We start from the raw sequence: 72089 nt of genomic DNA, 5'->3' as shown, positions 1-72089 counted from the left end.
GATTATCAGTCAAGTGTTAAATGTAAAAGTTATTTTCAATGGACAACACGTACTAAGCGACAAAAAAAGCTGTAATGGAGACTGAAGACATAATCTCAATTTTAGAACATGAACACAGATACATAACGATCTCACGTTTGTTAAGTTATACTACCAGGTCATGGATGGACTAATAATTAGCCATACACCTACATAGACAGAAGTATTGTTTCTCATGAGCATAACTAACCCGTTTCATTAAAAAAGTGTTGTGAGTACAACTAGGAATGTTAGGTGCAAAATTTTTGAAAAAAAAAAAGGAACTTGGAAAAAATAAATAAAAATATAAAATTTTGATAAAAATAAGGTGCAAAGAGAGAGTGTATCATTTTTAGAAAACAAGCGTGCAAATTTCAAATGTGGATATTCACACAAACAATACCAAAATTAATTTGCATCATGTGTAAGGATTCAAAATTCACTCATATACAAGGGTGTAGCAACGGGGGGCTCATCGGGGCTGGATCCCCCGAAATGATTTCCTGAACCCCCCAAATGAACAGCTTTTGAAACATCATCGTAAGATCACCTCGCTTCACTCATTTAAAAATAACAAATTTTACATAAAATCAATAATTTACGGTAAATTATTTACCTATCCTTACTGATCGAAAAATAGTATGGTATCTTTTCTTTGTAAGGAATTACCAAATGCACAGCTTGGCTTAAATTGAAATAGTTATGCACAAAGGTATAACGTTTGGTCCGGGTCAGTACTTCTTAGTTAAGCATAATAAAAACTACCTAGTACATAATATTTATAAAGAAAAAGAAAACAACAATGTTTTAAATTTTCCGGACAGAGACTAATTTTTTTAGGCCTCAAAATCATTAGCTGTAACACAACTTTTTGGCTTTGTACATTGTAGCTTCCCCCCGTCAAAAATGACGGGCCCCTCCTAGATAAACCTGCTGGCTACATCCCTGCTCATATATTAAAAAGTCTGCCGAAAACAAGTCACAAGTCAAGAAAAAAAAACTGTTAAAAACAGATAATATTTAACATTTCAGTAAGTCTACATCTTTAGTGTGTAAATACTTGTATGTAGAAAATCACTCAATAAATATATATATATTTACTTCCTTTTTGATTTGTTTCTCCTAAAGGGACTGCACTGAAGCGAAAGTAATGTGATACCACACACTCTGATGTTCCTTGTAGAGGCTCCACGTAGTGTAGTCGCTAACGCTATCGCCTTTGGTGCGAACGATCCCAGATTCGATTCCTGGTAGGGACCCTCTTTCGGAAAACTGTAACAGCTTTTTCAGGCCATCCTTCCTAATTGAAATTTCTCCTGGGCTTTCCTCATTCACACCAGGCAAATACCGGGATGGTACCTAACATACCAAATCGCTTTTTGTTTCCACCTTCCCAGGATAGTGTACTCACAGAGAGACGGGCAAATAATGCCATGAATGCCAACAATGCCAGAAATACGTATAAATAAATAAATAAGGTGTAAAAAAAATGTACAAAAGATGCAACCAAAATACAGTTAGAAGCATTCATTTAATGTTTTATTTGCGAGACAAGCTTATTTGGTAATTTTAATAGAAAAAAATAAGGTGCAGAATTATTACCAAATTTAGATGATCCCCGTAATTTTATTCCGTAAGACAGTTTGCAATCTTGGAATCATTATTAACAAAAATCTTAGCTGGTCAGATTATATAAGAAAAATGTGCAGAAAGGCTTATTCAGCTTTGTATTCAATACAAGACAAAATTCTCCCTCAAGACATAAAAATTAAACGAGTTTACTTACTATATAGTCTTATAATCATCTTTACTATTATGGTACTGTGTATCAAGATTTAAATGAAGAACTTGGAATTCGATTACAGAGAATACAAAACATCTGCATTCCATTTATTTTTAAGCTGAAACCATGTAATTATGCGACTCATTGCGGGAAACAGTTAGAAAGGCTTAATTTGGCCACATTTCGTTCTCCTCAGAGTTAATTTGCGTTGTACAAAGTTCTGAACATAAGTCAACCTAAGTACTTGTATAATCGATTTCAATTCTTAGGAACCTTTTTACTCAGTACAGACACGCTCTAGTGAGTCTTTTGACTTCAAAAATATCCCACAGCATGTAACAAATTTCTATTGAAATCAATTCCAGACACAATTAAAAACACGCCAACTATTTCTGTATTTAAAAGAAAATTATTTCTACAAAAACTGAATAATTAACAACTTTTTCTTAAGACGAATCTCTTTACCTCAACCATAGGTTGGTGGGCAACATGGAAATTTTAAAAGTTTTTTTCTGTCTTGGGAGAGCTATTTTATACTTTGATAAGGTCTCTTCTTCGTAACTGTATCTAGATATTCTATCCTTGATCTCCCTTTTCCTAGTCTTCCTTCTGCCTTTCTCTCTATCAACACGATCCAATTGGAGTGCCGAATAAGATAGTCAAGCATGCTGTTTCTTCTTTTTCCTATTATCTTCATGATCTGTCGTCCTTCATTAGTTTCCTTTAGTAGATCTTCATTCTTTTCCTTTTGGTTCATGATATTCGGAGCATTCTACGCCAACACCACATTTCAAATGCTCCAGCTTGGATACTTCAGCTTTTCTCAATATCCATGTCTCTGATCGGTGAAATGTCACGCTCTATACCAGACTTAAAGGAGCAGTTCGAGTTAAAAACAAGTTTGGTGCAATAGAAAGAGAAACAAAAAAATAAGAGACCCGTATTTTTTATATCTTGATAGGCCATCTCGCTTAGCTTCTACAGGTATTTGTTTTTGATGAATCGTAAATGGTGACGTCATGGGTGGGATACGCGAGAAACTCAATGTAAGTCAGCAACCATTCCCTTGTACGCAGCTGATAAACCTTTAATAGTGCATTGGATTTAATAGATTGTGTTTTGGATTTGTTAGCAGTCTTGCTCTGTGTTGAATTCTTGAGGGAAGTTTTTGTTAGTTGTTTTTTCCTATAGCATTAGTATAAAAAAGAGTAGAGAGAGAGAGCAATATTTACGTTTGTTGTGCCAAACAGTGTTTCTTCCAGACATGTTTTTAGGGTGGCACTGTCTCCCGGAGCTCTGAGAGATTCCCCCGGATGAGACCAAAATAATACGTCTATAATGTAATAAATATAATAGTACTGTGTAAAAATAATGTGCCTCTCCGAATACTAAGTGTCCCTCCCGGATTTTTTTTTCTGAAAGAAACACTAGTGTGAAGTATAAAACACGTGTTAATACAGCGCGTGCTAGGTCTGTGAAGTGAAGTAGAAATGCCTAACACCTGCTGTGTTTTCGGTTGTAATTCTTGTGCAATTGAAGCTGAGGGCGTAAAGTATCTTTTCTTACGTTTCTAAGTCGTGAGAAATCACCAAATCGACATAAATTATGGGCCAAGAAAATCAATGGGAAAAAATGTACCAAATAAAATCACTCGTGTTCCAAATATCTTGAAGAGCCTGCCGTCGAGAAGTCAAGTTTACTGAAAGAAAAGTTAATGTCGGTGGCGGATCTAGGCTGGGGCTGGGGGCCTAGGTCCCCCAGTTTTTGAGTGAGAAAATTGATTTAAGCTATTATTTAGATATTTTTGAAAGTTTTTAGTAAACATAATATACATATCATAGTCTGGGTTCTGACCCCCCCCCCTGAGTTTTTACCGTCTAGATCCACTTCTGGCTAATGCCAGGAGAATTATTTACACGCAAACTGAGAAAGAATGCTGTTCCAAGTATATTATTGAAAGGTTTAAAATCCGAGCCATTGAACAAGCACCGATCTATGTCCAGTTACCAACGTACAAATATCGTACAAGACGCAATTGATGGTTGTAGTCAAGACGAGGCATTAGAGGGTAATAGAGACGATGTCACTCATGGTTCTGAAGATACTGCTTTAGAAATAAGCTATACAATGTGAATTAGGAAGTGAAATATAACGGCTTGTAGATGGAATCAGTGACGATGACTGTTCCTCAAGACATTGATCCATCGTTTAATTTCTCTGTATCATGTGACAATGATGATGAAACGGGTGATGAGAGTTGTTCCGCGGACAGCTATGAGAATAAGAGAAATTTAACCGGTGAAGTGTTTTTCGTATTCTGGCAAACTTTACAGATGTTATTTCATTTTTGCCTCATATGTTACGCTTCTGTACATACCTTGAAGCACAAAATTATAGGGTCAGCGTTAAAAATTGCAACAAAACGTGAAAATGAACATACTTATGTTTGGGAATTGGAAAAATGATTAAAGAAGAGGTACTTAGGTGTTGCAGCAATCTCGTCCGCCATCTTTACATATTGGTTTCGATTTTTTTATTTTTTGAAACGCTGAACTCATGCTTTATAGGATACGTTTTATAATATAAAAACGTTTGTACAGCCCACCATTAGATATCATTTTCTACATGCAGATGATATTTGTAAGTCTTTGCAATCAGTTCTGGAAAAGGAAACCGCACTTAGAACGTGCCACTGCACCTCTCACAAACGAAATTGCTTGGCACTGTGTAGTATGTAAGCCTGCTCTCGCTCCTTGCCCAACTATGACATCATCACAAAATCTTTCTTCCTCTGTTACTCGCTAACGACCGAACGTATCGCGATCAAACAAACACCATTCCTTTTAGAATTTTCAACTCTACAAATGGAAATAAATTGTAAAAAAATGCACTTCTAAGTCGAACTGCTCCTTTAATAAATCGTTTACGAACGTCCAACGACACATTTCGTAATGTTAGCACTCCTCTTTTCCTATTGAATGCTTGTTAGCCTTTGCTATTCTGGATCTTACGTCTTTTTCACTTCTTCCGTCCGAGAGCCATACGTTTGACCCCTTTTTCCTGCTCTTGTGATTTTATCACTTTGGTTTTCTTCTTATTTTATCTTCATTTTGCATGTTTCTTTCCTATTGGTCGTTCAAGTTTGAAAGTGCTTCCAGCAAGTTTTACATCATTTTCTTTTTAGCTATAATTTTCCTTCTATTTATTCTGTATACTTTGCCTTGTATTTACTATTCTCGCATGAATGAAGGGGTATTTTACATTGACAAAATCCTGTGTTCTGCAGCAAATAAGGGTTGATTTTTAAAAAAATCGTATCTTCCTAAGTTTTCACTCTAAATAGTTGAAACTTTCAGAAATGAAAGAAAAATTACCAATGTGCTAGGAGATGCCGGTTTCCGTACAAGATATATGTGAACTATCATTGCAAATAACACTTTTTTCTTGCAAAGTAATAATGCTTGAATGTTGTAAATGATAATGACACCTCCTTTTGGCATTCTTGGATCAAGTTTGCCAGTAGATAATTCACAAAACACTCAAACTTACTTTCTCAAATGAAAGAGCATACAAAATTCATTTTTGGTTGGTATTTTAAATTTTAAATGGTCGTGTCCTTCCCGAACGACACTTGGATTTAATGTAAGTTTACAATCTGTCGTTCGAAAACTATAGTAGGATTGAAAGTGTTAAATAATTAAGTGCATGAGAAGACGAAGTGCCTTAACTTTGTCATTTGAAATAAGAATTAATATATAAACAAATTATCAGATGTTGATGAAACCTAGTTCTGTTTAAATAACTTGAATTCTATTGAAGCACCTTTCTTTATTTAATAACATGTAAGATTAATGAAATATTTTTTTTGAAATATACAACCTCTTGATGTAGGAAACTTATTAACAACCAGTGCCGGATCTAGAAGGTGAAAACTTAGAGGTGGCAGCCAGAATCCAAACTGTGATAGGTATACCAAGAGTTTACAAGAAACTTTCAAACATATATAAATAAGACCTTAAATTATTTTTGTCACTCAAAAAAAAAAAAAAAAAAAATGGTAGCCTAGGGCCCGGTCCTGAACTAGATCCACCACTGTTGACAACAATACAAGTACATTGAATTTTTTTTTATCACTTTGCACAAAGTCGACCCTCAATTTCTCCGAAAAATCGAAACGTAGTTAAATCTCTTTCTCACCTGGAAAAGACAAATTCATTTCATTTTTTTTTTGTTTTTTAAACAATTTTATGAAAAAAAATTGTTGTTCTTTGAACCTAGTAATAATTATAGATACCCAATAAAAGTCTGAGATTCCAAAGCCAAAGAAAACATTGGTTAATCTATAGTTAAATCGATCTACTGTTTTTTTTTAAGTTAGTTAAACAAATACATGTGCGTAATACATACCGTACAGATACCACATTTCAGTTTTATATATATATGACTGATCGATAAAAGAATAAAAGTATACTATTCATTATTAGTTTTTGAGAATAAGATTGCCTACGAGTTTAGGCAGTCTCGTCTCGGAAATCGTATCTGTTCCTATAGGCAGTCTCGTCTCGGAAATCGTATCTGTTCCTATAGGCAGTCTCGTCTCGGAAATCGTATCTGTTCCAATAGGCAGTCTCGTCTCGGAAATCGTATCTGTTCCTATAGGAGGAACCCTGCTTCTTCACCAAAAATTCTATTTGTGCGCAACCTTATTTGGGACAGTAAATAACAATCTGATTACAACCCAAACTAAAAGTTGTATCTGAATTTTTATTATTAGATAGTTAGTTATATGGTGAGCAGTAAATCATTAAGCTCCGAAATGTCAAAGTGAAAAATATAATGAATAAAAGTACCAAACGGTTTTTAGAATATCGCCTAGTTTCCGTTTAAGTATTCGTATGTTAATAACAGTGTTGATCACAAAACGAGGCGAGACGAAAGAAAAGACTTTCTCGTCTCGTTCCTAAATTTTGCCTCATCTCGACTCGAATTTTTTATCCTCTCGTGTTGTAAATTTATGTACAAAATTTATGCCCTGATTTTCTTTTCTTAATTTTGATCCAGAATTTATCAGAAACCTACACTGAGAAAAATCCATTATCCGGACAGCGGTATATTGTACAAATACAAGGATTCGTTATGTTTACTAAGGAAATCTGTACGGAGCGTACTTTATCCATATACTACATAGGTACTGCCTTTTACCCGCTTAGATATTACATCATGTCTCTGCAGGATGTCTGATATCTAACAATCTTCTGTATTTTACATACGTATACGTATGTTAAATACTTCAGCTATACGTTATATACGTCCATCTGTGTGTAAGATCCAGACCGCCTATAGACACTCTTTCTTTCGCCATGGCTGACGTCATTGAACTACCGTCTTTTGCTTGCGAAACGAGGTTGTTTACAAACGGAACAGAAGAGAGGAAGGAAACCTGGGAAGCCTGGGTAAGTACAATAGTTAACTATTACTTTAGTTAAATATTCCCATTAATTATATATTCTTTTAGTGTAACTTGCTTTAATATAGTACTAAGTAAGTAATGTAGTTTATGACTACAATTCTTACTATTGTAACTCGTAAATGATTGAGGAGAATGGAATGGGTGAATCTGAATTTTGAAAAAACTTTGAATATTAATGTTTTGAAACATATTATGTTTCAAGGTAGCAAAATGAATGTTATGTGTTTATTCATTCCATTTTATATGTGACGATTTATTACTTGGTGCAGATTTACTACAGGACTGCTTAACATAATTGCTAATAAACCGTTTTCAGCGCGGAAATTTCCTTGTGTAGTGAAGATTTAGGATTTAGATTTCTGGGTTTTCGGCATCAATGGCCTTGTTACCCCATATGAGGGATGACTTTCCTCGGCGAGTACACTATCCGGGGAAAGGAAGGGAAGAAAGGATTGGGGAAGGAAGAAAACGGCCTGGGACCTATATGTTAGGTACCACTCCGGCATTTGCCTGCTGTGAATGAGGAAAACCCAAGGAAACCTCATTCAGGATGGTTGGACTTAAAATCTTTTGATACTTTTTCGACCGAGTTCTCCCCCGGGATCGAACCCGGAACCGTTCGCACCGAAGGCGAGAGCGCTAGCGACTACCCTACGCGGGGCCACTTGTGTAGTCTAGAAAACTCATTTTTACTAGGATATTTGCAAAATTTTTTTTTTTTTTTTTTGCTTTTAGTTTAACGCCCCATGATTGTACATCAATGTAAGAGAGAAGGTGACAATGAGATACATGATAATGGTGGAATCAAGAAAATGTAAGGAAACTGGAAAGTCTTAAGAATAACCACACCTACAGTGTTCACCAAAAGGCTATTTGTCGGGAGCAGGAATCGAACCAGGGACCTAACGCGTCAGAGGTAAGCGCTCTACTACAAAGCTTTCTTTTGTTTAAAGAACTTGTTTACATTGAAATATATATATTTTACGAAGATACTAACATATTTTACAGCCTCACTGAAATTAAAAAAAAAAAAAGTAGTCAGGGAGAGTTTACTTGTCAGATTTTTATTTTTTAATTTAATTTATTTTTATTTTTATTTATTTTTGCTTTGTTATGTTCCCTAGTTAATTAATGTTTGGGTTACTGAAAATTAAAACCTTTTTAGTATTATTGTTATGTCATCACTTTGGAACCAAAAAAGTTAGATTTTTTTTCTTGTGTTTTCATATAGGAAGTTGGTAAGTTTGTGCCTTAGCATTGGTTTGGTTTCTAGAACGTAATTGAAGGTCATGTTGAGTTGAGTCTTGGCGGGTTTAGAGTTCGTGAAGTGTCAGGCACTGCTTGTGCCCCTGTCTTCTGTCTGTGATGTTTCCTGGCTTTGGGCTGTGAGGTATTTATGTTGAGGAGTACCAACGCAGGCCGCGTGATATACAGGTAGCTTCAACAGCTACGAGTGCCAGATGTTCATCTTTCGTTACGGCGTGACTAATGCAGTATAGTACTAGGTTCAAATTCTATGGGTGGTAAAAATGGTCGTGGTGCGGTAAGAAATACAACGTAATTGTTATTAGTTTATTAGTGTTTCTTCATAGTATAGTTTCACTATTTCTAGAAGGAATTAAGTATTAACGAAGTAATAAATAAGCAAAAGCACACTTTGATTGGCGTTAACTATTTCTCATACTCCATTGAGAATGTTTTGATCCTCAGTTGCGCAAACATCCAGTGTGCGTTTTTTTGTTTGCTTACACTGCCTTATAGATGAGCTCCCTCGTGGCTAAGTGGTTAGTGAACACGCCTTTGGCGTGGGACACCCGGGTTCGATTCCCGGCCGGGGGCCGCGGTGGCTCAGTGGTAGAAGGTTCACCTCTGGTGCTTGGGGTCCCGGGTTCGATCCCAGCCCCGTCAAGTGAACCTTGTGGTGGACAAACACCGTGTGCGTGGGTTTTCTCGGGGTTCTCCCGTTTCCTCCCACTTTCTTCATTCCACTATTTAATTCATTACTCATCACCGTCTCCATTAGCCTAACCATCATAACCGTAGGACATAAAACTCAAAGATTTCATTTCATTTTTTCGATTCCCGGCCGGAGCTTATGTGGTTCGGATTCCACGTTAATCTGTAGGTCCACGTCTCATACAGCCTTGCTGCTGAAAGGAACGTTAAAATCAAATCAGCACTGTTTTACAGATGCAATTGTTCGATTCCGAGTTCGAATGAAGCTTTTTACGGGCAGGGGGCGACTTTTATATATACAATCCAAGGATTTTAGTTATTAGTCAGTGATGCAATATATAGACCTATATATATTACAAAATTGAAAGTGACTATGTTTGTGACTCTTAATCTCTTAAGAGCTGCGGTGGCTCAGTGGTAGAGCGTTCACCTCCGGTACTTGGGGTCCCGGGTTCGATCCCAGCCCCCGTCAAATGAACTTTGTGATGGACAAACACCTTGTGCGTGGGTTTCCTCGGGGTTCTCCCGTTTCCTTCCACTTTCTTCATTCCACCTTTCATTCATTGCTTATCATCAGCGTCTCCTTTAGCCTAACCGGCATAACTGTGGGACGTAAAACTCAAAGGTTTCATTTCATTTTTTCTTAATCTCTTTGGAATCTTGTACTTAGGTTCACAGCGGAAGCGACGAAATAACTCGACTCATCCATTGTAGCTCTCTTCGCAACCAGTTTCCAAAATGTTGGCAATAAGTTTGCGAAACGGGATATGACGACTCCAATTTTGGGTGAAAAGTCGCTATAAAAAATAATAGAGAAATTCATTGTCTATAAGCATTGTTTTAAAGTTGTAGATGTAAACTAAACAATATGTTCTACTCACTGGCGCAAATCCGTGGGGGGGGGGATGACGGATACATGTCCCCTCCAATCTTGGAACTGAGGGGGACTTCTCCCCAATAATCCGATTTGAAATGTGTTTTTTGGGAGAAATTTGATTATTTTTGTCCGATTGCTACAAAGGAACGTGAGATAAAATAGATGTCCCCCAGAATAAGCCTCAAATCTGCAGCCTCCCAACGCTGAAAACAACTCTGATCCTCCACAACATTGTTTTTCAACTTCATAAGTATTTTGGACATCGTCAAAAAAAAGTATGGTAACGGTCTTACCCCCCCCCCCTCCCAATGTTGAAGACAGATTTGCGCCGCTGGTTCTACTCACATCTTTGTAAATAGGGCGCAACCAATCCTTTAATTCAGGGATCATTTTTTTGTAAAAGAAAAAGTGCAGAATAATTAAAAGACCCCAAAGGACAAATATAACAAACATCTTCTTCGCCTTTATTCACGCAATCTATAGCTAATCTTGTTGCTATCGGTAATGATGTATTACGTGTGTTTCGCAACGGAAACTCTGCGAACTAAAGGACATCAAGTTTGTAGTTGTTCTTCGTTAGAGGGCAAGGGTAACATAACAATGCAGGATTGTGGGGCAGTGAGTATGCTGTATTTCCAAACTCTTCATCAGTTGCGCTGATTAAAACAAACAAACAGAAAAAAAGAACGTAAAAACTGTTTTGAACTAATAATGCTTCTCTACAGATGAACATTTTGTTTGGAGCAGAAAGTCGCTAAATGTGTAAGTAGGTAAATCGTCATTTAAAAATCACCCAAAAAAGTCTCCAATCGGAAAAAAATATTTTTTGTCGCTATCGTAGGGCGACCATACGTCCCGTTTTGACCGGGACAGTCCCGTTTTAGGGGCGTGTCCCGGCCGTCCCGTCAGTAGATGGAAAAAGTAGTATTCGTCCCGTTCTATGTAAATGAAAGAAGTAAATAACAAACCCAGTATCTTTACTCCTTTTAAAAGTATTAATAATTAATAATAACAAAGAGGCAAAAATTGAACTGAAATTCCCTATATTAAACATACTCTATAGTTCGCAGTACTGCTCGAAAGGCAGCAGAGGTTTTAGCAGTTGGTTGTGTGTTGAACAAATTTCAACGTGTCTTTCCTTTTTCATAAGTACCCGTTCTGTAACAAAGAGAGAGAGGAGGAAATCTGATATCAAGGCACTGATAAGAACAAAGGTAGATCTAAAAGTCTAGGGTTGCAAGAACCTGTCCCGTTTTTAACTGAAAATTTTATGGTCAACCTACGCTATCGTTGAGGTCGAATTCCCCTTATTTAGCGACTTTACCCAAAATTGGCAACATTGACCCCCACCGAACAACCAGGGTTGAATTCAGGGGGTAGCCCGGGGGGAATCTCCCCCCCCCCGAAGAAAATTCATTCCCCCCCGGAGAAACTCCCAAAATTTCAGTCACAAAATGTAGAAATTACTTCACCCAATTATTTGCTTTTCTGTCCGTGTACGTGCAGACGAAATCCGATCTCTCAATATACATATAAATGACGCAGACCCATTCTATATAAATGTTAACATGTAACATCTAAGATAGAATACCAAATAGTGAATAAAACTTGTATTTCTTAACGCTATGACTGAGTTTGGCAGAACATGAAATTGTTAACTGTTGAAGAAAGGTTTGTATTTTAGTAGGTACTATACTCTCGCCCTATATTATATATTAGTAGGTAGCACTAGCACAGGTTGAGATAGCGAAAGGAAAGATAGGGAAGATCTTTCGATCATTCCATATAATCTCTCATGTCAGCAGACTTCAGTTCTTGAAAATATACAGTTCCTACATTATTTGAAATAGGGCGCCTAAATCCCATTTCTCGCATCGGAAGTAACAGACGTAAATGTGTTTTACGATTGTTAAAGTAAACACATCTTTCTTTAATTAAAAATAATTCAGTTAAAGGGTGAGATTCAGTGGGCGTCATTTAGAGGGATCAGGGAGGAACAGTTATCCCTCCTTGATTAGAGACTTATATAGAATTTATCAATATGATAATAGTATATAAGTGAAAGATTGCTATTGAAGGTGGCCAAGATCCTGCTCAGTGCCGTTCCATGGGGGAGGGGCAAGCGGGGCGACGGCCCCGGGCGCCGAAGTAAGGGGTGAAAAATTCGGGAGGGAAAAAGAAAAAAGAAGGAAAGAAAAACAGAGGAATGAAATACATGTGGACATATATAAAATGAAAGGAAAAAAGTAATGAAAAGTGCTCAAAATCAAGGAAAAGTAGGGTTTACTTTTTAAAATTTTCCCACCTTTGGCGGCTGGTCTGTCGACCTCACTCATATATACGGGGATGCCGTCGTATACTCTCGCGCCAAGCGCTGATTTTCCACGACACGGCACTAATCCTACTGAAGATTTCGTCAACTAAACTATTGATGTATATGCAGTGAAGAAACCAAGGCTAATATGTTTGATTTAGAATCAGAAGTGTGAGAAAGAATGATAACGTTTTATTAAGATATTCCTAAGTATGTTTGTTTTAGGAGAAAAAATATTTCAGTTAATTTAAATCTTTTTAAAAATTTTTACATTAGTAACAAACAGTAATTACTGAATATAGGAAATAATAAAAATAGTTACTGTAAATAGCAGTTAAAGTTTAGTCTAAACTATTTTTGCCAGTCTTTATTTAATGTTTTAGATGAAATCAAACGATTGTTTTCTTAAAATTATAATCTCATTGAATATTTATCAGCAATTAGTCTCAATATTAGGTAAGATGTGTATGTGAATGGAATTGTTAAATATGCTGCTTTCTTGAAAAAAATACAGAAAAATAACCCTCCCCCGAGCAGTTGACATTCCCCCCCGGGTGTAAATGTCTGAATTCAACACTGCGAACAACACCCCGTTATCTTTAGCCTAGCCAGCATAATAGTGGGACGTAAAACTTAAAGATTTCATTTCGAACAACACTCCCAGAAACCTATTGTTATACCATTCCCAAAACACCCTTTTGTACAGTTCTCCCTATTCGAAAAAAAAATTGTAAATAGCAGTGTTCATATATAAATATGGAACTCAATTTCCCTGAATTTTCCAGGTTTTCCAGGTATTAATTTTTCAATTTCCAGGTCTAGTGGAAGAAACTAATAGTACGAGAACACATAAATTTTAAGAATACTATATTTATATATTTGAGAATGGCCACCCTTCTGCCCAATGAACGATTGCAATTAAATATTGAGTCACAAGAAAATAAATAATTAAAATAAATAAAATTTAAGTTGAAAAATATGAAGTTGAGAAACCTACTAAGGGAATTATATAATACTTTTGTTCCATACTTGAATACATTCAAAATATACAAAAATATTGGCTTGGGGAAGAAAAAAGGGCCCGCGAGATTTTAACTGATTCTTATAGTACTCGACAACAGAAATAAATTACTGAAAGAATTTTCAAAATCGGCGCAGGTAAACATGCAGAAAATCGCATTTTCATGTACCGGTTCAAAATGGGGAAGAAAAGACGACCGCGAGATTTTAATTGATTCTTGTAGTACTCGTCGAGAGAAATCGATTAGTGAAGGAATTTTCAAAATCGGCGCAGGCAAACATAGAGAAAATCTCATTTTCATTTTCCGGTTCAAAGTGGGAAAGAAAAAGGGCCGCAAGATTTTAACTGATTCTTGTAATACTCGACGAGAGAAATCGATTAGTGAAGGAATTTTCAAAATCGGCGCAGGCAAACATGGAGAAAATGGCATTTTCATGTACCCGTTCAAAATGGGGAAGGAAAAAGGTTCCGCGAGATTTTAACTGATTCTTGTAGTACTCGTCGAGAGAAATCGATTAGTGAAGGAATTTTCAAAATCGGCGCAGGCAAACATAGAGAAAATCTCATTTTCATTTTCCGGTTCAAAGTGGGGAAGAAAAAAGGGCCGCAAGATTTTAACTGATTCTTGTAATACTCGACGAGAGAAATCGACTAGTGAAGGAATTGTCAAAATCGGCGCAGGCAAGCATGAAGAAAATGGCATTTTCATGTATCAGTTCAAAATGGGGAAGAAAAAAGGGCCCGCGAGATTTTAACTGTTTCTTGTAGTACTCGACGAGAGAAATCGATTAGTGAAGGAATTTTCAAAATCGGCGCAGGCAAACATGGAGAAAATGGCATTTTCATGTACCGGTTCAAAATGGGGAAGGAAAAAGGTTCCGCGAGTTTGAACCGCTACGATGTATGTTCACGAATGTCCCCGTCTTCTCAAATTTAGTTAATTACTGTGACACTGAAACATGTGACACAGAGTCACATTGTGGATGACTGCAATCGGCAACCACTGCACATATACTCCTCCCGCCCCACAGTTTGATTATTTCGATCCATTCCTCACGTGCTAACGGCATGGTTCAACATCTGCAAGAAAGAGGTAAATGTAACGTTCAATTGGCAATAGCTTTTCACCAAATTAAGCTGCATGAAATCTGATTGCATATTTGACATACTGAGAAAATTCTAGTCCGTGGCCATATGTATCACATATCCCATCAATTCATAAAAATTTTGAACACAAAATTACGGTCGTCCGTGTGACGTACTCCCAAAAGGCCTAATGTGTATCACCCACCTCACATTCAATGAAACCACATCCGTGTAGAATTTAGAAAGGAACTTCTTATGATGTATACAGGATGTCTCAAACGTTCCCTGACATAGGATAACTCTGTTATTATCAGAGTTACAACAAAATGTAAGAGGAAAAACATCTCGAAATATGACGTTTTCAATCTAAAGTGAACACTTTTTAAAAAAAATCGGACGAGATGTTTGTGCTGTATACTCTTTATGCACCCAATTTTAAATGAAAATGCAACGTTGTCATTTACCTGGACCCACAACATAAGTGAATGAAGTTACTGTTTGAAACGGGGGCTGGCCATCGACATGTTAGCGTAAAAGACAGTAACTTCACTCACTTACGTTGTGGGTCCAGGTAAATGGCAATGTTGCATTTTCATTTCACATTGGACGCATAGCGAGTGTACAGCGCAAACGGGTCATCCGATTTTAAAATTCCTTCACTTTAGAATGAAAACATTATATTTGGAGACGCTTTCCAAAGTAGTATAATTTAGTTTGTTTAAATTTACAATTTAATACAAGTAGATTCGGATTTATATGCGTAGGATTTTGTATGCATCTAACTAATGAATTCTTTATTTTCATGCTTAACTTAGTGACTTGGCTTTGGACTGCAACTGATTATTGTAACCCATTATTGCTTGAGAAGAAACAAGATATCCGAATCTTCATTTGGAGAAATCAAACGTCTATTGGAAAGCTGGGATTACAATCATTAATTTCTACATTTCAAGGTGCGTAAATTATATATTCTGTGTTTGTTGTTAAATTACTATTACTATTATTGGGTTTAGAATCAATCAAGCACTTCATGATATTTTATGGGGATCAAGATGGGTGCCGGATAGATAAGTATTTGAGCGTCAGGCTCTTATTTCTTTTCAATTTAATATTTAATCAATGATTATTTTTCTCCCTCATTATTCCACCAAATCGTATTCCAAGATCATATATCCATTTTTGATCGATATATCCATATTTTTGATCTCTTTCATATTTCTATATTTTCGATTTTGATATTGTTTATATTTCGATATTGCTGTATTTTTCGATATTTCGAACAAGTTTCGATAGTTTGTCAATATCGATTATCTATATCTAAATTCGGATATCCCAAAGCCCTATCGAACCCCCTCCGAAATGAAGTTTTTGGCTATGGACCTGATTAGGGATGCGCACGAGACAAGACGAGACAGAATTTTTGTTACGAAATTCGAGACGAGATAGAGCTCTTCCAATAGAAACGGATCCAGTTTTCGAGACGAGACATAACTTTCGCGGCACCTTTTCGAGAGGAGACAATCTCAAATCTTTTCTCTTGCGCATCCCTACACTTGATCATGAGGTATCAAAAAAAAAAAGTTAATGAGAAATACCGGTAACATGTAAATACAATATAGGTAGCTAAAACATTTTTGTTTTCATTCTTCAGTAATGCATTATTATTAATCTCAGGGGGGCGCGGTGGCTCAGTGGTAGAGTGTTAACCTCCGGTGTTTGGGGTCCCTGGTTCGATCCCAACTCGCGCCGTGTGGACTTTGTAGTGGACAAACACCGTGCTCGTGGGTTTTCTCGGGGTTCTCCCGTTTCCTCCCACTTTCTTCATTCCACCATTTCACTCATTTCTCATTATCTCCGTCTCCTGTAGCCTAACCGGCATAATCGTGGGACGTTAAACTTAAAGATTTCATTTTTTATTAATCTCTGTATTTTATAGTGTATTCTCAAGCTTAAGGTGATGTATAATTAAATTTTGAATTCAGTTAACTTATTTTGTTTCTCAAATTGTTTTTAAAATGTATGTACAAACGTTTATTTTCATTCTTGAGAGTTTAAAGTGACGTATAGTTATTAAACATAGTATTTAATATTGTACTCTTAACGTGGAAGTGATATACAGTTAACTTTTGAATTCAGTTAACATTTTTCTCTCTGAAATTGCTTTAAAAAGTATGTAAAAACGTTTTTATTTTATTTCTTGAGTGCTAAAAGTGATGCAAAGTTATTAAGCTTACTACTTTATATTGTATTCTTAACCCTAAACTCATACACAGTGCGTTTTTGAATAAATTATGTCAAGTTATTTGAGTGACGAACACTGGTAGAAAATCCTGACTACTACTGGAACATTTTGATTTTAAGGTGACGACTACTGGTGCAAGGATTTTAAAATATTGTTTTTCCTCCAACGGCTACTCCTTTTTTAATTCTAACTACATGGTCATTATAGGAAGGATCAGTGAGTCTTTCCAACTATGGTACAGCTCCGACAGATTCACGATGCTCAGAGAAGAGACAAAATAGTATGTTTTCAACCTTAAAGTGAGAACCACTGGCGTTTTTACCCTGCTATGCAAAAGTAAGTGAGTACTCCAATGGAGTTCCAATGCGGTACTTAATTTCTGCGTTTTAGATATATGGAAATACATGTCTCTAAAATGTAAAGAACTGATTTTTTTTTTTTTTTTACTGAAAACTGCAACTCGGTAAGCCTTATGGATACCGAGGTATGGGAAAATAAACTATAGGTATGTGGGGCTTGCATACTTGACGCTACAATTCGGAAATTGAATTAAAATATGACTAACGGCTATCAAGATGTTGTCAAATAAAGGGAGGACCAACACAGTTAAGGGGTTTTCGTGTTAGATGCTAAAATTTCCGAAATCGGTCATGGAAAGTTAATAAACACCAGTAGCAATTTCATTTTAAAGTAATTAGATATCTTCATGGAGTGTTAGAACATCATGGAGTCTACCAAAATTAAATTTTAAAAGCTTTTGAAAATATAATCTGACATTTGTAAACAGTATTTGAAATATGTGTTTACCCAAAACTTCCAGCTAGTACATCTAACATCTGGAGAAACACTGTGAAATAAAAGCGTACGAGATCTTGAAATTTCGGAAACAATTATTGGTGGCAACAAAATTAAATAAGATGGTACTTCTATGGGTTAAATGAGTACCTCAGTACAATTTCGATCGAAAGATTAGTTCAGTCCTAGGTTTTCTTCAGGCAATTCCAAGGGTTCATCGAGCTGTGCAAAAGAATGAAAATTCGCTGTCAATATCTAAGATAGTAACCAAGATATAAGGAATTATATATTTTATGACGTAAAAGTAGAGATCTTTACGGATTTGTACTTTTGGCTCTTTCCTATAAGAAAAAAAATTCAGAAAACTACTGTATATACCTTAATAGACAATTCAGTGGGCGGGGACACAGTAGCTTAGTGGTAGGGTATTTAACTAATCTTTTTTTGCAGAAACTATTGGAGTATTCACTTAACCTGTAGAGATACGATCATACTTAACTCCCTATTTAATTTTAAAATTAAATAAAAGGAAATAATTCAGTGTAGCGACCCACGATTATGCATTTTAGTCTCAGGGAGATTATGATTAAAGCAAGTGAATGTTGTTGACAGAATTGATGGAATGCAAAGGTGGGAGGAAAGAGAGTACCCCGAGAAAACCCAGGAATACGATGTGCACTACAAACTGACTTGACTGTGGATCGAACCAAGAACCCAATACACTAGAGGTAAGCACTCTACCCCTAAGCCATCGTGCCCTCGCCCATTTAATTGTCTATTAAGGTATATACGGTTGTTTTCTGAAATTTCTTCTTCTTACAGCAAATACTCAAAAGTACAAATCCATGTGGGTCTCTATTTTTACGACGTCATAAAATGCATAATTCCTTATATCTCGCTTGCTATATTAGATATTGACAAAAAATGTTCACTTTATTTCAGAGCCCGATGAACGCTTGGAATTGTCCAAAGAAAATTTAGAGCTGAATTAATCTTTCGATCGAAATTGTACTGACGAGTCTGAGGTACTCACTTAATCCATATAAGTACCATCTTATTTAACTTTTGTTAGGATCAATAATTGTTTTCTGAAATTTCAAGATCTAATACGCTTTTATTGTATGGTGTCTCTCTAGCTGCTAGATGTACTAGCTGGAACTTTTAGGTAAATACATATTTCTAATACTCTTTACAAATGTCAAAATATATTTTACAAAACTTTTAAAATTTAATCTTGGTAGACCCCATGATGTTCTTAAACTCTATGGAAATACCTAATTATTTTAAGATGAAATTGCTACTGATGCTTATTAACTTTACATGACCGGTTTCGGAAATTTTACCACCTAACACGAAAACCCCATAACTATATGGATCCTCCCTTTATTTGACAATATCTTGATAGTCATATTTTAATTAATTTTCTAAATTGTACTGTCTAATATGCAAGCTCCACGTACCTATGGTGTCGCTTTTTATTTCACCATATTTCGGTAACTGTTAGGCGTACCGACTTGCGGTTTCGGTAAACACACACCTCTAACGTTCTTTAAAACGTTATTAAGACATATTTTAGAATATTTAGAAATGAGAGTTCTGGGAATATCATGGTACCCGAAAACCCCCATCAGGGCGTGTGTGTAGTGTATTTAATTGAAACTACTTTTGAGGTTGTTGTAAGCCCTCGTAATTACGTTTCCGAAACTGCACCATCTAGTACGCAAACTCCACAGTTCTGTAGTGTCGCTCTTTATTTTCCCATATCTCGATATCCATAAGGCTTACCGAGTTGAGGTTTTCGGTAAACAGATGTCAGTTCCTTACATTTTAGAGACATATATTTTCATATATCTAAAAAATACAGACATTAGGTACCCCATGGTAGCCCGAACACCATTGAGGTACCCACTTACTTTTGAATGGTAATACATTTTGAGTTGTTGTTCAGCATCAATAAACACTTCATAGTTTTTCTACGTGCAACCCAAAAGTCCATACCTGACCGAACAGATTTTGTCCATTTAATCTCAAAAATGTTAAGATACTTTGTATTGTTAAGTACAACCAAATTAAGCACACTGAATATAACATTTTAAATATTTTCTGATTTTTGTTGCAGGTATTTCGTGCATCAAACCAGGATTCTGCTTGAAAGACAGTCAAAAGAAGCAGTGTAGGTTGTGGCTAAAAGTACGCCCTTTCTGAAGACAGACTCAGTTGTACTTACATTATTTTGTACGAATATATAACCCTAATAAAGATACTGTACTACAAATTATTTCTTTCTTCCATAAATTATAATAAAATATTATCTCTGTTTAAAGAAAATGATTGTTAATGTTAAGTCATTTTAATTCTTTTTCTCTGTAATAAGAACATTATCCCTAGCAATATTTTTTATCTTTGTGCTATTGCGATTGGATGAAGTAAAATTCTATACGAAGCACTATTATTTCAGACATGCATTAATAACTAATGTATTGTTCTGTATGTAAGACAATGTGTATACTGAACATGTCTAGCGAAGGTGTTGTTTTAATACAGAATCTATAACTCAGCTTTTCAGTAGTCAACTTTATTGGGAATCCGAAGAAAGAAGTTAAAAAAAAAAAAAAAATGTTGGACTTACCAGCGTGTGTGTGTTCGAATTCTGGACTAATCCAAATTATCCAGAGAAATCATTATATATTTCTTTGTTGCTATTTCAGATGTATCCTTTATCCAAGTCGTATGAAACGGAGACTTCATACATCGCTATACTTTGTATGAACTATGTTCCGTATTTACTTAATCACTTTGTAACTTTCTCTAGTGTTGACAAGGCCGCAGGTGTCAATCGAATAGTTTAGTGTTTCACTCATGTCACCTTGTGACTAAGGTACGTCCTGTCGGTATATATATGGTACTGGGTTCAATTAGCGATAAAATACATTTTTAGCGTTAAACAAATGCAAAAATCTACACGAAATGAGATACCGTGATCTCTGACTTACGGATAACACCAAGCAACTAATAGTACTGAGTGTGATTGAGTTTACTAATTACTATTTGGCTAAAATCAGTGTTCCTTTATCTATAGTTCTTTTCGTGCTTTGAATTGCAAAGTTTGAAATAACCGTTTTAAATTATTGTGTATATATATCTTCCGAGTAATTCTGAGAATCATTGCTCTTTCTTTAAGCAATGTATGAGACTGTTAAATTGCTCTTTCCTTAAAATGTTGCACTAAGAAGGATGCATCCAGGAAAGTCCAAATTTGCAGAATGTCTATAGCAGGGAAGAATAAATATGTTTAGTCGATGGCTGCACAACGCCTCCGCTGTCACCACGTTGTCACACAGCGAATACAGCGAACGTTTAAGAGTATTCTGCACTTACTATTAGGTATCGGCCTGGGAGCTTTGGCGCATCTACCCAGTCTCCTTCTTGGTGTTTCATTTTTAATGGCGAGTACTGAGTAGGAATAATATTGTAAGCGAATGCGTTTCCGGCTGACACCACACTTTTAATTATTGCGACATTTAAAAAAAAAAAAAAAACTGTTAATTAAAATGTACAGAGAAGTTATTTCTGGAAAATTCTATTCAGGCCTCTTGTGGTAACAACTGCACTTTAGTAGAAGATACTATTAAGGAAAAGAATGAGGTAAAATAATCTTTATATCGTACAAGCAATGGATGATAACAGCTTAATAAATGATTGTACGTAAATCTTGTTTGAGTTTGAATATAGGATTGTATAAGGCTGTGCATTTTGCATTATTATTGAGGTGCTGCAACTAACTAACTGCAAACCATATGATAAATTCTTACAGTAATATATCACATATTGATTTACTCTGTATGGAAACGAAAATAGTTTAATATATGGTTAACCTCCTTTGTGCCAGGGGCGGATCCAGAGGGGGGCGATCGGGGCGATCGCCCCCCCCACAAGAGGAAACTTTCTTATTTTATATATAAATAAACCCATCCATAACAAGTTTGGAGCTCTTAAAAGTAGCTGGGGGATTACCGCCGACCGCCCCCCCCCAGAAGTCCGTCCTGGATCCGCCCCTGCTTTGTGCCCATAATTTTAAAATTAACGCTTGTGTCACTTTTCAACACTTGACTTTGCAGTAGCTTTCCGACGAATTAGCAGGAAGCCCAAACTTATAGGACACCCTGCAGGTAAATACATTTCTTTGGACAGTTTCACTGCTCCAAACTAAGATTTGAAAAGTGTAGTATTGTTAATTTTATTATTATTGGCACAAAGGAGATCAACCATATTTTAAGCTATTTTTGTTTTCATACAGAGTAAAACAATATTTGACAACATTACAGTAAGAATGTATCATGCACTTTGCAGTATGTTGCAGCACTTTAATAATGGTGCACTATACGTACACTCTAGATCCTGCATATGTCCGATCCATACATTACAAGAAGGCAATACGTATTCGATACAGGTAAAATCTGTATATTTCATATGGACAACCTATTAGCTATATACATCCAATCTATACATTACATATGGCCAACCTGTACGCGACATACGTATAATCTATATGCTGCATGCAGACAGTCTGTAAGCTACATATATGCACTCTGTATGGTGCATACGGATATTCTGTATGCTGTATCTGGACAAGCTGTGTGCGACATAAGGAAAATCTGTATAATACATACGTACAATACGTATACTGTATCTAGTCGTACGTATGGGGCACAAGTACAATATAGATGCTCTCTCGGGGTTGAACGCAAGAAACATACGTACAGAACGTATATTGCATACTTCTTGAAATCATGCTCCGTCCTGATAGTCAGTGTATGTCGTCATTATTAACCCACATGCTACATACGACCCTGACGTCACAAAGCTAGATATTACCTCCGTATATACTTGTTACTGCAGATAACGTCACACGAATGACGTCATTGCACTTGTGCAGACAGTACGTATAATACATACTTTTTCAGCTATACGTTTGCTGCAGGATGTTATATACGGTTGTACGTTAAGTCCAGAAACTACAGGAATTACGAATGTAACCTACGTTTTTAAGTATGCCACCTACATTTTTTTTTCTCAGTGTACCGTGTCACTGGAATTGCGAAGGATATAACGACTTTTAAACGAAGTGTAATGTGTATTAACTTAAGTATCTTTAAAGGCTGATAAAAGATCTCCGTTGTGTTCCTAGAATCACCTTGTCACATGAAACATGCAACACTAAAACAGTCTTTTAAAGACGTATGACCGGTGGACTAGTATTGCCGACGAAGCTCGAGAAATTTCTTGTCTGGACTGTTGTCTCGTGAGTAACAAGTTAATAAAGACATTATAGGTCACTGTTTCTCAACGTTTCTAAGTCTTGGATCCATCTGGAGGAAAAGTAATCTTCGTGGAACCCAGAAGTAAAGAGAAGATGTCTTTGTTGTTCCAGAAACTAAATTCTTGTAATTAATTAGATGTTGCAATGGGAAAAAATATTTTTATTCTCACACAAAAAGTGTGACTGCTGAATTTCCGTTTTATTTTTTTTTTTAATTTTTTATTTCTTCCTTTATTTTTTCTTTCTTTTCTTTTATTTTGTGAGCCAAGTATGTTGTTCTCAATGGAAACTACAAGTATGAACTATACCAACCCTAGCGGTCCCCCCGAGACAGTCCTGAATTTACATCATTTGTACAGTCTGCAGCAAAAAACCTGCAACATGAGCATGTAAGTTTATTGTGAAACAACGAAGTCTTTTTCTCCAAAATAAGTGTGCAGGGGAGGACGCCGAGGTTTCTCATGTCGTGATTCGTGTCACTTAGACGTTATGTTGATTCCCTGCGCTGTTAGGCGTAGTTTCACAATAAACTTACATGCTCATGTTGCAGGTTTTTTTGCTGCGGACTGTTCAAAGTAAAAAACGAATTCTGACCAAAGCATATACTATTTAATAAATAATATCGTTACAGTTTCGGCAAAGTATCTTTGCCTTCATTAAACACATTATAAAATACAATTTCTCTAAGACTATAGCTTATATATCTCAGAAAATGAGAGAAGAGCATATCTAGGAACCAATCAGATGCATCATTTCATTTTTAACATTTTTTAATTGATTACATATATGCAACTTTTAATGATACAACCTTCACTTGAAATCTTAACATTTAATTGGCACATGGAGAGGAACTACAGGATACTATGAAGGAACCATCTCATAGTCAGAGTGCTTGGACTTGATTTTTGTAAACTACAAATACTGAAATAGTAATATCGGAGTATCGAAATGGGGATCTTTTTTTTTTTTTTTTTTTTTTTTTTGATTGTATGATACGAGTCGCTCTGCACTATGTCTAACAATGAGGGAATGTGCGTCTTCAAATTTTTTGCGATATGTTTCGTTAGAAGAGTTTTTAAATGTGAGGGACATAAGGGAAACTGAGGAGTTCATACAGTTGTCGGGTGAGGCTGGGAGGTGTTCGTATGTAAGTACTGGTCATACAAAACCACAACTACTAATGTGTAAGTGTAATTTGTCTCTTGTAAATCTTTTCAGAAATTATTCTAAGTCAGATATTGGCGTTTTGTGTACTAGTAACGTTCCGAATTTTCAGACGCCACCTGAGATGGTGATCGAGAAGTAATTCCAAACTTGATTTTGTATTTATGAATCTTAGCGCCTAGCGTTTGGGATTTCACTGGATGCGAGATCGTTCAAAGAAAATTTAATTATTAGGAGCATATTAGTGAGGTATGAAATAGTATTTACGGAAATTAATATATCTATCATCTTCTTGCCTTCGATTTAATTCTTTGGACAAATTTTCAACGTATACCTCTGAAATTTGATTGAATTATTAATATTGTAACTCAATTAAAAATAATCATCTATCTACATATATAAAAATGAAAGTCACTATGTTTGTGAGTTCCTATCTCTTTGACCCGACCTATCTCGATCAAATTTTCAACATAGATGTGGTTCGAGTCTGGGATGGTTTTTATCGTTTGACTTTGATGATGCAATTTAGGGGAAGGGAAGATATTTAAAAAATGATCGAAAATGACCAATATTAGTGCCGAATCCATAGTTTTCGGGGTCACTGAGATGAACAATGACACTTTTCAATGCCGTTTAAATTCAAATTCACCCCTTTGTGTCCAAAGTGAAACGTATTCTCCCCGTGCGAAGAATGAGTATTCTGATATTATAAAATAAAATTCAGTTAACAACAAAGAGAGAAATATGTTACCCTTCACAGTATAAGATGGCTGCGTTAATTCAGTATAATAACTCTGTGTTATTTAGTTGTGTTAAAATTTGACACACGCCTAGTGCTACTTTAACTCATTGGGAGTTTGGAGTAGATTGTTAAACGGAAGTTGTTAAATCTACTACATAGCATGGTCTTTATGGGTTAAAATACACAGAGAACAAATGGCAGCATTTCTGGTAATGTAAATTTTGTCAGAAAATTCATACAGTCACAAAACTATTTTCATGAAAAGTTAGAAGTCATGGGTCAAACCAGTATGGGATATTGGATAAATTTTACATCTGGGTTTATGGTAATTATTAGGTGTACATGTAGATTAAACTGAAGGCAGATCCGGAGTTCAATGCCATTTGTGTAATTGAGGACACATTTGAAACTGAACTGAAAACTACTGATTGTTATTATCACTGCTAGATCCTACCCACTTCTAACACTTATAACCATCGTGACTAACTATTAACATTACCGTTACTATTATCGAAATGTATACTATATTGAACTAAATGAAGATAACTAGGGCTACCATAGTTTGAAATGCCAAAATGCTGCCAGCTGACTAAGTCTGTTTAGAAGTACTATTTTCTTTACGTGGCTTATATGATCACAATAATAATAATAATCACAATAATAAGAAATAGAATCACGGTATGCACAGATCTAATCATGTGAACATTCTCATATGTACGTACGACAAAATCTTGAAATGCTTGTAAAATGTAAGCGGACGGACATTTTTCACCCTCAAAATGCGGTCATATCCGCATGAGAGCTGATGGACGGTAACCCTAAACACTAGTGATTATACATCCTAACACATCATTAATATATTTGAAGCCCTTTGCTGCATCAAGAAGAGTCATATTTTTGTTTGAATATAAATTTCTGTTATTATTGTATCATCTGACAATAAAACTTTCATTATACTAAATCACTCATTCAGCATGTGAATTACTGACTGATATAGCAAGACTGCATACTGTATTATTTTGAACTGGATTTGTCCATCAACTTTCTCAATAAACGAATTCCATAATTTATATATTTATAACAATTATCACTATCGTTGCTCTCAAATACTGATGCCGTATTATACAATATGAAAACAGAAAACTCGTTGTACGTTAGCATCGAAACCAATTTTAAGTTCATTCCCACTTTTGTTAAATCGTTAAATGGAAACTGTGTTGATACCGCGTAATAAACTAGAGTAGAATTTAAACCTTTTTGTTTGAATACAGAAGTAATATTATTCTTATTTTGTAACTCGCAACAACTAAGTACAACATATATGGCATATATGGTATAGATAATTAATGATAAATAATTCAATATTTAAGCCAGCAGATTTAGTTCATTTACTCCATGAGCCCCGATCTTGGAAGACCAAGAAGGCCAGGGCTCCCCTAAAGTTTGCTTTCTCTCCTCGGATTTAGATATCTTTACTTGCATATCTGGCAACATAACACATTTATTTGAACCCCCCTACAGACATACAAAGTTGAAAAGATATCGGCGTCATTGTTGGCCCCTTAGACCCATAGAATATATTTCAAACCCAGGTATTCCGAGCTGCCCTGAGATCTGGCAACCGTAATTGGGTCTTTCAAGGTACTAATTCTCGTAATCTTGGCTGTCCTTAACATTTATCGTAATGTTACTTTCCAACTTATCGTTCCATTGCAGTCCTTTAATTTCTAATAATCCATGTACACCTTGTCTCAAAAAGGTTGAGCGCATTCTTTATTGCTGTTTCGAGGCAAAAATTTTCTAAGTCAAACTTCGGGTATCTTCGGGAAAAAGTAAACCAGGTTCGAACCTCGAAGCCAACCTTTGCAATCGGGAAAAATCTTGCAGATGTGTTTTTCTTCTTTTAAATATAATAAGACTTGTTACCAATTATATGTAAAAAGTAGAGATGCAAGGGCTCGGAAAAAAACCGGCTTTTTTGGAAAAAAACTCGGTTTTTTCTGCTTTGCTTTTTTGCTTGGGAAATTTTGGGCTTTTTTCAAAATACTGCTTTAAATTGATAAAACAGACTTTGTATCGCTTCTCTATAACACAAAAAATCATTTAATTAGTGGTTGATGCTGATAATAATATAAAACATCGAAAATAAACTATGAATTTCGAAAAGATATTTCAAACATTTTTTCTTCAACATATTTACATTATGAATTCCACAGGATTAACCAATGTATATAATAAGAATTTTTTAACCTCCTATATACAAAAGTAAGCAGAGTTGGCAAGAACCGTGGTTGTTTTTGAAAATGCCAAAAACCCGTTTTTGGGGGGATGTTTAAACCAGGCTTTTTTGATTTAGATTTTTTGCTTTATGTATTTATATTACATATTCACAGAAATAAGTTTGTTTCGCCTTGGTGTTATTATGCAACAGCGGGGTTATGCCGGAAGAACTCCCATAAGCTTAAAGAAGTCCGGTCAGTAAATTTCTTAAATTGAGAATCTCCCGCCCTAGCCATTGGGAAAATCCCGTCATTACTTCAATGTAAGACAATAACCGGAAAATCCTCTTATTGCTTTGCATGTAAAATTTAAAGGTCAACGTATCATAATCAGTACGCTAAAACTGAGGTATTAAATTACAAATTTAGTACGTAGATATCATTGAAAGTCCAATCCAAGCTAATGTTGGAAGCTACGTAGGCAATCGATAAATTTTGCCAATTTCTATCAATATATTTAAGCAATCTTGGCTTCTTTATAAAACAACACGCATTTAGGCATGCAGAAATATACAATTTGGTTTGTTTCGTATATTTAGGTTTAACATCCTTACGAAATACCGAGGTTATCAAGAAGACTTTCGCTTAAACTGACATCCGAACCGCTACTTGGGTTACGCATGAAAGAAGGTTTGTGGTCCGACAGAGAATTGAACATGGGGCACCTTGATTAAAAGGTGAAAGGGAAATAAAACTATTGCAGGTGGTTTGATATCTGGAAACGTCACCATGAAGTTCACACGATTCGCATTTTTCATTCTTTTTATTTTTGTGGTTTAAACCAGTTATTAAAAAAAAATTGGTGTAAACCAGCCAACCCTAAAAGTAAACACTTCTTTTAAAAGAATACCCAAATAACTAGCAAAATAGTATGTAGTATTTTTACTTCAAAATATTCCATACCCTCTTTTTGAAACAAAATAAAATTAAAATAAAACATAAGAGAAATACTTAGATTTATATGACACACTTAAAGGCTGCACATCTAGAGCTTTTGGTTCTGTATATTCTTGAAATTCTACAGTTAAGTTTTATAGAACCACCATCACAGTTTACCCAATCCTCAAGTTTTCTGAATTTTTAACAAGAGGGATTCAACATATCATTACGGAACTCCCCCCCCCAAAAAAAAAAGACTGCGGAATATATTTAAGTTAAGCTAAATACAACTGCACAACAAACATGACTGAGTGATTAGCTTTTGCGCTTCTATCGGGAAGTCCGGGATTCAACCAGCATTCGACCATTCTGACAAAGCTTTTCTTCATTTCCTCTGTGAATGTAGAAATAGTGCGTGTACTGTGAGTTGGGCGACTTCCTTTCTTATTGTTTTTAAATCGTTATTATTACTAATTACCAGCAGTGACGGTTTTGCGAAGGTTAGGGGGGCGGTCTTTCGGACTGAAGCCCGTTCCTTAAAGTTACGGAATGCAACAAACGAAGTATCTATTATTTATGCCTTTACTCATAAACTTTAAGATCCCGTCAAATAAAAATTACAAATGTTTTAAAAAAACTAAACATTAGTAAGAAAAACCCTTCCCAAAATACTTTTCTAAATCCGCCACTGATTCTCAGTATAAAATGATTTTTAAAGTTGTATCCGGAAGATTATTGCTAAACATATAAACGAAACGAAATATTAGTTATGCCTGTACTCATAAACTTCAAGCACCTCCCAAATAAAATTAGGACTTGTTAGGAAACGAAACAATAAAAAAAACCCTCCTAAAGTACTTTTCTAAATCCGCTACTGTTATTTGTATAAAGTGGTATTTAAGGTTGTGTCCGGAAAATTATTGCTAAATCACTTCACAGCTACAGTATAACAGAAATGTGGAAGTACGGTTTGACGGCTATATTGAAAAAAAAAAAAAAAAAAAAAACGTATGCTTTGACGGATAAATAGAAAAACGGGCAAGTTTAACTTTTGCGCTAGAAGCTTCAAGCTAGAGTACTAAAAGCTCTTAGGAATGAAACACAGATGACAAATTAGAGAAGAAAAAAGATGTCGATAACTCAAAAGTTAAAATAAAGTTAAATAGCCTTTAAAATTACCCTCAAATACTACATTCTTCATGTTACCTTTAATTCGTAGAACATGTGCTCCATCCATCTTGATAGTGAATTTCAGAGCGAAATATCACATTCAGGTCATGGAATTCTTCTCTAATTATAAAATATACTATAAGAAAGCTATTTAGATAGAAAAATCATGAAGTTGAAAAAAGCCAAAATTTCCAAAATTCTCGTTTTTTTCCCAAAAAAGCCGGCTTTTTATGTGAAAAAAACCATCGATTCAAAAAAGCCGGCTTTTTTGCATCTCTAGTAAAAAGCAACATTGATTGAAATACTAATCATACAATATTTCGAAACTTTGTATTATGTCAGCACATGCTTGTTTGTCATTTTGCTCTCCATACTTAATGGAACATTTAGATACATAAACGAATCTTTCCATATGTAAAAGAATGGTGAAAGTTAAGATATAGAACATTATTCTTTTCTGAGTACTAAAATAAAAGTTAAAGTAGAACAAAAACAGCATTTGCAGTGGATATGAATGTAATTATTATCTTAAATACCCCTATATACCGCTAGAACTATTTTTCGAAAATCGCTTGTGTTAGCTCAGTGGTACACCGTTGGATTTCAAATCGTAAGGTTGAGGGTTCGATTCCCATGTGGGGCAATGCTTTTTTATGAAATTCTATTTTCTGCAATGCATGAAAAATTATATAAAATAATTACATTAAAATACGTCAGTTGTATATATATAACATATAATCATTGCAGAACATAGTGATTATTATGTTTAAAATATAACAGGTGTTCACAGTACGTTGGTATTCTATGATATATGTGAATGTTAAATACAAATTAAGAAAATAATAACATCGCAATAAATAAATTATGTAGTGTATTTATTTGCAGGTATTTGTCATATAGAGGTTACTTCTCAACATTCGTATTACAGCATGTCATTGATATTCTTGAAAAATTATCCGATTCATAAAAAAGAGGGTATAAACAGAGAATCCAACGTCGGAACGCTCGCAAGAAATTCATGAACCCCAAAAGTCACGTGAGCAGACTGGAATTGTCCTTATGAAGCATGCCACAGCAGAAGGTCTTTACATAGATTTTCAATTCAATACCTGAGATATGCTTTTGCAATGTGGAAGTGGCGATGCCTTTGGTCGCTCTCTCTCACTTTCTCGCTCGCTCACTCTGTATTTATATATATGAAAGTGGATGTATGTGTGTCTTTCGACATAATTCTGATATGTCTAGAGCAATTTTAACCATATTTCTTACAATCTGGAAAAGAATACTGTCGGGATACATATTAAAAATGCTAGAAAAGGATCGATATTAGTATCGAATCCATAGTTTCGTGGTCGCTTAGGTAAACAGTTCTACTTTCAATTCAAGTCCAATTAAGCTCCCATTAGCATCCAGGGTGGTTACATAGCGACAAAAAAAATATCGAAATCAACCGATATTAGAGTCGAAGGGTAAGTTTTCAGTGCCGCATTTCCCATTAGTCCAACTAGGCCAGTGCCTAGAGGGCAACATATTTGAAGAGCGCAAAGTTTAAAATTTTAATTTTTTTTTTCGGATGAAAAAGTTTTAAAAATCGAGAGCAAATATACTATTTCATGAGCAATCCTCTTTTACTATTCTAATATATTTAATGATAGCGTAAGAAATCTGAAAAAAAAATCAGAACATATTTCCCATTTATTTTTTGTTACGTAGTTGTAACTGTAGCATCTAGTGAGTGGTATTTAACTGCAATAAATTCACTAATTAAGCATATTCGAATTAAGTTTTATTTGTAAGTTATGGATCAAGGGGCGGAGAAATATGTAGTTATTGGGGGCGCCGAGAGCAAAAGTGCGTAGGCACGCCGAGCTTTTAAATGCAGCACTGTTCGCTAAATTAATTGGTAGAAATTTTAATGCGATTTAAGACCAAATTTAGTCCTAGCGGTGGCGGTATCCGTTTGCTGTCCTAGGAGGAATGAAAGAGGCTGACATCAAAATTATAAAAAAAAAGACCTACATTAGTGTCGAATCTATAATTTTGGGGGTCTCTTAGATAAAGAGTGGCACTTCAGATGCCATGTAAGTTAAGCCCTCATTAACACAATGAAGGAGTTTGTGAAATTTGCGACATGTAGAAATAATTGAAAATGACCAATGTTAGTATACAGTACAACCCATATCTTTCGTGGCCGCCAAGTTCATTGGGAGCAGTTCTGATGACCTTTAAGTTTAAGTTCAACTTCCAGTAGGAGTGAGATCCCCCAGCACATCTAATAAGGAGAGTTGAGTAGTTGAGTTGATTTTAGTTTAGTGTACCGTTCAGCAGCGAGGCTATATGAGACGTGGACCTACTGATTAACGTGGAATCTGAACCACATGAGCTCCCGCCGGGAATCGAACCCGAGTCTCGTCTTTTAAATGAAACAAGACATGTTAAAATCAAAGATGGAGTGGGTCGGTTGGTAAGTGGGTGAAATGGGTCAAGATTTGTGAGTGGGTCAGTGGATCGTGGGTCAAAAGGACGTGACCTACTGCGAAACACCACTCACCGTGACTCACACGGGCGCACCGGGTGGCCACCCTTTTAGTCCAAAAATATTTCGTCCAAAGAACATTTCGTCGAGACATTTAATCCAAAGACATTTGGTCCAAAAGACAATTCGTCTAAATGACATTTCGTCCAAAATACAATTGGTCCAAAGGACATTTCGTCCAAAAGACAATTGGTCCAAAGGACATTTCGTCCAGGGATGTTTAGTTCAAAGCACATTTCGTCCAAAGAACATTTGGTCCGGTAACGCTTTGGGGTCATGGGTTTTTTTCTATTAGAAGAGTAAAAGTGATTCATATAACATTATGACTCAGTAGCTTCTTATTTCTAAAGGAAATTTGAAATAGAGATTTATTCCGCAATTTTCATTTCGATAGAACAAATAATGCTGAGATATTCAGAAAAACGTAAACGCCTGAAAACAATATGGCCGAACAACAGGAGTGAGTGAAAGGTTGCAGTGTGAAGTATGTTGCTGTAATAACTGCTAGCATGACATCTAAAATTTTCATGTTGTGAATGAAATAGTTCTAAAATAAGTACCGGTAACTAAAATTAATGGAGTTTAAATTTGAGTAAGCTAAATATTAGTTATTCAAACCCTTGTGTTAGAAAAGTGAAAAATTATGTGTCAAGTATCTTTGAAGAAATACTGAGAATAGAAAAATACACATGTGTGAAATATATTCTTACACGAAAGACCTTACTTTACATAGGGTCTCTAAAATGTCTACCCACAATTTCATTTGCTTTGGTCCACTACTTCCTGCGCTATTACGGTAATATTTACTTTTTTTTCGGAGGAGGCCTAGGCCCCAACAGTGTTTTCCGCACAAATTAAAACACGTTTCGCTTATTGTTTTGCGAATTGTCCCTATACGAGGTTTCGTTGCAATTCTCCATACTCTTTAAGAACCTCTGACGTATAATTATTTGCACTTTTGACATTTCGTAATCAACAGTTTAAAAGGTCCGTGATATACGCAACCGCTTTTTTTTTTTTTTTTTTTTTTAAGGAAAATACGAAACCCAATTACCTTAATTTACGTCTACAATATCTGTTCACAGTTCCATTCAACTCTGTACAGTTCTTCTTGCCTTTTAGGCCTCAAATTTCAAAATTTTGGGTGGGGGATTTTGTCCTTAAAACCGTTTTTCCTCAGAAAATAAACTCGCATTCGTTTATTTTTTGCGTAATGTCGTTCCAATGTGTCGTTCCAATTCTACATGTCCTTTAAGCACTTCTGACATACTGTTATTCGCACTTTTGATATTTCACGATCAAAGTTTTGTAGGGGTCTATGTCCCACCCAAACCTTTTTCTTTTTTCAGGAAAATACGAAACCAGTATTCCCTTATTTTATGTCTACAATATCTCTGCACAATTTCATTCACTTTGGTTCATTTCTTGTGACCTTTCGGGCCTCAAGTTTCAAACTTTTGGATGGGGGCTTTTGCCCCCTAAAACCGTTCTTGCACAGAAAATAAAAAACGTATTTATTTATTTTTTGCGTATTGTCCCTACTCAAAGTTTCGTTGCAATTCTTCATGTTCTTTACACACATCTGACATACAATTATAAGTACTTTTGATATTTCGTGATCAAAGGTTTGGAGGGGTCTGTGCCCCACGTAACCATTTTTTCCAGGAAAATACGAAACACGTATTCCCTCATTTTATGTCTGCAATATCTGTGCACAATTTCGTTCACTTCAGTCCACTTCTTCTTGCCTTTCGGGCGTCAACTTTCAAAATTTTGAGTAGGGGTTTTTGCCTCCCCCCTAAAACCATTTTTCCGCAGAAAAACACGTATTTGTTTATTTTATGTGTAGTATCTACCTGCCTATTTTTTTCAAAATTGGAGTGTTACACTTGGGAGGTATTACTTGTGAGTCATAATGTTATATGCATCACTTTTACTCTTCTAAGAGAAGCAAACCCTTGACCCCCAAGCGTTACCGGACTAAATGTTCTTTGGACGAAATGTGCTTTGAACTAAACATCCCTGGACGAAATGTCCCTTGGATCAATTGTCTTTTGGACGAAATGTCCTTTGGACCAAATATCTTTTGGACGAAATGTCCTTTGGACCAAATATCTTTTGGACCAATTGTGTTTTGGACGAAATGTCCTTTGGACCAATTGTCTTTTGGACCAATTGTGTTTTGGACGAAATGTCCTTTGGACCGATTATCTTTTGGACGAAATGTCCTTTGGACGACATGTCTTTTGGGCGAAATGTTCTTTGAACCAATTGTGTTTTGGACGAAATGTCCTTTGGACCAAATGTCTTTTGGACGAAATGTCCTTTGGACCAATTGTCTTTTGGACAAAATGTTCTTTGGACAAATTGACCTTTGGACCAAATGTCCCTGGACCAAATGTGTTTGGACTAAATGTCTCTGGACGAAAATCCTTTGGACGAAATATCTTTGGACGAAACGACCCCCAACTACCCACCTCTCCATTCTGTTCAGCGCATTGTAGACAGCATCTTCTGAACACTGGTGAGCTTGTCTACATTTTACTTTCAAGATCTCCATTTTTCTTCTTTTTTCATTTGTTTCTAATGAAAAAAGCTCAGGCATTTTTGGATTTTGATATTTGCAATTGTAAGAGTGGCAATAGCAATAGGAGTTCAATTTTGAGATACAGCTTGTGAGCTTTTAGAGGAGCTAACTGCTGGAAAAAAAATTGAATCACCTGTAATATATGAATTATTATACCTAGTATAAAAAACTGAAAGTAACTATGTCTGCGTGATTATCACGGTCAAATTGTAAAGTCAAATGAAACGACATTTGGTATATAATCAGGCCCCAATCCCAACTGGGAAGTTATCATACGCGTATCACTTTCATTATAACACATATACTTAGTAGGGAGTAGGTGCCCGAATTTTTGCGAGAAACTGAGTATCTTACAAGCCGTTCAACTTAAAGAGCTGAAATTCAGTATATAACTCTTTAATAAAAATAAACAGAACGTGTCCTGGCATTTTTAAAAATGTGTTTTATGAGCGAAGGGGGGGAAATTTTCTATATATTGGAAATTGGTAGTGGGTTGATTTGTTGTAAAAATTATCGAAAACGATTGATATTAGTTGAGGAACTAATTGAGGAATAAAAACTACAGTCCTTTGCATTTTATACCCACTGCTTTCTATTATAATAATTGCTGAAGCTGGTGTTTAATATATGGATCGTTCAGAGCATAAGGCAATCAAACCATAAAGTTGTGAGAAAAATTGACATAACATTTGTATTCCAAGCCTAATTTCATGGGCAATTTAAATTAGTACGGCATGCTTAATTATATGGAAAATTAGTTTTTCTTTCTTTTTTTCTTACGTTGGTCTATTTTATCTTGATTTGATACTTTCAAATTTCATCCTGTTTTCTACTGAAATGTATATGTAAGCCAAAAAAGAAATAATTATATATGATAAATTTAAATTCATCTTAATTTGAAAGATGAGAAACACTTTACCATTGTATATCGTAAAGGTCAGATTCACCGGTATTGTAACAGAGCGGTGCTTGAGCGATTGACGGTAGGAATTCAAACTCCGATAAGTGATAATTTTACAGTCTTGTTTTATTTCAAGTGTAACCTATTTAGTCAATGGGGAGAAGGACGTGGATCATGGGTCAGAGTTGATTACGTTGGTGGGTCGGAGTTGGTCACAATGGTTCAGAGTGGTTCATAGTTGGTGGTGGGTCCATTCTGTATTCTACCATTAATTTCATAATTCGAAATCACCCTGTCCTTTAGCTTAAAGACACAATCGTGGAACGTAGAATTTAATATTAGTGATGTAATAAGCCCATAATGTATCGCTTCTTGTTTTACCTTGGTGCATTATACTTTTGCAATGGTAAGACAAGTTTTTACCTCTTCTGGGTAGTTTCACAGTTTCACATTTGTAGAGGTGGTCACGGAGTTTTCAATGAAGGATTTATTACCATCTTGAACGTTCGCTATTTTGCACAAGTTAGCATAAAGACTCGAGACTCCTACCATTAAAAAAAAAAAATAGTAATACTCTTAAATGACATACTACTTGATTCCCCTTGCCATTTTCAAATTTTGAGTTGCACCCCTCCTGAGACCCTCCGGGGAACCTTGGGGCAAATCTTTTTCCTCGATACGGGGTACCTTTCAAATTATAAAATACATGTTTTCCGGTGTTGACATCTGTTTCATCGTTTCAGACTTTTATTAGTGTCAACGGGCTTCATGGATACCATGCTTCTTTATTCTCTTAGTTTTCAGATACAAGCCCCCATGCCGTAAGCGTCAGTGGACCACCGATGCGCAACTGGCGGCCTTTCGCCAAAAGTTGGATCCCGCAGCTACGATCCGTGGTGGCCCCACTTCGGTTTTAAAAATTATACCACCAGCGGCAGAGACTCGACGAAACGCCAACGAACCACAAAATTCCTCCCCCAAAATATGTTAAATCGCCCATATGCTTGATTTGTTTATATTCAGGTGAGTGCAAAAAACACTAGGGGAAAAAGCAAGTATCCCAAGGTGGGCGCGAACCTTCAACCTTAAGTTTACTTGCCGCATATTCTTCTGACTTCGCCACGGAAACGATGAAGAAAATCTCGCTTGTGGAAGAATAAATTGTTGAGGTCTTAATTTAGCCAATCAAACAAATCCCTCTATCTTGAGTTCTGTGAGATGGTACTGTGAAGCGTTTCGAGATTTATTGCTTTCTGGTGGGGTACTATCTATGTGCAAAATTTGAGAAAATCGCCGACGCGCACCTTCGGAAACTCTCCTCTTGAGTGCAATGTTGACCAGAGATGGTGTGGGTCAATGAAGCCTTGATCCACAACATACTGACCCAGCACACATCGTGACCCACAATGACTCAACACCCAACGTGAACCATTCACCCACCATGACCCACTCTGAACAAACCACCAACTATAAAAAACTCTGAACCATTGTGACGAACTCCGACCCACTAAAATGCATCGTCATTAAATTTGATCCATTATCCACACCATCCTCTTTACTGACTTAAGAGGTTATATTTGTACTAAACCAATTTTTTCCAGTAGTTAGCTCCTCTAAAAACTCATAGCTTGCATCTCAAAAGCCAAGTAGTAAATCCTATTGCCATTGTTACAACTGGAAATATCAAAATCCGAAAGAGCCTGAACTTCTTTCTTCATTATAACCAAACGAAAAAAAGAAGAAAAATAGAGAACTTGAAAGTAAAACGTAGACAAACTTGCCAGTGTTCAGAAAATGCTATCTAGAAGGCACTGAGCAGAATGGGTTGGTGGGTCAATGGGTTAGTGTGAGTCACAGTGATGGTGTTTCGCAGTGGGTCACACCTTGTTGATCTACGATCCACTGACCCACTCACAAATCTTGACCCATTTGACCCACCGACCAACTCAATCTCTGATTTTACATTTAGTATATCATTTAAAAGACGAAACATACATCTACACATTTTTTTCTCGATTGCGAATAGCCTTGATAAAAATATACGAGTTGAGATGGTAATTTCTTCTTAAGGTGAGAAATTGATATGATTAAAGAGCCCATCTTGAAGTGGTTACAAACTACATTCCAAAGTTATTAGAAACGCTTTCGCGACCCCAGAAAACTATTACTTCGACAAATATTTAAGTAAGTTTTTACATTTTATTAATCATATCTCCAAGCCCCTCATCCTGTGAAGATGGGGATGACTTTGGATATAACGCCATTGAGTGCCTCACTACTCATCTCAACGACCCAGAAAACAATGGATAACACTCTACAATCAGTCATTTTACACTATTTTTACATGTCACTCCTCCCAACTTCCATCCCTTGAGGTATCTGAATTCCACAATATTTTTTTTTCTTAGATTGAAAGTAATATGTCTCCCATGTTAGGTAAAAGTTGCTCCAGAAATTCCGGAGTTTCGCTGGAATATACACGTATACATACATCAAAACATTTGGAGCTGTGTGACCAATGCTTTCGATGTTGCTCCTGTAAATTCAAAATCCAGGTGGCATAGTCGCTCATACCAAAACGTGGCATTCAATAACATTGTGTTTGTAATAGTGTCACGAACTCAAACTATGGATTTGACACTAGAGACATTTTATTTTTCATCCTTTATCGTCCGCCATAATAATGGGTGTTGAATCGATTGAATTGATTTTGAGTTTAACGTCCCGTCAGCAGTGACGCAATATGAGACGTAGACCTACTAATTAACGTAGAATCCGAACTACATGAGCTCTCGCTGGGGGCCGAATCTGGGTCTTCCACACCGAAAGCGTATGCGCTATACGCTTAACCACAAAGGAGCTTTACGATAAGAGTTAAATTTGGACTGTAAGTTGCTTTCGGAGTTGTAATTATTAATTTCTGCAACAACGAGAACTATGGATTCGACACTAATATCGATCGCTTTTACTTTATATATATATATATATAAGAGGCGGAGAGAAAGGGACCACATCCATATACAAAAGCCTTGCAGATTATTGAACTGAAATCCTTTGGAAAGAAATCCTATTCTGCCTTCTTTCTCGAGTATAAATAAGTCTCTTAGACATGACTTCATGTTCGTAAATTTCCTGTTTACATGGTTTGGGGATCGGGAGTTTTGTGTCTGTAACGAAGATTGGAGTTTGTATAATAATTTCTGTTTATACCCGAATAGTCTCTTTACCTTTCAGAAAGCGTAAATCACTTGCTGTAAAGAGAAAATTCAGAAGTAACTTCCGATGACAAATAGCTGCAAATAAATACACTACATAATTTATTCATTGCGATGATATTATTTTCTTAATTTGTATTTAACATTCACATATATCATAGAATACCAACGTACTGTGAACACCTGTTATATTTTAAACATAATAATCACTATGTTCTGCAATGATTATATGTTATATATATACAACTGACGTATTTTAATGTAATTATTTTATATAATTTTTCATGCATTGCAGAAAATAGAATTCCATAAAAAGAAGCATTGGGCCACATGGGAATCGAACCCTCAGCCTTACGATTTATAATCCATCGGCGTACCACTGAGCTAACACAAGCTAACACAAGCGAATAGTTCTAGCGGTATATAGCTGTATTTAAGATAATAATTACATTCATATCCACTGCAAACGCTGTTTTTGTTCTACTTTAACTTTTATTTTAGTACTCAGGAGAGAATAATGTTCTATATCTTAACTGTCACCATTCTTTTACATATGGAAAGATTCGTTTACGTATCTAAATGTTCCATTAAGTATGGAGAGCAAAATGACAAACAAGCATGTGCTGACATAATACAAAGTTTCGAAATATTGTATGATTAGTATTTCAATCAATGTTGCTTTTTACATATAATTGGTAACAAGTCTTATTATATTTAAAAGAAGAAAAACACATCTGCAAGATTTTTCCCGATTGCAAAGGTTGGCTTCGAGGTTCGAACCTGGTTTACTTTTTCCCGAAGATACCCGAAGTTTGACTTAGAAAATTTTTGCCTCGAAACAGCAATAAAGAATGCGCTCAACCTTTTTAAGACAAGGTGTACCTTCTTCAATCTCAAAGAGAAGAAACCTGTTACCCTGCCTCAACTTCACTTATTTAGTGACTCTTCGTAAGCACGTTAGGCAAATGAGCTAAAACTTATTTTTGGGCAAAGCGTTCACACACACAAAAAGTTCAATTTGACGTTTTAGCATTCATTGGTGAACAAAAATTGTTTCCTTCAGTTTACTTTCAAAATGATTTCGTTTGTTGTCCTTGCTTTGCAGTATTGCTTTCTTTTATAGTTTTATTTCTTATTTTATTCGTGTCTATTTGTTCTGTTTACTCAATTTCTTTGCTTTTCTTCTATCACCTTGACTTCTATTTTTTTCTTTTTTTTTTTCGAAAACTCCAGAGCGTAAAAATTCTGTGACTTGGACGTGGAAAAAGCGCATGAAATTACGTTACCAAGACAGGCAAATGGCAATTTGGAATAACCTAGTCTAGTTGTTCTTGGTGTACTAACATCATAGGAAAAATATAAGGAGAAAGGAAGACAGAAATTAAGATTCAGGGGGACTCCCACAACGTCCACGTGACCATTAACCTTGGCCTTGAATGTTCACACGTGGAACGAGAGCGTATATGCCTTTGTAACTAATTATAATGAACATAGTTCTTTAAACGAAAAATCCACATATGCAAAAAAAAAAAGTTTTCCCCAGCTCACATTGGTAACGTAATATCATGATCATTTCATGGGTTTATGCACAAACAAACTCATTAACTAATCTTCTTCTGAAACAAAATTTCACACGGAACTTATTTCATCACGTTTACATTACACATGCCAAATAAAGCCAAGTTTAAGTACGGTATACGCTATTCAGCAACTTCGAAAACATTTTCTAGCTAGGAGGCTATAATGATGTAAGAAGACCGGAGTAGTGTATTAATCTAGTCACTATAATTTATTATCTTAGGGGCCTAGCGAGGACCCGGGTTCGATTTCCATTGGGAGAGCACAGAACGCATTTCATTGGTTCATATCCCACTTTGAGCTGTAGCATTTGCCCTATATAGCCTTATTTGTGACAAGGGACGTAAACATAAATGAACGAATCAATCAATTTATTACTTTACGTTTGGTAATACATCAGGAAATATTTGTGTGAAGAAGATGTACTAATTTTTACAAAGGCTCTTGAGGGTTTGTGTTATATCAGTACTGTTGCTTTAAAAAAAAAGTTTTCTAATGGAAATGCTGAAAATGTGAACCAAGATAATAGAGGTTTCTCTCAATTAGCTTCACATTAAAAAATGTCAAGAGAGCCCTATGTTATATAGCAACTGCGTGTTATATCACTGATAGTTTGCTGATGCACGAATGGGAACTCTACTTCTTTCCTATTGTAGCAACATTACTATTTATTATATGCTAATGCAGTGGTTCTCAACCTTTTTGACTGACGACACTCATGTTACTGAAGTTCCAGCATATCGTGACACACTTGTTTAACCCTCTATCGCACGCACGGTCAATGTAACATCATGGCACGCGCAAGAAGTCTCATTCCGCAATATTTATTTATAGGCCTAAATCTTAATTTTAAGAGTCTTCATCCCGGCGAAATTAAAATACCGCTAATTTTACAGTAATTATGTGATATCTTCAAATAGATAGAAAGATAATTGAAATATGGAACAAGAGCGCCCTAGACAATATTATTTTGCGTGAGGAACCGTTATCACAAGTCACCTGGTGGCTTTCCGTTTTCAGCTGTTTAGAAACGCGAAAATAAATGTCGATTTTCAAAATGGTTCGAAATCGAAAGCAGATAAGTGAGTCGTGATAACGGTTTCTCATGTAAAATAATATTGTCTACGGCGCTCTTGTTCCACATTTCGATTATCTTTTATCTATTTGAAGATATCACATAATTACTGTAAAATTAGCGGTATTTTAATTTCGCCGGGATGAAGACTCTTAATGTGTATTTTGTTTTGAAACGATATTAGACTGTTTCATATTTTCTTTGCAACGTTTTTGACAATTGCACATGTATATTTTACAGCACAAACTCTTTTAACAGTTCTAAGAAAACTAAAATTTCTCTATCCGCGGAGTGTGACGACGGGTTAATGTTTTTATTATAGATAATAATAATACCTATTATAATAGTGAAATTTATTACTTTTTATAATGACTCTACATAGTACTGACCATTATTGCTACAGCTGGAGGTATTCACTGGTACAATCTGTCTCGATTTTAACTAATTATTATTAAGTTCTTCGTGATTTTTAAATTCTATAATTTCGCAATACACTTTTGAGGACTGCGTAAAAACACTAGTGTGTCGCAACACATCGGTTGAGAACTACTGTGCTAATGCATATTTTTAACTGAAATCTCAAAATAAACCGTAAATTCTTTGGTTAATTGTCATAAGGGCTTTAAGTTGCTTTTCTGGTCGTTTACAGTGTGTGACATATTTTTGACTAGAAAAAGTATATTTCAGTTGGTATTATGGAAGTATGTTTGGGTGCAACGACTAATATGCCTTTAACAGCATCTCATATTATTTTGTCGGTTTTGAGGTCTTATAAGAACATATTTTAAAGTTTGTTTTTAGATCATCTGAAAAATTTTTCTTTTGACAAACCCCTATGACCTTGCAAAAAGGAACTATTTCATCTTGTCTCAAACAGTGATTTTATTTGTGCTTCGTAATAAACAAAAATACTATGGGAAATTGTTTTAGGTTTATAGGTCTTGTTTATTAAACACTGCTGAGTCGGTATAATCTCCAACATCTACAACCTTGTTAATAATACACCAAAAATAATCTTTCTGCTATTCTGCTATTCTAACTTGCATTTGTTATAGAGAATTATTTGAAATAATACGTAGCGCAGGTCAAAACAGGTCGATATTTTCTAGAAGACGCGAAAATGACAGGAAAAGAGTTTTATTCTGATTGATATACAAACACATATCTTTGTTATTTTCCGAAGTGGTCACAATGAACCTCCAAACATTTCTGGTAGCGTAGGACAAGCTTCAGTACATCCTCTTTTAAAAATCAGAGACGCCTTAGTGTGAAGTCAGTCCGGGACTGATGTCTTGACTACTGTCGTTGAAACGCTAGGATGCAAGCCACTTTTTTAGGTGAAGAAATAGGTAGAAATCGCTAGGGACAAAGTCAGGGTTGTAAGGGGGATGATTCCATTGAAATCTTTGAACTATCTGAACAGTACGAGCAGGTGTGTGGGAGCGGGCGTTGTTAGGATTAGAATTCCAGAACGTAGCATTTTCTTCACTTAATTTTGAATGGACGTAGCATATTATTTAGTGTTTGGCAATACATATCTGCTGTAATTATTCGTCGTGATTCCAAAACTATCACGAGTATCACACCCTTTTAGTTCCAAAACATGGTTGCCATGATTTTGTGAACTGATGGAATTTATTTTAATTTCTTAGCTTTAGAAGTACCAGAGTGCCAGCGTTGCTTTGACTGATGCTTTGAAGCCCCAGTGACGTACGATATCCAGATTTCACCTCCCGTCTCTAAATGAAAAAAAAAAAAAAAAACATCCCCATTCCCCTTTTTACATTTATAATTTTTTTAAAAGTTTTTCTCGAACATTATACAAAGGATTCATATCAGAAGCGTCATCTTGGGAGGATAAGAGCAATTGAGTTTGAGAGATGCATATGTTTTAATCAACGTTACACTAATATATTAATGAAAAACGTAAAATTATTGTATAGATGGAATATCTTACGTTTCTCTAGCAAAATCTGAAATCTGATATCCACCCGTACCATTTAATTTATTCAACTCGAATGATATATATGAATTGGTATATGTATCACCTTTCATTTCTCCCCTTAAACGCTAATATAATATTGTAAAATTTCCTTAAATAATTCTTTGAAAGTGTGCTCAGCTTTGAAATGAGATGAGGTCTTAACATCCAGTTATCCTTCTAATTCATGTTTTTTTTTTCTTTAGATTTTACTGTCAAGGCCAGTGAGTGAAAACCACTGCCACAAGAAGAAAATTATTTCAGTGCTATATACAGAAGAAATGCTGTTGCCGGAAGAGCAGTATCCAATTATTATTTTAAAGGTTCAACTTCATTCAAAACCTTTCCTTTGATATAAGAAGTTCAAGGGTAAGTGAGATTCTAGTACCAGTTTGCTTTAGGTACGAAGACAACAACCGGTTGTGCTTCTTGAAAAAAGAAAAGCCACATTACCTGAGAAAGCTGGAGGAAATACTTTATTATTGATTCTTATGATGTAGTATTAGGTAACATGATAATTTTAGCAAATCACGGATTTTCAAAGGAAATTGATTGTTTTCTGAAGACTGAGGAGTTAAAATGAGATGAACAAAATTATATTGATGAGTGAAAAGTCTCACGCGGAGTTTTCGAGAAAATCTATAGAGTGATCACAAAGTTCCGCTACCCCGTATCGCGTGTATTCATAGATGCTCGCATTGTATCAATGTGGGCTCATGGCAGAGGACATCTTTGAGGTAGTGTAACTATTCTTTTCTATTTATTCCAGAGTGTCTATGTGTACATCATCGTTTTTCATGACAGAGTATGATTCTCCTCCATGTACAATGTGAAATTCTCCTCAACATTGCTGGCGTGATGGCAGTAAATTCACTTTGAACAGCATCCTTAAGTTCGTCAACTGTCTCATAACGTGTGGCAGCAAAATTTTGTTCAATGAACCCCCAATTGTCGCAAGATGACAGTTCAGGACTTCGGGGTGGCCAGTCCAAAGGTGCATGCAAATGGACAAAACCATGTCTAATCCATTTATAAGGAAATACCTCATTGAGATATTCTCTAACTGCAATAGCGTAATGGGCTGGTGCTCCATTCTGCTGGAACCATACACGACCGAGCAATCCCCGATCTTGTAGATATAGAATAAATTAATCACATAATATAATAAGATACGCAACGTGATTCACAGCACCAGCAAAGAAATATGGACCTACAAAGTGGGTTGCAGACATTGCAGCCCAGATTATGACATGTGGTGGGTTGTGTTCAAATTCTTCATAAAAATGTGGGTTTTCTTTACTAGGGATGGCCAGAACCGGTTCCTGGTGGAACCGGTTTTCGGGTGTGAATGGATCCGGTTCCGGAACCGGTTTTTCGGATCCAGGTCTGGAACCGGTTCTTCGGATCCAGGTCTAGAACCGGTTCTTCGGATCCAGGTCTAGAACCAGTTCTTCGGATCCAGGTCTGGAACCGGTTCTTCGGATCCAGGTATGGAACCGGTTCCGCTGGAACCGAAACTTTGTTACCATCCCTACCTAAATGCGAGCTGCTGGCAAGCTGTGAACAGTATGCTAGATGAAATGGTGAAAGCGACAGGCAGGCGCCCAGGCGGCGGCAGCTTGTCTCATTTGGCTAAATAAACTGGGTAACTGGCAAACTCATTGGCTAAACAGGCAAACTGGCCAACTCATTTGGCTAAACACCCACTGGTAGACCAATTTTTTTTCTGGGGGCACAAGCGGGTCTGGGCTAGTGATGGGTAAATTCCCGGGAAGATATTTTTCGGGAATATTCCCTGGGAATATTCCCGGGAAGATTCCCAAAATGGGAATTTATCCGGAAATTTATGTTCAATCAGAAAGAAAATTGCATTCTATTACTAGATTATGATTTCAAAGTTGAATTAATTTTTATATCACAGCATATTATTACTGTTGTCTACAGAGGATTCGTTAAAATGTATATTCTGAACGGTACCATGTTACTTTATTAACACTTTATTATATTTAGAAAGTACGCATAAATGTATTATTTATTTACAATATGTTCTATCAATTAAATATGTGTGAAAAAATTATATAGTAACAGTTTAAATTTATATGTAAGTGGATTTTCTCAACTTGACTCTATTGCTAATATTATAAGCACATTAAATTTATAAATGTTATAAACTAATTAGATTGGGTAAATGCTAGAAGATACATGTCTCACCAATTTATCAACATTTGCACATACATATTTATGTTCACAAAATTTGTAAGATACTTACTTATCTTTATATTTTAGCACGTAACATTGCCATACACGACCTTTCATTCTACCTATCTCTCGAAATTCCATACGTTAATTCACATGTAAAAGAAGTCTGAGTACTTCTTCAGAAATTCGAGTCAGAGAGAGGAGACAGACCGACGTCTATTACTAATGGTGGTTCAGGGTTTATTAATAGTACTTCATCTCTATTTCTACATAATTCTAAATTACTTTACAAAATGGTTCCTTTTCATCATTTGTAAATTAGCACTTTGCTAATTTTGGCTGTTCTTTAGCATTGGGGACCAGATTTGCACCTACTTCTTTGCGATCTTCTATTCCGATGCGTTTGTTTTATGGTTTCATACGTTAAATTACGTTACCAACATTAAATTCAGACAGCGTTGCAGAGCGAGCGTTGGCGAATGATGGTGGGTTAAAGCCCCGCATGGCACGTTGTTTTCTATCTTCGTTACCAACAATTCACTTTCTTTTCTCACATAAATCACTTCCACTTACCATTCCGTTTTGTATAAATCCCCTACTGCCCTAAAAAAAATGTGTTCGATACTTTCTTGACTACTTGAACATCACTATCAACTCATTTCTTTCGAAAATCATCCTAACTTTTGCTAGTTTTGGCCCCCCAATTCTAAACAATTACCTTGCTTTTTAGTGCAAATGAAAATGTAACAAAAAATATATTGTAAAATAAAATGTAAATCATGATCTCTTACTCAAAAAATTAAGCTTTTATGGTATAAGAGGAACTGCCAATAAATGGATCGAGTCTTACTTGAAGGATAGGTATCAGATAGTTCAAATTACGAACGAAAATAATGGCGAAATGCATAAGTTTAGTAGTTATAAAGGTACAATACTAACTGCTGTACCTCAAGGATCAGTGCTTGGTCCATTGCTCTTTCTTATTTACGCCAATGATTTGACACGTGAAATGATGCCTAAAAAATGTGTTTTATTTGCTGATGACACGAATGTTATTATTACAGGTAACTCACGACATGATATTGAATATAATCTAAACACTGCGTTTTCACGATTAAGTAACTGGTTAAGTAACAATAAATTAGTTCTAAACAATGATAAAACTTCCTTGCTAAATTTTTGTTATCCTCTTCAAAATCAATTTATTCCTTACGTAATGGTAAATAAAAAAAAGTCGACTTTTCTATTTCAACTAAATTTCTTGGTGTCACCATAAGTTCGAAACTAACTTGGAATGAGAAATATTTCTCAAATCAACAAAAAATTAAGTCGTATTTGTTTCGGCCTCCGTAGACTAAGAGGTAATGTCACAACAGAGGCCTTAGTTTTGGTGTACTATGCAAAATTCCATGTTTAATAACTTACGGTATTATTTTTTGGGGTTATTCTACTGAATGTATTGGCACGTTTCGCTTACAAAAGAAAGCACTAAGGGTTGTGTTTGGATTGTCACCAAAGTCTTCTTGCAAGCCCATCTTGCGAGGACAAAAAATATTACCATTTTGTGTGTATCTATATAAAATTATCTTGTTTACCGTAAGTAACAAACACTTATTTATTGAAAACAGTAACGTCCATAGATACAATACTCGATTCGTTAATAATGTGCATGTTATCCCCCAAAATGTCTCGTTTTTTTTTTTTTCAAAAAAAGCATATATATTAACTGTACAAAAAATTTCAATAAGTTACCTGACTTTCTAAAGCAAAACAAATCATATTCTATGTTTAAATCGGATCTACACGAGTTCTTAGTAGATAAATGTTACTACTCGGTAAATGAGTTTTTTGAAGACAATATATAAATGTTTTTTTTTGTTAATTATATGAATGTATAAGCTTATAAAAGTCATAGTTATGTATGTATTACTTTATTTGTAAGTTTTTTATAATGTAATTTTGATAACTGTATGCGTGCTCGAGAATACTCTTATTTGTATGCAAAACAGGCAAATAAATAAATATTATTAGTTATATAAAGTACAGTCAAATAATTTTAAATTTTTTAACCTCCAAATTCTTTAAAACCTAGAATTAAATCATAATATATTAAAATAAAGTATTTAGTCATATTGTTCTTATAATTTGGAAGTTAAAGTAAAGAAATGGAAATAAATTCCTTCCCGGGAATTTATAGGCCAGGGAAAAAACCCGGGAATATTCCCATTTTTAAATTCCTTCCCACCGGGAATATTCCCACTGCCCATCACTAGTCTGGGCGGGGAAGGCACAAGCGCATGGTCCTCTTTGCATTATTTTTGAAGGTGAACTTTGTGCCTCCTTTACGGGTCTTTGGGGGCTTTCGGATCCAGGTCTGGAACCGGTCCCTAAGATCCGGTTCTGGAACCGGGTTTTCAGATCCACATCTGGAACCGGTTCCTAAGATCCGGTTCTGGAACCGGGTTTTCAGATCCAGATCTGGAACCGGTTCTTAAGATCCGGTTCTGGAACCGGGTTTTCGGATCCAGGTCCGGAACCGGTTCCAGAACCGGTTCTGAAAACCGGATCTCCGAGAACCGGAACTTTGTGGCCATCCCTATTCTTTACTCCAGAAATAAACGTTACTGGCTTTTGCACACTTGTCTTGGAAAACACTTTCCCCTTGAAGGAAAATTTGTAAAGACATCGAGTATTCGCCCACAAGTATGGTGATGTTTTTGCATGTCACTATCACTCAATTCATTTAAAAACGAAGCTTAAAATGCCTTTTATTGGAAATGCTTCTTCATATGTTTTCGTAATATCGAGAATGGAACACCCAATTCCTATGACTGCATACTAATGGGCATTTTTGGCGAATGTAAGACAGACGGTGCAGCTTCCACACTCATTTCCAGTCGTGTTAGTGGTCATCCTAAGTGGGAGTTATCTTTTATACCGTAATATTGTTGATTTTGAAGGAGAAGGTTTCTGAAACCTTACAATGAAATCATGTTGGATATATATCTCATTGATTTTCCTGTATGGGATCATTCGTGAGCTCACATGCTCATTTCGATCCGTTCCTCAGGGTGTAAGTGTGCTCATCAGTCATTATTTAGATGTATATCAACACCTGCAATTCATTAACATCTATATTACATAGGAGGTAACGGAACTTTGTGATTACTCTGTAAAGAAAAGACTTTGCTTTCGTGAACCTAAGAATTGATGCTGTACAAGAATCATACCATCTATTAAGACGAAACTGAGCTTGAAGTAGATCTCTATGAAAGACATTAATAAGACAACTGTACTAAGTATGGTTAATGAAATATGATATAACTCATAATTATGGTTAACTATCGAACTTTGATTTTACCAAATTTCTGTTTAGCTATAACATTGTACAAGGATAAATAAAATGAGATACTTGAAGGCAAAGTCTAAAACGCGTGTTTTTTGCTGTCTATCTCACTTAGCTGATAATTTTTACTTTGCTGAAGTGTGCCAATTAGTGATTTATATACTGCATATTTAAAAAAAAAATATATGTCTTATTAGTAGTAAAGAGTATCTATCGTTGTTTGATTTCTTCTAACAGTAACGAGGACAACGTCCCCATTAAATTTGAATCAATTAATTTTCTAACACTAAGGTACACTTTACTAGTACCTAGGTAATAATAATAGTAATAATAATTTTAGTAATAATAATAAGAATAGTTTTCGTATGCTAGGTTTGGTATGTTTCGGTGTAACATATGCAATGTTTCATTTGTTTTCATCGTCCTTCTTTTATTTACTACAAGCTGATAATGCGATTTTTTTATAGAGAAAGAAGAGTTGAAGTTTGAAATATAAAGAGGATCAAAAACAATCAACAAAGTATATTTAAAAAATAATCTTAATTTTCTTGCTCATTACTCGAAATTAGCAAAGGAAGATCGAATGTGATGATATATATGATGATCAAATACGCAAATTTTCTAACAAATAATTACTCTCTTCGAAGCCTTTATTATTTATTGTATTTCAAACTTGAATCACAAAATAACAAGAGTAATATAAAATAAATATGTCACCAAGGAAGGTAAAAATTATCCAGGAAATTAACTTACTTTGAAACCTTTATTGTTTCAAATATTTCAAACTGAAATCGCCAAAGATAAATGGATATGTCAAAGAGGGAGGTTGAAAATCAGAATCAAAAGTCCCTACCAGTTTCGAAGTCTTTATTCTTGAAACATTCCTTGAAATCTTATTTTTCTTAAGAACCTCGTGATACAATCACACAATCGGCAGATATATTAAAGAGACATGTCACAAATGCGGATCAAAACCTTCTGGGAATTTCTACCCATTTGAAATAGTACTTATTTGAAATATTCCAACTACAGTTACAATAACAATAGATGCATGTAAGAAACATGCAGCAATGCGGGATTAAAATTCCCAAAGAAGTCGTTTCCCAATCTGAATATAATATAGTATGAAGACCAGGGATAAAAGTGGATCTGAAAAGGTAGAAATACGGTAGGTAGCGGCATGATGTCACGCCGTTCCCCTGCCTGTGTTCACCCATTGTAATTTTTTAGGAACTGGGGGGACATATTTTTTTGGGGGGAGATGTGAGGACAACGTCTCCCCGCGTTCCCCCTCACTTTTACCCCTGATGAAGACATCTAAATTGCAAATAAGTAACAACAACATATAGGTGGAGAAAACTTACTACCAAGAATGTGTTATATAATTACATTAACTATCCCGAGAATGATTGCTGGTGTGATAAATGATAATCAGGAAGTTATTATATATCGGTTAATTTTACTATGAAAAGTACTCATCTTAATTATTTTATCTCATGAATCAAAATTGGGAAAAGTTGACCATTTCCTGGGACTATTATCCCCTTCTTAGTTTTCTTACTTCAAAGATCGAGTGGAATGGTATTGTGTTACTACAAGCTCATTATCTCTCTACTTGTATTAGCTCATCACATTATCATTAATGAAACACATCCGACGAGGTTCTCTCCATTTTGAGAACCATAAGTTGGATAGGGATAAAATTCTCTAGCGCATCAATACTTTCTTTGACGGTTTTCAATTACTTCAAATATGTAGTCGTGTAATATGATATTAACACATTTAAAAGAAGTTATCTACCTTGAACCATTCTACGTATCCTGGACAAAAATTTTAGCTGGACATAAATATCCTTATCTATTTGTAGTTTTTCATTACTTCAAATGATACAATACTGATTGATAATTCATCACACAATCATTGAGTATGGTTATCATTGTGGTTAGCTTTCTCTTCTGGATGAAAATTTGTGTAGCAGAAAAAATCCCTTGAAAACTGTTTCGCCCTTGAGTGTTTTGCTTTACTTCCCTTGCCTGTCCAAATGATTTGATGTGAATCAATGATTAAAGCACATGATGATTAAAGAAAATAATTTGTCTTGGTTCATTCTATTATATACATCAAAATTTTGGTAGAGAGGCATTACATAAAAAATATTACACTGTTCGTCGGCTTTTTGTTACCTCAAAGAATATTCTAAGGACATGGTTACAACTTCTCTCTAGTGTTGTAAATAAAAAAAAAAAAACGGTTCGTATTTTTTCAGAAATGTACGTTTTTTTAGAAAAAAAAAAACATTGCCTCTCGTTTTTTTTCTAAATTTCGTTTTTTTTCAAATAGTCATTTGTAATGCATCTTACGTCTATTTAAGTATGAAATATTTTTATGTAGGTGTAAGCACCGTAAAATGCAACATAAATTAAACGCTAGATACTGATACGCTACAAATATTTTACAATTTACATGAATACCATACCTATTAACAATTCGGGTTTCAACAGTTTTCATCAATATCAACTAAGAAATAAAAGTAGAAATGAAATTTTGTTTTTTCGTGAAAGCAGGCCTTTAATAAGTACGAAAATAATGTCACGAACAGTATAAAATTCCAATAACTTGTCTACAGGTAAAAACTAATACTAATTTGCCTAATAGTATTTTTCAAATGTCATATATAAATAATTTGTCGACTAGATATATATATGATATGCAGAGCCGGCTCTACCATATATGCAACACGTGCATTTGCGTGGAGCGGCAAGCTTGGATGGTCCGGCAAAATCTGTCATAAGTATATTATTTAAATTAAATATTTCTTGTTGGAAATAGACTTCATGATGATGGTAGTTACATTTAGTAAGCTGACCTTCTATTTGAATACTACATTCATAAATTATGTTTAGGTTGCATTAGTTTAAGGCCACATGGACAATGCTAAAGCAAATGGTCGAATAAATCCGAACACAAATTGCTTGATTGTTGTCAAATGCAAGAATTCAATTCTCGAATATCTGTTCCATTTAGTAAGTTATCAGAGTTTTGATATTACAACTAGTCTTGTTTTTGTCAGAAACAAGTTCCTTATCATTGAAGATAGAAAAGATGTAGAAGAAAAATCAAGAAATAAAGATAAAAGAGCTAGTTGCACTGGAATTGCAAACTGATACATTGAGATTGAAGCTCGATAGTGAATTCTATAAAAAGGATTACCATCTCTCCTCTGCAGGTGTGTTTGCTTTATCTTTCCCTAACATAATAGATTAATATTTTTTAAAAAAACAGACACAACGGGATTGCATTTTTAGTAAGTATTTAAGCCTTTCTGAGTGCGACTGCACTTACCCTCACCTTTGTTGTTCATGCTGGAGTAGCATACTTAAAATCATGACTTTTAAGATTCGTTCTTTCTGGAGAAAGGGGTAGGCGGCAGATTATGCCATTGCACGAGGCGACAAATTAACTAGGACCGGCCCTGATGATATGTATATAAAAGACATGAATATAGGATGACTCAATTTGAAGTAATGCAGGGTGTTTCAAAATTACTATTAGGGTTTTGAAACTTTGTCTACTACAATTAACTTACAATTATAAATATTATATCAAATGAAAGAGCAACTGAAACAGTTTTGTACGCACGCATGTAGATGCATTGTTTCTTCTGTCTGCCGTTAGAAAGAGCAAGTAGCAAAGACGGAGACTAGAGAGCAGAAAGCTTTTTGTGTTTTAATAAAGACTGAATCTGTACAGTACAACCGTCTGTGTGAAGAATATTAAGGAGACGCTTGCAACTACGTCTTTATACTATCGTTTCCAGTTGCTACAGGTCTAAAGCCTACAGACTACGGTTTACGTACCAATTTCGCAAGTGAAATATTGCTGCATAACAATGAAGATTTTCTGGATCGTGTCGTGTTCAGTGATAAATCGATCTTTCACCTAAGAGCTCATAATGTTTGCATCTGGCCGTCAGCAAATCCTCAGGAGATCCTCAGGTACAGTTGAAACGAGACTCCCCTAAATTGAATGTTTTATGCCATATGGCGGAAATGAGGGCCGCGGTGGCTCAGTGGTAGAGCGTTAACTTCTGGTGCTAGGGGTCTCGGGTTCAAACCCTGCTCCCGCCAAGTGAACTTTGTGGTGGACAAACACCGTGTGCGTGGGTTTTCTCGGGGTTCTCCCGTTTCCTCCCACTTTCTTCATTCCACTATTTCATTCATCTCTCATCATCACCGTCTCCTTTAGCCTAACCGGCATAACCGTGGGACGTAAAACTCAAAAATTTCATTTCATTTCATTTCCATATGGCGAAAAGTTTATGGGCCTTTCTCGCCTATCAACTAGATGTGTGCCGTGTGACGAATGAATCTCACATTGAACACTTGTAGCAAAGACTGTTTGATGTGCTCTTTTACTTGATGCATTACTCATAATTGTACGTAAAATGTAATAAGTACTACGAAGACTTAAAACCCCAAAATTTATTTTGAAACACCCTGCATTTCTCACCAACAGTGTTCTGAACAGTGTTCTGAACAGTGTTGGAACTAAGATGTAAAAAGGAGAGGAAATTTTCCTTATAAAGTTATTGTTTACAACGATATTATTATTAGTCGAGACTATAACTACAACAACAACACGAGTTAGTAGTCAAAAAAATGTAATCAAATATATACTCGGTGGCCCAGGTGGCCAAAGTGACACACACGGGTGTGTCACTTATTTAATCCGCTCCTGTGTGGACACTAATTAAGATATCGGGATATTATTCTTGCAAAATATGGTTGGACTATAGTTTATCATATTAATTTCTTTTTCTTCTGGTGTTGAAATTCCTTCTCAAAATTCACCCCAGTCAAAAATTCGAGAATTTTCTAATTTCGAATTTCCTTTACTTCTTTTTTCCCTGTAGCTTACTTCGTTGTAGAAAGACATCCTTAAGACTTGCCAGGTAGATATACCTCGGACGGATACCTAACTGTTGACATCAATTGGACGGGCCTGTGCGCAGTGTTGCTAATTAGGGAAATTAAAATTCTCCTATATTTGGGCAAAAAATTAGAAATTTTTGTTTATAAATCCGTACTTATATGTCTGAGTGCAAGTCAACTTACGCCAATCGAATATTTGTCCTTACTTAACAAACGCAAGTACAGATCGTTACAATGGGGTAATTAGGGGGCGCACGTAAAATTCGTATTTAGGTTCTAACCCTTGATTTTTCTAGTTTTTCCTTACTTTTCTGTTTACCGTAATATATTTTTGGTAATTAGAAGCTTTGTTCTTTAAATATTGCCATAATACTTGTAGGATATATTAGTGGTGTACCCATGTTTAATTTAAGATAGTTTGCGTCTGTCTGGTAGCAGTGTTACCAGCTACAGAACATTTTAATTCCAGATTTTAGGGGGAAATTTTGAAAAAATTATATGTTTTGTCTCTATTATTCCCTTCTTTGTTGGCTATATCGGAACAAACCTACCAGTATCTGGAAGTTTCGTCTTTGCTCTACACAACGCACTATAGAAAGTTTCAATAGGATAATTAGGGGAAGTACAGTTGAGGTTTACAGTAGAGCTTGTTCTGTAATTGGAAATATAACTGTGATTTTTTAAAAGGTAGAATGAGATATTTTTATTGACATGCTTACTTTATTAGATATCGTCACAATACTTGTGGGATATATTAGAGGGATACCAAAGCTTATTTTAAGATAGTTTGTGTGTGTCTGATAGTAGTGTTGCCAGCTACAGAAAATTTTAATTCCAGATTTTAGGGGCAAATTTTGGAAAAAAATTCCTTTTTTATTTCTATTATTTCCTTCTTGTTGGCTACATTCGAACAAACGTACCAGTGTCTAACAGCCTCATCCTTAGCCTACACAGCGCACCATAAAAAGTTCCACTAGAATAATTAGGGGAAGTACAGTTGAGGTTTATAATAAACCATGTTCTGGAAATGGTAAGAAAATGGTGAATTTCTGAGGTAGAATGAGATTGTTTTTTAAATTTCATGCTTAGTTTGTTATATATCGCCATTATACTTGTAGGATATATTCTTGGAGTACTACGGTTTATTTTCAGATAGTTTTTGTCTGCCTGATGGCAGCGTTTCCAGCCAAAACAAATAATTCCCACTATTAGGTGAAAAATTCGGAAAATTTCCCTTTTACTCTCTATTATTACCCTCTTACTGGCTACATTGAAACAAACGTACCACTACCTGAAAGTTTCCTCTTTGCCCTACAGAACGCATCATAAAAAGTTTCAATAGGATAATTAGAGAAGCTGTAGCCCCGGCATATTTGCTTTTTGCTTCTGAGGCGTAAAAAGTGTCAAAATTTCATGTGTATGACAGAATTTTTTCTTTCCCTCTTTGAATGGAAGCCAGCGACTTCAGGATTTCACTGTACCTTGTCAACACACCAAAGATTTGTTTAGGTGACTTGAACCCATATAACAGCAGTGGTGCTAGATACAAAAAATTTTGAAATTCGGTTAGGGAATTTTTTGTAAATTTTCATCCCTACATTTCCCTCAATAATTTCACACCTGTTGGCAACACTGCAATGCAACTTACACCAAAAACTAGCCACATTCATTTTCTAAAAAACAAGGTCTTAACCATACCAATCGAATGAATAGTTTTTGAGCAATAAGTCACTAATTGGAAATGTAGGAAAACGCCAAGAATGACCTGGGGCCGAAAGGAATAATCACACAATTTTGCTCGTATAGGTACAAAGAAAGAAACGATTTGTAAGTTACGAGGGCTCCAACTCAAGTTCTGTTGATTATTTCAATAATCTGCAACATAAATCAATAAATAATAGTGGCCAGAAAAAAAACAGACATTTGAAAAAAAACATGAAAAAGAACGACGTTTTTTATTGAAAAAAAACTTCACAGAAAAAAAACCGTTTTTTTACAACACTACTTCTCTCACATGATTTTTAAACAAAGCCATTCACTTTAGTTTCTTACTATCTTAGGTCGGAAATTTTAAAATTGGAAAAAGCCAGGAAGTATTTTTTTACAAACTTGATTACTTTAAGAGGTTTGGACAGTTAAATTTGAGATTTTCAGAAAGATAATGATTTATCATTTTGCCTTTTCAATGAATTAAGGATGCTATTAATCTTCCAAAAGTGAATCTAAGGAGTGTTAATGAGTGAATGATGATCGCAGAACCAGGGAACGTTATTTTTTATCTGTAGTTCAAAGACCTAACTAATACAATATTAGTTAACAATTTTCAAGTTATCTCTAAAGAAAGAAGTCTTTACGTATATCTGGTCCATAAATTGTACATTGTAAACCTTTCCAGGAATTTTTTACTTCCTTCTAAATGTCTTATAATTTTCTGTAAAATGTTTCTAACTCTAGTAAGGTAAAATCAAATGATACTTCAAGAAAGCATATTGATAAGGTGAGAAAATATTTCCTACGACATTACTCGTCACATTACTCGTGGTTATTTTTTGCCTAACGAGAAATAAAAATAAATAACAGATAACATTACTTTTGCAGTATTAGTTCACATAGCCATCACTTTCTTATGTAATTTAGCACGATTTGAATCCTAACCATAGTGGAGTTAACTCTTTTTACAACCATGAAGGATATTTCTTGCAAGTTGTAGGTGGTTTTTATCCAGTTTTCTTCTAGGTAGGGGGAATATTCACTAACGAGAGCGTAATGTCGTGGTACCAATATCTCCTAAAAGTGCTGCTAAAGCTTTTGTGGATAATTTTAGGCAGCTAAACTTACCTTTACATACATCACTTAATGACAAAAAAGTACAAGTTATTGAGCATATGTTTTGATGTAGTTATGCATACATTAAATGAACTCAATTATCACAGTTAATTGGATATCTGTCTATTTTTTTTAATAAGTCTAATCCTTTCATACATCACAAGGAAGCGAGGTGTATCAAATTACAAACTGTTGATAAGAAACATGCACTTGCTGTTACGTGCGTACATATTATGGTAATAATTGTTACATGCGTGATGGACACTATAATAATAGGTTGATTCAATTTCAAAACCACTGGAATGAATCGGCTATGCCATGTTGTAATTTGCTTTCGTTCCATGTGAAGTAATTAACTGGATATAATTCCTCTTGGCTGCCATGCGACAATTGGTACAAGAGACATAAATTAGAAACAAAAAAAAGTTACATAAATTTATGTATTCTATATGTATATCCTTAAAGATAATAATAATTTCTCTTTTTGCGTACTGGTGAATATTTTTGGCACATTCCAAAAATTCGTTTAGAATTTGGGAGCTCAAAATTATTTTACTGTGCCTCGAATTCGTTTAGTATTGTGAAATACTTTAACAAGCTAACGCTGTTGAAAATAGACTAAATTCAAAGTTAGAAGAATTCTCTACCATATGATGAGTGCATTTAAGTTGTTTTAACTTTATAGTTTATTTATTGTATCACGTATATATTAAAAATACATATTTAAATTAAACTTTCATGTGCTCCCTAATGGCTCTTTGATTAGTGAACGCGTCTTCATCGCAGTAGATCACACTTTGGTTCCCGATTCGAATTAATGGAGTTCACATCCAAGTTGGATTCAAAGCAATAATAATTGATGCATATTGTTTCGTCTTATGACACTCGAAACCAAATCCTAAAAGACATCATGACTTATATTCAAGTACATAGAGAGTGACCTAAAAGTAGGTATACAGTGGTACCTAAATTTCAATTTTAATCACAATTTTCAGTTACGCAAATGTTCGAAGTGTCCTCCATCAACACTGCAACATTATTCTAGCCTACCCAGAAGGTTGTGACACACATTATGACACATACTTCTAGTTAGACATTGAGCGTTGTAACGATATTCTAGATACGGAAATCTTTTGAGTTGTTTACAAATGTCAGTGCAACTTTCTTTTTATTATCCTCTGCCATTGCAGTCTTAAGACGTCCAGAGTTTGGTGTATTAATCACTGAACCTGTTTTGCTTTGCTACTTTTTTTAAAAAAGAAAATGCACTTGATGCGATAAATTGTAAAACGTGCTGACACAGGAGCGCTAAATTCGTTCCTCCATAACGCACGAACATGTTGGGCATTTTCACATTTCCAATAGATTTTAAGAATCCCTTTTCTTTGATCTTCATTCAAGTTAACAACAATTGCTCGAAGAATCAAGATGATTCAAAAGAAAACAAGAAAAAAAGGTTATAAACATTAAGTTATGGCAGTATTACGACTGTATACCTCCTTTTGGGTCATTCTGTATATATAGTATAACGTAGGTTCAGTAAGGTTTTTGAAGGAAGTTACATCGCTAAGAAGTAAAATTGTATCACTAGAATCTAAGGAAATCAGCACACATTATATCATAGAACCTTCATATACAGGAATTAGTACACATTTTAAATTTTCTCTCCTTACCAATAAAATGTTAACCGATGTGACTTCCTGGTGTAGGTTAGATTTTAGGAAGGACTAGCGTTGATTACTCGCTCCGCTGGGATGAATTAAAAACGTTGAGTGCAAAACTCTTTTATATTTCTTCCCCTTCCCGGAGTTGCGGGGATGAATTTGGATTTAAAAGGTCATCGGAAATGTCACTGTTCGTCTCAGCAACCCTGAAAACTATGAATTCGGCACTAATATCGGTCTTTTTTATATCACTTTTATATATTCCTTCTTTCCCTTCCGCAAGTTGCTGGCCTAAATTTGGATTTAAAACTGGAACTGTGACTCTTCATCTCAGCGACCCCGAAAACTATGAATTCGACACTAATATCGTCCATTTTCAATATTTTTTAAATACCTCCCCCTCCCCGTCAAAGTGAAATGAAAAAATCACCCTAGACCCGAACCTCATTTGTGTTGAAAATTTGATCGAGATCGGTCGTGTGGTTCAAGAGTTATTAAGTCACAAACGCAGTCACTTTCATTTTTATATATACGTACAGTAGGTTTGAAACACTGACGGAAAATAAAAGCAAAGATGCGAATAGTGAAAGAAAGCCTTTAGGAAGAACAAAAGTGTGATTTTGTTTGGAGTATTACAATGTTAAAGAAGGAATATGGGCATTATGTAAGTGCAACGAAAGAGAAAACTAGCCGAATGAAAGGAAAAATTAATGGAGAAATTTTAGCAAGAAAAGCCAAGATAAGAACAATATGAAAAAGAAAAAAGCTCTTAATTAAAATTTTAAGATGAAGTGGTCTTATTAGGGGTGGAGTGAATCATCTTTGGAGTAAATTTTCTTTCAATGATTTTTTTTTTTCAAAATGTTCATAAGAATTCTATTCACATTTTATGAATAAATATCTCGACATTACTTATCATTCAATTTAAACTGGAAGAAAAGTTTACTGTAATATCCTGTACCTTCATTTAAGTTGATAAACTTGCCTGCGTATCAATAAATTAATTGATATCTACAGTTAGAGACCTGTGCGGACCGAATTTTTCGACCCAAGTCCAATCCAGCCCGAATGTACTCCAGCCCAGGCCAGATATGGAAAGTTTTGGAGGTTTTTGGCCCTGTAAATATTGCATTGTTTATAATACTTTTCCTTCCACCTGCATGAATATAGATCTCAACGTTTAACTTTATTCCAGTTATTGTTTTATAAAATCAATTGATCTAATTATTGAAGAACTGCAATTAATTGGCCCGGATCCAGTCCAACCTGAAGAGAAAGAGTATCGGCCCGCCCAAACCCAGCATGACCCAAAGAAATAGCGGAGCTGGCCTGCCCAAGCCTGGGCCGTGCAGGTCATTACTGTGAGTTAGTATTGTCAACTGTGAGATGTATATACAACCAGAATCCTCCAGTACGCAGTTCACGCTATACAAATAGCCCAAAGGTAAGTATCAATACGAGTATATTCAAATTGTAGCATTATGATTTATTCATAGTATCTGGAAGTAATGACGTATACAAGGGCAAATTTCAGGGTGATATTATAATTATGGGACGTTATGTGAAAATTTAGTATACATGTATTAAGATATATACACAAAAATTATGCTTGTTCTGGAAGGAAATGAGGTTGAATATTTGAACCTCTGAGGAAATTGGGCATAAGCCACTGTCTGGAAGACTTTTTACAGTATCCGTTCCCATTATTCACAGTGTATCTAGAAGAATACATATATATATATAAAGAGAGAGAGAGAAGTTGATTATATCCTGGAAATGTACTAATACCGGTACCTTCATTAAAGTCTAGACGTGGACTAGCCTTTGCGTCGAGTCAATTTCGTGCATTTGCTCTTAATATTTCCTGAATTTGGCCAGCTAGGAGCTTCGTCCCCAGACCCTAGCGTTTGCACGGCCTACGGCTTCGCATCTCTTACACACAATTCTACCGAATTTTAAGCTTCTTTTCCTATTTCAACTACCTAAAAGATAAAATTTTGTACCCCAAGAAAACGCCCCTTGAAGTAACATGGGAAATTTATACATTCAGTCTTTAAACCCCCTAAAAATTAAAAATATTCACTTTTGGCAATTTTGCTGTGGGTTATAGTCTCGGAAGGATACCATCATTCCACATTTCATCATTTTAATCCTGCCCGAAGTGCCTAATCATTTTGGGGTGTAGAATATGTCTGATATAAATAACATGGGAAAGATTTTTCAGTTCCCCATAAAACCATTCTAAAGTTAAAAATTTTATCTTTAGTGATTTTGTTGAATAATTCTATATAAAGCGTACAAGATACCGAATTTCAAGTTTTTATTCCAATTCCAAGTACCTAAAACATGAGATTATAAGTAAAAAAAATTCATTTAAATAAAATGGGGATTTTTTTATCATCCCTCCTTTAGAGCCTCTAAAGTTAAAAATACTCATTTTTGTCAATTTTCGTATGGGTTAGACCTGAAAAGCTACAATCATGTCAAATTTCAACTTTACACGTCAACCGGAAGTACCCGTTATTTTATGTCAGTGAGTGAGTTTTAGTCTATGGTTAGGATAGCTATTTTTTTTAAATTGTAAGCACTAAATTATAAGACCATTAATTACACACTTATAGTTTGGTTACCAACACAGCAGAAATGTTGAATTATTTACGAATTGTTTATGAGATGTTGAATTTCAAATTTCTCTCCTGCAAAATTTCAATTTTGAACTTTGACCACTTGGCATCCAAGTGGTCCTTATGTCTGAGGATGAAGAAATTTACCACAGACGTTTTAGTTAAATGTAAGTTGATTACAGTTAGTAAGTTTTTTAGCCCGTACTCATACATACACACATACATTATTTATAATTTTATTTAATATTTATACTTCAGTCATAAAGCTGATTTTCTTTCATATTTTTACACACATTTCATACAGCCGAACGTGTAGTAGACACACTTGGTTAAAAATGTTCTTTAAAAAAAATACACACACATAGATTGATACTTCATGAAACATTAAACAATCAAAGGGGTCATTATTTATGACAATATATGTTATATTTCACAATATCTGAAACTGACACACAAAAGTACTTATATTCGCTCCTCTTACGATACAATATGTCGAAATAAAAGCCTGCATCTTTACTTTTATTTGTGTTTCGAACAAGATGTGAATGCGAATACGAATGCTTACAGTGTCAACAATGTTAGCGTGGCACATTCAAGAGACAGAAATAAAATTGTAATGAAAAATTTGGATAGATTTATAGGCAATGAAAAATCAGTTGTGACTTGAAGCTTTTGTGTCATTTAGTGATTAAAGATTTGATTATGAAGCATTGATCCATCTCAGATGTCCTTTTAAATTGCATAGGCTTTATGTGGACGGATGAAAAATAAAATTGTGTAACTCATTTTGCCCAAACGACTTATTTAGGCACAAGAACCAGATCCAGATAAGTCAATCTGTTAGCAAAAATGTGAAGTAAGTCAAGCTTCATTCTGAAAGATAGTGGAAACAGCTGTTCTTTTTCTTTAAAAAAATCAGAAAAAAGTGTAAGACAATAAAGAATGTGTTATACCACTGTTTGTCTCCCTTAGCCTACAGGGCATAACCATGTGACCTTAAACTGAAATATTTCATTTGTACGACTGTAAACTTCCCTCATGCTCTATGGTCATTTACGATCCAAAATGTTCCTTTTTCAGGGCGGCTAGGGCTGGAAAACACTTAATAATCCACAATTTCACCAATTATTTTATTCTTCAAGGGTAAACACAATTACGAATGACATTGTAAGCTACAATACAATATAGTTATCACAAACAATTAAATTTACAATAATAAACAACTAATATAAGCAACTGCCAGGCCTAGAATACTATAGATTTTACACATCACTAAATTCATAATTATAAGTTAAGAACGTTAGTGCTGACTATAGTTCTCAGAGTAGAATTCCATAAACACACATTAACAGAGTAGTTTATAGAATTAACTTATTCCATCTATTAAGGAATTAACTCTATATTACACTCTATGTAATATGAGACAAGTTTCTTTATAAATACCAAGTCAAAATTTCCTCTTCCATTAGTCAAAGTAGACTGCGAACCAAGATATTGAAATAATAATTATAATACTCTCAATGACAAGTAAAAACACATTTTTACATTATCAGTAAAGTTGCTCTGTATTTATTCTACCAAATGGATCCAGTCTTTCCTTGTGTAAATATCAAATGACACTACAATGTTTTAGTTCACGGCCGTATTGAATAGTGGGAGGTTAGAATCGTTCGCTCTAAAGTTCATTCAACGAACCTTCTGATCCTGATGTAAACATTGTAGAATGGTGTTACTCAGCCAGTCATCGGATGATTGGCAATCGGTCACTGCTTCTTTCGAGAAACAACCTGCTTGAATCCTGTTGGCGTTTTGCATATTCCCCACACGCAGCCATATTGTAAACTGTGATTCGCGCATAAGGTGGGCCAAACCCAGTTTCTACGCATGCGTATTCTCTTTTCTTGCATTGATTCAATTTAGTTCTTAGATAGAGTGTTGTTTCTGTTATTTCACTGTAAGTAAATTGTATTTCTGGTAATGAGCCTTATAAGCAACAAAAACATTGAAAAACAGCTTACTTGACAATGGACTATTTTCTTCTTCCGCATGGATGCGGCAAGGCTCTTTAACCAATAAAATGAAACAATCACCACGTGTATTTGTTTACATGAGGTACTGAACGTTCCTTGAATGAACTATAGAAGCTTATATAAGATAAAATAGTATTGTAAGTTATTTTCAAGTTTTTGTAATAACTATCCTTGTTCTTTAGACAAGTCCTCCAGAATTTGTTTTTCCTGCGTACTGCTTGATTTCATTTTATTTCTGAATAGGTTCACATATAATTGAAAAGTCAGATTTAAATCATAAATTTGCATAATTTTCTTTTAACTGTCAAATATGCAGCAGAAGGAACAAAAGTGAAGTTCCAGTTAAAGCAGGGATACAAATAAGCAACAAAGTTTTACTCGCCCAAGTAAAAAGCTACTCGCCCATATCTCACAATAGAAATCATTTATTTACCTTCGGTATGATATGAAATACTCGCCCGCACCGATGAACCACTCGCCCCGGGCTAAACACCAGGGATGTAATGGAGCGTATACGAGGTTTTACAGAAGATACCCAACTAATATTTTTGTACTCTAACGTATATCAGCCAAAATTTACGAAAAAATGATCGTATTCGGGGATGGTTGTACTCTATATTTTTGAAAACGGTCTAGCTTATACCACCAAAAAGTCTAGCATTGCATCATTGCTCGACATTTAATGCAAATTACGCACTCCTTATCCGGATTTTATGCATTTGTTTCAAAGGTCTTCGTTCGGTTAGTATCTATGTTCGAGAATCACATACTTTTCTTTTTCACTAAACAATATTTTAACGTTGATCAGGTTTTATAATTTCTATTATCAATTACGAATATTTACTATCTCCAACTTAAATAATCATTTTAACCTTGACAATTTTCAACTCTGAAATTCAATTAGCACCAGGGTATTTTTGACATACACAGTATAATAATATATTCTATTATGGTGCTTAAGTCCGTCTAAGTAATGTATACTAACGAAAGATTTGCGTAAGATTAAATTATTCACAACAATCAGTGGTCCTAAGGGTGGCCACGAATTGACTGATAATTCTATCGGTAATGAGAAATACCTATATATCACTACAAATTCAGTTCGGACTATTTTGTACGGATGTATGGAAAATCTGAATGGACTATTACGATAAAACTCATTTTATATTGTTTCAAAAACAACCCTCAAAAACAACATAACAAAGAGGTATTTTATTACACGTAAAATATGGAGAAGTATTCTTTTTACATGTCACCATGAATAGTCCATTAAACTACGATAATTTACGTATTTTAACATTTTGTAGAATTTTGTCCCTGATGATTACTTGTAAATGGGTAAATAGAAAAACACAAGTACTTAAGGTTAGACCAAATGGAAGTATGATGAAAGGACCCGTTAAGTGTTCTAGAGTTAACCTAACTACAGCAGTGTTGTCTTGACCGCTTTCTTCTAAGTCTTTGTGTAATATATCATTAGAACCTCTGGTGACGTCAAGTACCCACCTGGATATTAATCCCCCTTCAGAGAGTCGTACCACAATGTCATTGACCCTTTCAAGATATGGTGAATCTTTGCTCAAGACCGCATGAATAGAATACGTGCGTGTGCATCCACTAAGTATATGAACTAAAGACTTATTTTGTCCACCTAGGTAATTCTTCCTCCTAGAAAGGTAAACTAAACCGAATTTGCTGAAAGGCATGGCTACATCTCTTTGTTGAGCAACACGGTCAAGCAAGCTGACATGGTTTCGGTTCAGAACATATTTGGACATAATTTTATCAGGAATTTCACCTAAACATTTGAAAAATTTCAAGAAATTAGGGTGACCTTCAAAAATTAGTCCAGAACTAAGAAGTTCTTCTAAATTATCAATATCTTTCATGTATTTGGGAATCGTTAGGGTACTAGTGACAGATGATACGTACGCTGACATTACAATCAAGCAAAAATATAAATACAGGATAAATATTATCCTATACCGTGTATGTTTTGGAATCACAGGTACTGAAACCGAAAATGTTGCGGATAAAACAGTGAGAATTGTCTTAAGGGGTTTAGTATGGCCCTTTTCTCGTAATTGCACAATGTCAAGACCAATAATTGTGGATATGGAACTAATAATTACAAGAATCCACATTTCACGTGAGAAGGCATGAGATAAACTTGTCCATTGAGGATAGAATAATGCTTTAGGTACAATCCATGTGAAACATCCGGTCTCATAAGTATTGGTCATATCAAGCAAAGTGAACCTATCTTCATTTAGGGCAATACCTCCAACACCTATATCTGCTTTCTTGTATAGTAGGTCACCGAGAAGTCCAGCACCGCTGCCATTTGCATGTAGAATACCCCAAAGCTCTCCATCAGTGGGAGTCGATATTTGTGGAATGAAATTCATCTTTGAGGCAATAGCGAAGATAATTTTGCTCTCGAAACCATCTAAAATCAATTTTCCATCTGCTGCTTTCTTCATTATTATCATTGGTGGGGAACCAATAACACAAATTCTAAGAGAACATCCGTAGAGATTTGCCATTTTATCAGGATACAGGGCATTCTTTTGAGCAAAATTGTTCTTTTTCCATTCGTTTATAACAACAGTTCTCTTGTAGTCTTTACATTTCCCTTTAGAGTATGGAAAGTATGTGTAAATATTGAATATATTACCAGTGTTATTGTTTACGCTAACATCGCATTGATATTCCTGAAGAACGATTACATTGCTTATAAACTTCTGAGCTGCTTCTGCAAACATTGACTCCATTCCTTGAGGAGTCATGCACTGAGTTACAATTAAAAACCTTGCTCTCGAGTTCCACAAAGTTGATTGGCTTAAAAATTTGAGCGACTCCCTGAAAGACTCCTTATTATCTTGGAAAAGAAGAAATTGATTACTTTTATGAATCAAGGAAATGTTATTAGCTTTCCATTGATCGAAGTCGTTTACTAGAACTATCGGTATATTGAGATTTAAACTCAATTTTTTAAGAAATTCTATTAGTACTTTGTAAAACTTTGATCCTGCTATCACTGGTAAAAATCGGCTATCATTGAAATTATAACAAATAATGTCTTCTAGTATATCTGTCAGAGACGACACTGAGTTTTCTTGAAGCAGTGAGAGAATTGAGCTAGAATATGTCATATGACTCAGGAAGAAAACAATAAAGAGAGTTAACTGAATGCCTCTCTTAAATACCATGGTATCAGCGTTCCATCTATCTGCAAAACAAAGATAGAAGATCAAATTCATGTATTTGATCACTAAGATGAGATTTTTTAAAGTTAAAATTAGGCCACTCAATAAGATTGTATCTCTTACGTACATAGACCTGTCAAAGAAAACGTTAGGACTCTGAGAACAAGCAACCGACATCAACTGCGAACTAGTGGATAAGTAAGACATAGAAGTTTACAAGCTTTCGTATATACACATCATGCCTGGCGAACTGAAATTGGTAATCGAGCAGGCTTGTGATCAATTCCGAGATAGTCAGGAAACTAGTATCTTATTACATTATGTAACAATAGTAGTCTTTTTTGTTTCAAATTAAACGTATAATCCTATAAGCCTGGTGAATTAAAGAGTACAATTTATTATTTTTAATTTTGTAAACACATGCCAAGATGGGTAAATGATTCTACTCTATTTGGTAGCTTTTGGAACTTCAGCTTAAAGGATATGGAATGTTCCGGTTCACAGGGTTTACTTTCACTGATCAATTCATTGACTGAAAGTTAACATCCTTTTTTTAACACCGAGACTGGAAATGGAACCATACATTTTTATCCAAGGTTAGGACTCATTTTATTATCGTAGTAAGCTCTAGATTACATTCGCATAAACCACGAACATAGTAGCAGACATAGGTCACAGTGTTTATTTTGAAACATACAAATAACCAGGCAATGCTTGGGATAACTATAGTATATATATTTGTAAAAAGCTTTTCCTATATTCACGAAAGGAAGTCAATTTTCGATTTATAAAATCACATCAGTTGTAGATGAAAGAACTTGGTCTACGTTCCGTAAGAAGATGTTATAAGGATCTACGAAAATAAAATTGACTTTTAAAGTCTATTCAATATTTACAAACAAAAGATTACTTCAAAGAAGATAAAATTTTGTCTATTTATGTACAGTTTTGTTCACAATAAAACCTGGTCTCCTGCTCTCTAAATCAAACAAATGTTGATTTACTTAGACCAATTTAGATTTATCTAGAAACAATACATTTCGTATGGTCGCCAGAATACGTCATTTTAAAGCAAAGAAAATTGTTAAGATATTTATTACAAAATTGTACATATAACTAGCCAGGGATCTGTTTAAATTTTGACAAATTGAAAAGTTAGGTGTGAGCTAATCAATGTGTGTTTCTACATATTTAATTCGATTGTTTTGTTACAAAACTAATTCAGTCAAAAATTGAAATTGTTACCTTGGATAGAATGCTTTACTACTAAGTCACTGATATCCGTGTCACCGAACAACTATAATGGCTTAACTAATATTGATAGTGAGTGATAATTATATGAGTGTACAGGCGAAAAACGATCATAGTCACAAAACTGAAAAAATGAAGAAGTTCAGCTGGTGAATACAGCATATGCAATAGTTTGACTGCGTGCTAATAGTGCATGTGAAACTCGAACACAATATTCTGTAGAAACGGCTTAAGATACTGTATACAGGGGAAGAAGGATTATATTCAACAGTTTCAACGAAAGAGCGATCAGAGGACGGACAGAGTCTAGATTACGTGATGGTGTTAAGAATGCTTTAAAGATATCACAATCGTATTTCCAATAAGAGGACACTGCTATATGGAACAATGGGCTGGATCCCAAAGAAGACATCAGCTGAAACTCCTGGCGACTTGTTTGCATTCTCTGTTTGCATTGAGGGTTAAGCTATTTAATTATGAAGTTTTATATTTTGAAAGGCAAAACAACAAGCAGTGAAGCAATTTTCTCTCCAGTGAGTACTCCAGAAAGTCGGAAAGTTAAGATTCTCATTTAAAATCAAGAACAATCAATAACAATCGGGAAACCTACAATGGACCACTCACGTTTACCGTAATTAGGGCATTTCAGAAACAAAAACACTCTGCTGAAACACCGCCAGAACTACCTCGTACAACCATCATACCCAGAGCCGAATTCGCTTCCAAAGACAAAGTACGAGGACCTTCAGATCCGGGAGAGATTATGCGGAGCAGCGATGTGAAAATTTTATACGAATCTTTCCAACAAGCAACAGCAAAATGCAGAGGATGGAGAGGACGACCATCACATATTAATGGTTCGTAAACAACTAAAAATTCTTTTTCTAAACTTAACTGACTTTCAATGAAATAATCACAGTTAACTATTATTTCTCTGATTACTAACAGAGCTAGGATTTCTGAAAACAACTGTTCAATTTATGGATCACAATACTTTCTTGCTTACTTATAGAATGACAAGATTGTGTTAATATAGCAACCTTATTATGTTTCACTATTACTATCAACAAATAATTCGACAATAGTTACTTAACCAATGTATGCAATGTAATGAGCCTCTGTACAATATATTTACATTCAACATTGTTTATTTGCGTTCTTATATTAAATTTTCCCCTGTACTTTACTAGGCACTTTTTGTACATTACAGGAGAAAAACGATCATAGTCCATGTACACAGTTTATTTAATACCATAATAATAACAGTATTAATGTAGCTAACTGTTAGAATAGTATTAATGCTATTCTTGTAATTACAGTTTCATGACAAGACCAAATAAATGTTCATAAAGTTACGTACAACTTACAATATGTGTAATAAGTGGTACGAGTCTTCAAATTTCAAAAACGCTCTGTGGCAAAATTTTTGTGACTTATGGTCGCTTTTCCCTGCATCTTTCTTACGTATTTAGCGTTATACTTAAGCATTCTCTTCCTTCTGAAAAATATTGTTACTCCAAATAAATAAAAAATAAAAATAAATAAATAACTAAATAAATAAATAAATCAGTATTTGAATATAATTTGAACATTTTGTAGAAAAGTACAAAATATTTGAACATTTTGTCATTGTTTAACATGTCAAAAAATAACCTGAAGTGTTCTGTTAAGGAACTATCCTAAGAATTTTCAAAATGTACCCAACTTTCTGAAGTGTCCAGAACACAAAAATATCTATTAAATAGCATTTAGACTCTTTACACATTTGCAAGTTGTTTCTGCCTGTATATTCGTTAGATACAGATCCCGTACATTTTGAACACTTTTAGACTATTTCCTATTTGACCAATATTTGGATGCATTATAGACTTTGTTTGTTCACTGGTAGAAGACTTCAGGACATTTTTGGGCATGTTAAACAATTACCAAAAAAGAAAGTCGTTTCTTAAAAATTTCCACACATACTTTTGCTTTCTGTCATGTAGTTTAAGAAATAACGTCTATCGTTTTGGTGGAAACAGTAAATTTCCTTTCTCCTCTTCTCTTTTATTAATATCGTACATGGCTTGATAATTTAATTGAATATTATTATTCCGTAAATATTTTGCTGTATTTCACTATAGTATACTTTTCTGTTACATCGCACCTAATAGCACAGTTGATGAAATTACCTATGCTTTTTCCTTCTGGACCTTTTTAAATTTTTATTTCTGGAATTACTGAATTACTGTTTTTCTTTTCCATTGGCACAACATTACGTATTTCCATTACTTGTAGGCTACTTATCACCTCTGATTGCATATTTCTTTTCGCAGCAAATGTTTTAGAAATCTCTGTCCGATTACTGAAATATGAAGTTCTCTTCTAAAAGTCGTTTGGCTACTCATGCTCCCTCCACCCTTTCTGCATCCTTTTTGCACTTCTTCATCTTTAGGTGGCCTTCACCATGGCGTTTTAAGACATTGTCGCTTGTGAAACTTCTTTGTATGTAGCTATGTTATGATGAATGATAGTTAATGGTCTGGACGAGACAACAAATAATATACGAGGACCAATTGATTGCTGTTCCTTTGTTCCTGAAATCTTTACAATATTACATTAAATTACATTTCTAGTTCTTATGATGGATTGCTTGGGCGTCGAAAATAATTTGTATATTCTACTAATGGCTGTTCTGAATCACTAATGGAATTGCTAAAGAATATGAATCATAATGTAGAACAATACATTGCGCTACACAATACAAAAGCACTCAAGCACCTCGATCTACACATTACTTCTGTTATCGACATCACAACTTACTTCACTTATGACTTCAAAGGGAATAAGTTTCAATATTACAGTCTGAATAATCAATGTAAATGCATTGTATATACAATAAAGAACAAAAAAATTGTTTTATAAACAATTAGTTAATATGACAGTGTATACACTGTATTTTCCTCAATTATACGTACACTCATGTCCAAAATTATTGTCGCATGTCTATAAATATGTTGTTGGAATATAATTTGATAACGAATTCGCCTAGTGTTTCTTATAATGTTAGTATGCATATAATCGGCAAAAACATGTATGTGCTAAATTTCATGTCAAAAGAGCAGTAAATAAGAACAATAAAACGAAAATAAAACTTTCTTGTGCATTTAGCAACATTTTGTTTTACTCATTCTAATTTTCGTATTTATAATTCTTTTCCTATGAAATTTGCCACAAATATACATTTCCAGATTATACACATAGTATCAGTATTATAAGTACCTGCAAAATCATTATCAAATTATGTTCTTACAAGAAGACAGTTATAGATATGCAACAATCATTTTGGACATGAGTGTACATATATTAATGCAATATGGTTAACTTAAAATTCTTGTCAAACCCTCCAATATAAGTTCGTGGGCAAGGGCTCCCATGTTGTGTTTCCAAGGGGAAGCAAGTATAAGAGACGTTTCAAATATAGTTTCAAATTTTGCTGTAACTAAAATTCTATGCTGAAAAAATTCTATTGAGTTTTCAATATTCCTAAGTACAATTTCCTCTTAAGTAGGCGATCGCTCCACCTTGCCCCCCCTGATGGGCGCCCTTGTTCCTGGGGGAAGGGGGTGATGTTATCAATAGACATTCCTTAACATTGAAAACAGTCGAATAAACTGAAGATCCTGGTATCGAATCTGAGGATCCATGTATTGATAGTTACTTTTATTCCTGTGTACTGCCAGCACACACGTCCGGATCTGAGACAAGCACGCTGGCGACAAAAATTAATATACACTGAGTTTTCTTAGCGGAAAATCGGGAACGTGTTTCGTTGGGTAAAACAGAAACGGTGAATAAGATTGTATAAAGTTAGATAGTTACCTGTCGAGCGATGCCGCAAAGTTAATATGAACGGCAATGAATGCAAGTAGTATTGTGAAAATGTAGAATAAACTTCAGATAAAGGAGTCCACATTTTTGGGGGGAAAATATGGCACAGGTTTCTTGCAAGAGTCACTCTGAAAGATGTAAGTCCATATGCAACCCAAAACAGTGTTCACGCAAGTCGTATGTCCGTAAAGACTGCAGTAATAAAGCTGTTAATTACCATAAAGTCTTTGTCTAATTATGTCTTACCTTTCTCAAAGTCGAAAGAACCATCATTCTCTTTCGTCGCAAAAGATTTCTGAAGAAATGACAAATTTATTTTCAAAACGTCTCTTGTTCATTTGTAAAAAATATTAGAAGTTTTTTTTAAAAAAAAACTATTATGTTAAAACTTTTGGACTGCGGAAATACTGTATTTGATGTGCAGTATTATAAATGTAGATTGTTCAAAGTAACATATCAAAAACTTCCATAATCAATAGTTTTAACATAATTAACTGTTATTCTCACTTGCCATAAATTTTCTCAGATGGACAAGAAACGTTTCAAGAAGCTCGACAAATATCCCACTTATGTAGAAATATTCTGTAGTTCACCATTCTCGCAGTCATCCTTTGCGACGAGGTGGTACTAAGAGGGAATTCTTGTGCTACACGCCCATTTAAGGACCCTACTCTACTATACCCTTTTAAAGCTGTCCTATTTATCAATGCGCAGCTGGAGCGTGTGTTGTAAAGTTTACCCGTCTTTTATTTTCACAAATTGAATTGATGTGTTTAGCGATATTCATATTCTACCAAAGAACACAAGGAAAAAAGTAGTAATTTAGTTACAATTTAATGGTCTAGAACAGTTCTAACAAGGTGCCCTATGACGTCACAGTTTGATTCTCTGTTTCTCAGTAAACTCCTCAGAACAAAGAGAAGACAGCAAAGCTAGTGTTGATACAATACAGTGGTGACAGGAAAATAAGGCTTATTTGATGGTTTTGCAGATACATTACTCATGGATTCAGGATTAATCAAACACTGCCAATCTTGTTTTGTTTCATTCTACATACCTTTTCCCCTTCTGTATTGATCATCCTGTTCTCATTCTTCTGCCTGTGATCGTAAAAGCCAGCTCCAAGGATGAACATTCGGGAGGTGGAAAT

Source organism: Thermobia domestica, unplaced genomic scaffold (assembly GCF_964235325.1).
Source record: "Thermobia domestica unplaced genomic scaffold, izTheDome1.hap1.1 HAP1_SCAFFOLD_201, whole genome shotgun sequence".
Lineage (NCBI taxonomy): Eukaryota > Metazoa > Arthropoda > Insecta > Zygentoma > Lepismatidae > Thermobia > Thermobia domestica.
Note: the sequence above shows the minus strand (reverse complement) of the source record.